The sequence below is a fragment of the Gadus macrocephalus genome, chromosome 14 (genome assembly GCF_031168955.1).
Source record: "Gadus macrocephalus chromosome 14, ASM3116895v1".
NCBI classification, from domain to species: Eukaryota; Metazoa; Chordata; class Actinopteri; order Gadiformes; family Gadidae; genus Gadus; species Gadus macrocephalus.
In genome coordinates, this window is record NC_082395.1 from 15,416,002 (window position 1) to 15,487,553 (window position 71,552).

Below are 71,552 nucleotides of genomic sequence, written 5' to 3' on the forward strand. Positions count from 1 at the left end.
TGCTGCTGAAATAGTCTCTGGATGCTTGTGAGACAGAATTGCATAGGTAGTCGATATCAATGGATAGGAAGGAATTTGTTTATTGGGTTGCCATGGATACCACAGAAGGTCAAAACATGGTCAAAAAATGTACAAAAAAAAATCAAAATACGATTTGTCTGTATGTTTTTTTGAGTATCTGTTTATGTGAACTCCGAATCACCATACATACAGTAAATATGTTGAGCACTTGCCATCAATTTATATTTTACCAACAAGTTTGGAAATTAAACACATTCTAAATGAAATCTTAACATTTTCCACAATCTTTTACGTTTCCCTAATGTTAATAGTATCTAGACCATTTTCCACTTTCAGACATTGCATTTTTATTTCGTTACCTTGGCTTTTTTTTTGTCTAGCCACTCAGCTTACTTTGCTTCTCTCATCAACTTAAACGCCTCATCTGCTGTGTATACTCCCAGCCTGGTGGGTCTAGTTGTACAGAAAACTTTTCCCCTCACTGCACCCGTACAGACAAAATATGGTCTGAACGGTACACTTAAATTAAGCGGGTCATGTATTAATTTGCCATACCAGATTTATATCAAAAGTTATACGTTTCTTGCATGAGGGATTCAAACATTCTCTATTGTATTGATTAGAGAGGAGATGCATCGTCAAACCATCCCCATGTCAGATTAAAATAATTGAGTTAGGTTTATCCTGAATTTCACAGATAAAGTTTTTAGAATGTCTAGGGCAATGGTGAGACTCCTATCTTCTCATATTCCTCCTTCTTCTCCTCATCATCCTCCTGCTTCTCCTCCTCCTCTTCCTCTTCCCCCACAACCTCCTCAGTGCTGTCTGTCAGTTATTTCTCTTTTTCTTGTGCCTCGGGTGATATCAGATAGGGGAGAGCAACACATTAAAGCAGTGCCTCTTCCACCCCCCAAAGTGAAAATGAGAAACTGCAGCAGAATACCAATAGCTACAGATCAAATAGGCTGAAGGGATTCTGAGTGACTTATCTCAGCCTCTCAGTTAGCTGGGTTGGAGTCAGTGCCTGCTACGACCCATACATAGGAACTGAGACCCAGTGAACCTGTGACTGCAATGTAATGAATAAAACACATGCACGCACTTGCATGCATGGACGCATGGTGCAACACACACACAAACACACACACACACACACACACGCACGCACGCACGCACGCACGCACGCACGCACGCACGCACGCACGCACGCACGCACGCACGCACGCACGCACGCACGCACACACACACACACACACACACACACACACACACACACACACACACACACACACACACACACACACACACACACACACACACACACACACACACACAAAAATGTGCATGCGCAAAAATGTATGCATACATCCACACACACAGCCCCCCCCGACAGACACACACACACACACACATCTGCCTTACTCCCTTCTTCAAAGTAAAGGATTAAATGTAGTTCTATATTACATTAATAATAATAATAATAATAATACATAATTTACATTTTTACTTCACATTTCTCAGCACCGTTTAAGATTGATTTAACGGCAATTATTTAAGATAAATAAATTTCCTTTTTGTATGGTATTGAATCTGAGTTCTTGTGCTTTTTAACAAGCTTTGAGTGCCATGGTTACAAGCAAGAATGATGTACTTTGGTGTTTTGACGTTGATTTCAAATAGCATTATATTAAGAAGCCTGATATCCCGCCCCTTGTTTGGGACACATTGTCCTTGACAGCACACGTCCTTAGAGACTTTCTGCCAAGCTGAGAGCCAAACATCTCTTCCATTACGTTGTGCTTATCCAACCCCTAAACACTGTTATTAAAGGGGGAAATGTTTATTTTTTCCCATTTGTTTTGCGGTGCTGGGATTGAGATGGAGAAAGAGGCTGGATTGACTGAAATAGAATTAATCTGCACGGTTGAGTCCCTCAACTACTAAATACATTAAATCTCATGATTCCCTCTGCATTTGGATTTTTTGGTTTATTTTTTACAACATCTTTTAACCACTTTTAAAGTCCTTTGTTTCCTTGTATTCCGGTGGTGGCATGTTTCTGCACAGTACATGCCAGGTGGCATGTTTCTGCACAGTACCTTTAATCGATAAATATAATTTGTTAAGGAGGCAATAGCATTGTAGTAGTCCATCATTATGGAGACTTGCTCTGTCATCATGACAACAAAGCCAAGTTTTTTTTTTGAAGATGGCAATATCCTCTACTATTAGTATAGTCCTTGATAGCAATTACATTAGAACAGTAGTCTAATGTTTTAGTGTTTTACTATGCATCACATTGTGTTTTTTGCAACGGCATGGACTTGGTTACATAAAGATGGAATAAGCTTCAATCATCACAAAGCCTGCTTATAATATAGCCCTGAGGGATTATTTACTTTTCATTAATATTCATGAGAATACAGCTGAAATTGGAGAGAGTGATAATGGGATACAATATGAGCATGTATCCTAATCCTACACATTTGTGACTTTAGTGTGCACATGCAAAATAAATATTTACGACTTCAAATTTACTGTTACCCATTTGTGACTTAAGTTTACGCATACTAAAGACTTTTGCTACAATAATACCTTCATGCATCTCGTACCACCAGCGGCACGCGTACCACAGTTTGAGAACTAATAACAAAATAGTAACAACGAGTTTCATTGGTTTCTCAATGCACCCACCCTCTCGCATTATCTCGCGATGATTGAGAAAGAGCAGCGAGAGGCTCCTCGCTCTAATGTGTGGTCACACACACTCACTGTTGTGGAAGCAACGCATACAAGCTGGTGAACACAAGAGGAGACATTCTGAGAGAAATCGTCCCCAGTATAAACGTAGTGGTCCAAAGCAAGACATTCTTCGCGGCTCTTCGCTGGATTCTTTTTCTTGAAGTGAGTAAAGTTATGATATGTCTTGTTTTGTTCACCCCTCTAGTCCTGTCGCCTGTGTAACGCTAGCTTATATTTTTTCAATTCAAACAGCAATACTTACAATTCACTATATCATCTGTCAGCCACAGACAACATCGTAAAACCTAGTCAACCACGTACATGTCATTACACGAAATCATGTTGAATTTGGAGGCGCTTAATATAGTGCTGTTAACTGAGGAATGTATACTCATGTTAGCTTGCATGCTAACATTGTATCTTACTAAAGTCCTCCTGTTGGCTCACTTGCTCCCCAAGGATAATGGTTGCAAACACAAGCGATATAGAATATTTTTAATTTTAGTTTTAAAAGGACGCCCCTCTCTATGTATCAGCAAATGTGAGCTATGTGATTTATGGATCACGATGTGTTGTGTACTTTCATTGTGAAGTAATTACTTGTAATATTGCATCTTGCTCGTGCATCTTCCGCTTTTTTGAAGTCGGTCGTATCTTGCCTGGAGTTTTGTATCAAGCCAAGGAAGAAATGCTTTTGCTTTCCAAGCATTTGTGGCACAACCTCACCAAACACTTATTAACTTTGTCTCACCATTGTCTCTGCGATTTTATTGGGACGGAGTGGTGCGTTGTATTGTACAGCAATTATATATTTTAAAAGGATCGTTTTTAAATACAGAGCTCTGACAATCTATCTTTTTATATTTTATAAAGGGCAATAACTGTTCAATTAAATGTCGCGACACCATGCATACATAAACAACACGTATAATTGCATACATTTATTCTGCAAAAAATACCTTTATCTAAACGCGCTGCATTTTCATTGCTTCTTCCACGTTTGACCCAGCAATCTCGGTGTCCCGCTCTAGTGCCTTCGATCAACCCATCCATTTGGCCGCAGCATGAAACGACAATGTCGTTCTTCTGGGTTGGCAGCTGTCTAATAAAGAGAAAATCATTTAGTACTTAAAAGCCGATGTATATATTTATGTTTGTGGGTTGAATCTTATTTCTCAGTTGTAATGTATATTCAGCTAAGATCCGTGACAGTCAAAATTGATCCACTAACCCCACGTTCGGATATAATCAATAGCTCCAGTTACGATACTGTGAGTTTTGTAAAGTCATGCCTGTCTCAAGTGGAATCAACTATCGCAAAATGAATCTTGCCTGACCAATCTTGTGTTTATGTCTCAATAAAGAGCAAGTCAGTTGGCTCCTTATGATGGTTATTCGCTATAGCTGGTGATTGTAGTCCATGCATTTAGCCTTCAATGCATTAAACCTTTGAATCCTTTAATCTTATGTAGCTGTTTGGCTGTGGTTGTTAAAGAGTGCTAAATTGTTTTAAGATTGCAGAAAGTAATGATTATCCGTCACCTGGAAAAGCAATTGCCCTGTGGCGATGTTTCATAGCAACGCACGTTGGTGCCGCAAGCCCCAATCTTGTACATTTGCCCTTGCTATGTATTAAAAATGTATAGATAATGTGCATAGGCTAATTAGTTAATCTCAAGCTAATGCTCTATATTTATTGAGAAACTGAGCCGGGAAATAGGTTGGTAGCATCGGTCATCCGTAACGTAGCAGAATCAGGTCGTAAGGCTTTTATATATTTTTGGGTGGATTTATTTATAGAGCTTTATTTAATAAATCTTTAGAGATATGGGTCTTGACTGATTGTTGTTTGAAACTCCTGATGGTCTTCCACAAGTACAGAAGAAGACATACTGCCAATAATTAAGCAACAGTGTTCAAGTGTATAATTTCTGATCCTTCTTTCTATTTTAATTGCGTGATTGAAGTGTAGAAATGCCACCATCTCCATTGCAGTCATGAAACGCTTTCTAATCATAGTACTAAAAATAATGTAGTAACATATTTGTAAGTATTGCTTATAGCCTTTTCTGCTATAGAACTTTGGACACTTGTTTTACTTTGTTCCAGCTTTGTAATGGTTCCTTTAGTGGCCTGTATTACAATCTTCAGGTGGCAGAAGAAGGGGGCTTATCTGCAGTGATTTGTCTGTGAAAAACAAAGCAGATTGCCACTCTAAACTTCTGCTTGCCCCCATGCTAGGTATTTGAACAGAAAATCCTCTTTTATATTGCTTTTTTGCTTTTCATTGTGCCCAGCAAAGCTACGTGGCAATGGTTAGCCTAAACATGCTGCTTTGTGTTCTGTGAACCATTACAATGTTGACAAATTTCTTATCTTCAGTTCAATTTTACTGTTCAAAATACAAAATGTTTGCAGTGTTAAGTAGCTGCAAAACGTTTCATTATCTAGGGGTGTATATATAGGGCATTTTGGTGTTTTGATTAATAGGAATTTAATGTTTCAGTTCGTTCTAATTTAGTATTCCTTGCAATGGGGTGTCTAGACCAGACAGAAGAGTAACTTTGTATGATCTTCAGTTATGAGGACACAACCTTTCCATCCAAACTGCAGGAATGTTCTCTGTGCTTAATCATTACTCCAGTTATGTGGAGATTGTTTGAATTGGTCTAGCAAACTTCTGGAGCGGTTTGAGTTGGCTCATGCTCAGGCCTTTGTCTCTCATACAGGGCGAGTAGTGCTAAGCCTAGTTCATCCCGCGGTGCCTCATAAAGGGCTAATGTAACAAGCCCTGCCCTGTTTTTAGCTCCTAGCTGGACTCTTCCTTTAGGCTGCACGCCACTGACCATGATCAGTGGTCTCACTGTGACAGTTGGGAGGGGGGCCTGTTATGATAGTGATGCTACTCAGACTTAAGAAGAGGTGAGAAGAAACCACCCACAATCTAATTAAAAGTGGGCTAATGATCGGCAATGTGTCCAGTTCGAATGGTAGCGTATTTGTCAAGAAATTTAGGAAGACCTTTTTTAAATGGAACCTATCGAACACCAAAGATTGAAAATGTAAAAGACTATTTGAAGCTTATGTTATACTTCAGTAATTATTGTAGCCTAATTAGTAGACTTCACTACTTGTCAAGTCAAATTTCTCAGATTGCTTATTTTTTATTATTATTACTTGCAGTAGCAGTGTTTCCCCTAGAATTTTTTTTAGGCTCGGTGGTAAGAGCTGATAGTGTGATTTGTTATACATCTTTCACGGGATGCTAGAGTATTTGTTGGTTATTTCCATATAAAACACTTGCTTAGCCATCACAAGTTGATCATGATTCAATAAACACGTTATTAACAATAAACTCATTTTATTTACAATACAATTTTTGGTGGTGCCATGCTAATGATGATATAACTTAATGCTGTCAGATTGTCCGTTATGATGAGGCATCATCTGCGCACGCGCGACACCGCAGTTTTTTTTTTATTATTATTATTATTTTTATTTTTTTTATTTTTGGCCGGTTGTTGGCCTGGCGGGGGCGCTCGTTGGCCTGGCGGCCCGCCAGACCTGAACAATGGTAGGGGAAACACTGAGTAGTAAACTATGGCATTTCTTCAAAGTGTACATTTCCTGAGACATGGTTGATAGCATGTGCATTAAAGCACACATCCATATTTGCTGTTTGTTTCTAGGCTTTTTTTGTAGTCAGTCATTTATTTATTTTTAGTACATCAACTGGATCGTGCCTGTATCACAATATACTGCCTGTGTTTGACCAGTACACCAAAGATAAAAATAATGAAATGCACTGGGTCTTATCACCTTGCGATATGTTTTATTTTCCTCTCACTTTCCTATGTTTTCTAAAACCACCATTTTGACAAGCTGCATACAAATATTCTAGCCATTTTATTTCTGGCCACTTCTTGCAAGAAACTCATTTTTTCCTTAAAGCCATTTAAAGTTGAATGCTCAATTATTTAAAGTAGTCATCCTTTGGTCTTGCTGTGCTTTGTTTAGCTGACACATAAATTTCGCAGCTAGCTTTCAGAGCATTGAAGTGGCTCCAGTGGCCTGAGTTAATGTGAGCAGGCGACTACCCCATCCTACCACTTCAGAGCACAGTAGTCTTTCTGTTGGAGCCCTTGGCATAAAGGGCCCTTTTGCCACCCCCACATAAAGCATTGAGTTTATAATCTCCTTTCGTTATCGTGGAAAAATGCCATTGAACGTTCTTCTATAGATCCCGTAGGTTGTGAGTTGCATCACAACTATAATCACTTTTTTACCCAACATTTGTGTTACAGCCAATGGTATGCCAGTTCTTCTTCCTTGTCCGGGTACTTTTCATAAATGTCAAATGCTTCTTTGTCAACACAACTTGGAAGTTTAAATTTGTATTTTTTTTTTTTTTTACATTCCCTGAGAGAAAAACTTTTATAGATGTTTCAAAGAATAATTCTTACCAGTGAGCTTGAACTCTATAACCATCCGATGTTGCCAACTGACCAACTTCAACTGCACACATGTGTTCATGCTGTTGGATAAGCTATGTGAGGCTTTATCAGCCTTTTCTATTGTAAATTTACACTGAAGTTTGTAGCCAACTAACATTTGGCCTTTCAGTTTCAGCTCTGCACTGGATGTTGCCAGTTGGCCGTGTCGAAGCGGTCTGTGGACTCTGCTTGTCTGGTCATGTAACCTCTTGTTCATGTAACCTCTATACTTGTCATCCAGGCAGTGTAGCCAATTCAAAAGCGCATGCCCAGACAACTAATACTTATCTCTCTGAAGGCCAAATCCGACCCAGGTATGGCTCCCTTCACCCATTCTCTTGGTTAAATACCAACCCCTTCCACTACAAAAGAGGATGGCCTAAATCGACCAGACGATGAAACAAACGGATACTAGGGATGTGAGTTTACCTGTTTTAGGTCAGCACACACGCAAAATGAGTAATAATAAAAAAAAAAAGGATAAATGGACGGGAGACATCCCTCAGTCCAGTCACTTCCAAGCTACAGCTGAGGTTACGTTAGCCATTATCCATGCCGTTCATTGTGTGAATCGGCACATAAAATGATGCATCATATGTGCCTGTTTGCTTCATTTCACCAACATTTCATGTTTACCATACAACATGAGCTGTTTCATGTGCTGCTGCTTTAGCATACTTGGATTGTCTTTTGTCCTAGTCGTACATCATTTATAATTCTAAAAGTAATCCATCCATTCCTGAACGATTACCATAGTTAAAGCCCAACCAAAGGGCCAATGAAGGATTGAGGATGTGGTCCTCATGCTGTCTGAATAACTGGAAGTATCATACCAGATACCTGTGTCCTTCCCCCGAGTTCTCCACAGCCGTCTTTTAGGGCTGCTTATCTCTGCGCAGCATCACTCCGGGTTTATTATAGTGCTGCCTGCAGGCACTTCATTTTTTTTTGACGCCATTTTTCTTCATTCCCCCTTCAAGTCCTATGAGGGAAATTGTGTTTTTCACTGGCTTGATTTGATAGGTTGGCCATTAAGTTACTTATTTTCCAATTTGTTGGGGGTTAAAAGGGTTTATTGTGATTTTGAAATTTGGTTATTTCTGGACATCTGCAAATTGGGGTAGTGTCATGTTAATTTAAGGTTTTGGTGTACTGTAAACATAGTGGATGGAAGATGCAAATGCCATTGTATTCTCTTTACAAGCATGTTTTAGTTGAGGCTACAAATATTAGATTCTTCGGTTTGTTGTGTCTGGAAAGTAGCATGAGGCCATTTAATAGCGGGAAAGGTGCGCAACAGACTCAAAGCTTTGATTATACACTGAGGTGATCGTGTGTTTCTTTTATTGGCTCCCCACTGATCCGCAAAAATCCATATCTTGTCTTGTTTTAGGATAGTTTAACTTCAAACTTACTATTGCATTTATCATACAGTCGACATTGATAATATTATTTGAATTGGTACATTAGACCGAAAGGGGAGCTTTCGGTCTGATGTATTGGGCAGTTAATTTAATAACTTGTATCTAAGGCATTACCTTACTGTGCATTTTTAATGCATTGCTTTACTTGCCAGTAACAACCTTTTTATATATACCTGTTCTATTGGCATTATGTTGCATTTACAATTTTATTTTGCAAAATTTATTCTGCAACGGTAAAGAAACCAATTATTGACAATTATTAGGACTAGTTTGTTTATACACAATTCCTATCAATTTTTCTACTCTTATAATAAAATATGATTATATCTAACTGCATTTGTGCTGAGTGAAGCAGAGACACATGCAATAACCCAGCAGATGCTCCTGTGTGCTGATAGTAATGAGGTATCAGTGTTTCCCTGGTCGCTGCCACTTATTTATTACATTTGTGTCGGGGTCATTGTGTCGTCTCATTTCATTTACACCTTCACTGCCTCATCACAAATGCAGGCCCTGTCTGTTTGCCTGCAGTAAATCCGTGGGTTGCTGACTTTGGTTAAATGTGGAAGGGGATTTTCCATCCTCTGTACATTTTTGGGCTCTCTGAAGAAGTTGAAATAAGGGGCCTTTTCTGTACCTCTGTCAAGGTGGTTCTTTGCACTGTCCTCTCCACCCTTGGTCCTTATTCAGTGCTTGCAAATCCCTGTAAGCAATGTGACATTGTTAGAGCTGAGTCTGTCTTGTAGAAACCTGTAATTCCCCTCTCTATTTAGACTACCATGAAGTAAATTACTTGTTGCACCTAACTCTGCCTGTCGGTCCACTTTTAGCCCTAGAAGATTTAATACTACTTGTAGCTGTAGTTTTAGGAAACAGCAGCTAAACCATATCAGTGAATAAATACATGGACATTGTAAAACACTGTAAGAATCATTTATTGGTTGCTGATCATTACTTATTGGCTTGCTTTTGGATGCATTTTTAAGGGATTTGTGAATGGCATCTGGTAGGTAGACTTATCATTGGGCATGCTACTCTGAAATTCATTCGGTCAAGATAAGCGATGTAGGGCTTGATTCCAATGCAAATACATTGCAAAATGAAACCGTGTTTTCAGATGATCTGTGTTGGGGCACACCCATTGTCAGTTGGGGAGCCAGTGTTAAGGGGCCTACACACCGCCCAGACTCACAACTGCCTTTATCCGACCGCTGCCTTGCCTCTCGTCTGAGCCGTTCGGCAGAAAAGTTGCATTGAAACACACTGAGAAGAACACTCTCTACTACATAGTAGCGTGTGCGTTCTGCGCTTGTGCAAGATGCAGGCTCTAGTCTCGTGGCGCTTGTCCGCCCCTCCCACACACCACGCTGATACGCTGGTTGTAAGTAGCGTATCAGCGTGCATCAAACTGGTAAAAGCAATATCCCTCAGTTGATATTTGTTAAATGATAGAATAGAATGGATAGAATAATCGATTATTCGAAATGACGTGGGTATTTGAATTTAGCTGTAGCGGATTTATTTAATTTTTATTTAGTTAATTAAATATTATTCATTGGCTATATTAATGACATTGTTCATAAACTTGTATACTAATGCCATTTAAAATATGTAAGGTAGAAGGAAAAAACACAATTGCAATACATTCGATACATTTTTGTGCCTTTGCGCATCACATCGTTTAAACTTGCAGGCAGCGTGCACACTAAAATAAATGGCGACCAAAAGAAGCGAAGTGTGGAAATATTTTGACCAGTTTGGTGAAAAAAATTAGCAATGTAAGCACACAACCAATCAGAAGCCAGACGCCTCAGACGCCAACACTCTAATACTTTTCATGTTGAATCAGACCAGACACCGTCCGTGCGGTTCGAAAAGCTTCCAACACAGCTGAATACACAGAAAAGAGTCTGCCTAAATGTTTCAGATGGCCAACGGTTGGGCCAGTGTGTTGCAGCCTTTAGGGAACTGCAGAAGATATTGCAATAGGCAACATGTTTATTCTTGTTGCTGGTAAGATTCCAGCACTTGGATATCAAACTTAATTCTTGACCCTAGTGAATTAAGACGTTGTTAAACGACCATGCATAACTTGGTCTTTAGTATTTTAACTTTTTGGGTCCAGACATTGTTCCCAAAAAGATCATTTCTAGTGTTGCACTGAAACTTCTTAAAGGACAGTACTGGTCTGCGTGATCAACTCATCGTACCAATCAATCCTGGCTAGACTTAAACATCACTAACATTATAATTTGTCCAAATTGTGCCCAGATTGCTGTGTCCACACACCTTATCAATCCGATCAGATGCAAGCCTGATGATCTTGGGATGTGGTCTATCTCATTAGATCACAAGGTGAGCAAGATGCGATCTGGGATTGTCTAGAACTGACAGCTAATGCGTCCTGGCGTGATCAGATGATTAAAGTCGCATTGAAACAAGTGTTAACGAGACTAGCCCGACTGAGATGTAAACTCTGTGGCTGTGCATTAGTCAATGCAATGAATACCAAGGATAATGTTATTATATACCAATCTTTTTTGTTTGCGATCCACTTGAAATGGCTCTGCACACAGCATCTGAGCTGAAAAGACCAGCTTAGCAAAACATAATGCTCTTCTTACGCATATCCTAGCATTTCTATGCATTTTGCTCCAATACAAACGTGTCACAACTCTAGGTTTGGGAAAGGCTGATTTAGTAAATGAATGTCAATTTGAGAGGGAGAAGTTATTGTTAAATGTATAATGATAAAATACGTCTATTTCGTTTGAATGATTACCTGTGTGGGAGGGGTATATTATCATATAGCATCAAAAGTCTTTGGAATCTGGCGGTTTTGGCTATTTAAAATTCTGAACTAGTCTGTGGCCTTTTGAGAGATCCAAGTGGCTTGTGGGGATGCAAACCTTGTCTCCATGCGGGAGGCAGCCTCGGTGCAGCCCCCTTCCCCCAGACCTCACATCAATGTTGCCAGGCGCCTGAACTAGTTCAAAGCTCCTCTACAGAAATACTGTGACTCGCTGTACGAGATTCAAGTTGTTGGTTTCGTGTCATCTAGTGTGTCATCTAATCTGTTAGTGGTTGTGTTTTTATTTGTGCGCTAGGGCTGCTACTCAACTCAAATCATTTTATCTATCTTATCTGTCTATTATTCTGACTATTTTTGTGTGTATATTCAGACTATTATAAAGTAGGGCTGGGCGATTAATCAACATTCGATCTCGATTCGATTTTGATTTTAGCGTCAAACGATCACGAAACGAATATAATCGCGTTTTCGAACAGCTGGATACATATCGGTACATTATTTTAGATTTTAACATTTTCTTATTGACCATTTTGTGTATTTTTTTAAGGCAAAAATTGAAGTTCTCAGTTACTAAGTGTATTTGGGAGAGACATGCTGAATAAATATATCATGTTTTCAAACTCAAAGAATCGTTTGAATAATCGTGATTTCAATATTGACCAAAATAATCATGATTATGTTTTTTTTCTATAATCAAGCAGCCCTATTTTGCAGCCCGCTCTGATGCGCAAACTTCAAACTGCTCAATGATCCAATGATTTTCCCACCTGATAACAAGATGCACTCATTTAAGGTTTCATAAATGCTTGGGAGCCTATTACAATTGCACGTTCCTTTCGTTTTTTTGATGTGCTTCAGTAAGGTGCTTCTGGAACCTTCTGGGTTTTCAAGTCTGTAGGTTTTGTCCAAACGGATGTAAGCCCAGAGTTCACCCCAGAGATCTCCGCAGACTCTTGACAGCTGCCGAAACTCCATTTGTTCCAAGCCTTTAATACTTTCATCTTGTCTCCCTCTTGCGAGCTAGACGATGCGGCTTCCCATCCTGCCAACCTCGTCACAGTTTTTCTCTCCTGTCTGTATGGAGAGCGAAGCCTGAGTGAGACTGAGAGGATCCATGGGTTTCCAGGTTCCTCAGTCACTGTGTTCCCGCCTAGCCTCCCAAGTGCCTGCCTGTCTTTTTCTTTGCCATGTCCATCATCGTTTCCCTTCCGCCATGGCGGAACGCCAATTAATTCAGAAACTGGGCTATAATACAGTTAGTGTTAGAATTAGGCCCTGACCGATATTGATTTTTGAGTGCCGATGCCGATTACTTTCAGAGAAAAATTACGATTTCGATTTAATCGGCCGATTAAAAACAAAACAAAAAAAAGCATATAAAACGTAGTTTTTGATACCTTAAATATACTTTAAACATTTTCGACGAATATGTGAATTGAATGCAGAACCGTTGAGTGCTTTAGAATACATTTACAGTCAAAAATGAGTAATGTAAAATAAATAAATAACTCCCAATGTGCTGCGCTCGTGAGCAGTGACTAACACGTGCGTGCTGAGCAGTATTGTCTCACCGTTAGAGTCTACAGTATAACAAATTAACATGGCCTGGGACCTAAAGAAAAACAGGCACAACATGCTCAAACAACGCGTCTTGTACATTGGTGAGGTGAGCGTGCAGCTGCCTGAGCGAGCGTGCTTTCATGTTGTATGGTAAAATTCAATCTCCTCTTTTTTACTCCAGCTAAAGTTGTTAGTTAGCAAGGCGAGTAGGAGCGCAATCTGCAGGATACTAAGCGCAATAACATTAAAAAAATAAAATAAAATGTTGGAATCTGCGTCTTTTTGGCAGATGTTGATTATTTTCAAAAAGGCTAATTAAATCGGCAGGCCGATGAATCGATTATTTTCAAAAAGGCCGATTAAATCGGCAGGCCGATGAATCGGTCGGGCCCTAGATAGAATTGCCAACAGCTTTTTAGTTATTTTTTTGTATAAAGCTAAAGCAAGCAGCATCCTTATTTGGCTAAATAAGTTTGGTGAGGTTGTTGGAACAAAAAGACATGACTGCAGAGTAAAAGAACAAACCCATACCACATCAAACTTCATTTTTTTTGGTACTTATTGCACCTTCATGATTTTTTTTGCAAATTGCTTTGGCTGCTTGCTTTAGAATATATTGTTTATGTGTGTATAAGGGGGGATATCTGAGATTGAATGCATACATTATACATACTGTAAATTATAAATGTAGGATATTGCGCTTTGCCTTTTGAACATCAGCCAGAAGACTTGGAATACTTTATGTTAGGGCTATAGTCAACAAAATGATATCTTCGTAGAAGTCTGCACTCTACTCGCTGCTAGCCTAAATATCATGTAACTGCTGTTAGAAAGTCAGTGGGAAACTTTCAGATCCACTCTTTGTCCGATGCCAACTCTGTGACGGCAGAACTTCAATGTTAAGCGGGTCGCACAGTCATGGAGCGTCATTCAACCCTATCGACCGTTAAACTGGAAAGTTGACGGATTATCGTAGACAACATGAACAAAAAAAAATGTTTGGAGAAGAGTATATATATGTTCAGTAAGTTACAAATAGCAGTGTTCTATTCGTCTTATAGTTGATTAAACAATATGATTATTAAATCAGAAACTACAGAGCCATGAATTAAAAGTATCACAGAATTATGCTATTTCTAATACAATATAGCCAGGGAAGCAGACAACCAACCGTTTATCCAAATACAGTATAAGGCGGGATAAATAATGTGACGATGCAGGGGAGCAGCGTAGAGCGCTGTCATTTTCAACAACAGCAAAGATGGATCTTGCTGATGTAGAGCGGTCTGTTGATTCCGCCATTGAAAGTATTAGACAAACACGCAGTGTATTTGCACTAAACCCACACAGTGTATTTGCACTAAAAGAAGAACAAATAACTGCATGTAGAGCTTATGCTGACTAGCTCTTTTCAGCTGAAAGTATTTTTTCTGTTAAATTTTTTCGTTGCACAGTGCTGCGTCAACCGTTTTGTTGCTATGGTTTTAGGCCCATCCAATTGCGTCCAAAGGAATTTTGGTCTGCGCCCGTTGGTGACGCCCCTTGGATATCGAAAAATGAACTGAGAGGTTCCGGACTAATGGCAGTTTGCAATTTGTCTGGCAATGCCCGGCTAACACAATATAGCATGTCACTCAAAAATTAGGTCTGCATTTCACCCTCCTGCCCCTGAAAGTAATGGATTAAAAAGCCTTTTAAAAAAATAATAATATAAAAACACTGACACACTTCTTTAAGGCATATGCTGTATGCAAAGTCTGAATTTAAACTGCAGAATTTACAGACTATGCACCTGAAAACTTGTGACAGCCACAGCAGTCACTCTGTGACAGGTTGGAAGAGTAAAGGTTTCTTAGCTTGGTAAATCAACCGACTATTATGTGCAGGGACATTCAGTACTGCTGGGTTGGAGGTGGTTGGATGTTGCTTTACTGCCACATGTCTGGTGTCTCTGCTGGGGCCTCAACTATTGATGGCATGGGCTGAGCAAAAGGGGTTGTCGTCTTTGGACATGCGTGTAAACAATCAAATGCATCAAACTGGTAAAAGCAATATCCCTCAGTTGATATTTGTTAAATGAGGAATAAACCAGGATAAATGTTTCTAACCCATACCACTGATGGCCACATTGGCAGGCTTTCTCTAATCTAGAATGAGCAGGAGACTCCATCTCCTTTTAAACTGCATGTATTATTGAACCTATGCTAGGGTATGCGTAATGGCTATAAGCCTGGAAAAGCACTTGCCTTTTCCACCATTAGCAGATGCCGGATGGAATATTGTGTCTTTCCTAGTGTTCTTCATGTTGCAAATGTCTTTTCTTCTTTCTCTGCACGTTTCACCCATTTATAATTTAGATTCTGGGCTTGTGTGTGTTCAAGTCAACGGGTTTGCCCTAACGGGTTTGACCTGGCTGACTGATGAGCGCTTCAAAGCATTTATCTCTGCTAACATGGAGCCAGACAACACTGGAAAGGAGGGTAAGCCTTTTTTTTCATAGCATATTTCTTGTATGGCTTGGTTACAAATGATCCAAAGCCACAAACCAGTGCAACTCCAGTCTAGTGAATACTTCCTTTAGTGGAAGTCCTCTGTGTCATGGATTTTCTTCCAGGCAAGAATTTTCAGCTGTTTACCCACGTGTTTATTTCCCTATGAAAAAAATGACAGCTACAGTTTGTGTGTGGGAAGTGATTGGTGTACATATATTCATAGTACCCCTGGGTGTAGAGTGTATATATCTGGCTGCCGTCACTGAGATAGAGGGGTGATTGTTGCCTCATTGATTCTCTTTGGTATCAAAGATTGTTTTTCCTTCTGGTCTTGAGCTGTTCCCACTAGGGGATATTGGTTCATTCGTAAGCTGGTGTTTGGGTGACAATGACTGACTGGCTGAGAATGGGTGTATGTAATGGCGAGTGTAAGACCATTACCAAATGGAACGCAGGATTTATGTTTTTAGTTGGACAAATAGAACCATACTTTGTTAAATAACTTTCTCGGTTGTAGAGGTTTGTGCTTGTTTTTGATTTGATATCTGTATTCAAAGTTTGTGTGACACAAATCTTGTGCACACATGATCAGGGTTTCTAAAAAAAGATGGAAAAGCATGGCCAAATCTGAGCATACTTTGCAGTTTATTTGTTCCTTCACTTTTCAAACTCAAGATTCTTGGACAGTGTTCTGTGCATCAGATGGTCAACGATTACTGGCACCCTGGCAGCATGGGCACTGTGAGCGTGTTTGGCCAGTCATTCAATTCCCAAAGGAAAATGAATGCATCATGAATGCTCACCAGATGGGTCTCCATCTCTCTTTTCACCACACACTGGATCCAAGTCCTGATAGATAACTACTTGTGTCAGGCTGGCAGCAAATGAGAAGTGTCCGGAATATTTAATGGTCCAATACCGTCCAAAAAGTTATGTCCTCTGCCTAATACTTAATATGTATTCGCGGGAGAGAGTTGTGAAGTCCATGTTCATGATTCAGATGTACGGTTGCTTAAGAAGGGTCGATTTGTGTTAAGCAAAGGCCAAGATGGTTTCTTCTCAGTGCACATCTAATGGAAGAATGGAGCCAATCCCCCTTAACAGAGTGTCTGAGTGTAGTTTAGCTTCCTGTTTATTGAATCTAATCTAGCCTTCATTAAGCGGCTTGTTCTTTTCCCAAAACTTGCGTGTGTGGGTATGGGGCGGCTCCTCCTTGCATGCTGGGTTGCTTTCCAGATGTTCCCCCTGGTGGGAGCAGGGTGAGACATCCAGAGGGGGTGCCACGTTGCTCAGGGAGTGCTCAGATAGCAGGCATTACGCAGATCAAGCAGGAGTGACCCGCTGCAGGCTATTCTGCACGGCTGTTCTGCTTACTCCTTCCAGCTGCTTGCTGTACCCCTGCCTCAAACATCCACCCAGGAACCCACAGGCTAAGAAACTAGTGGTAGTCTCAGCAGAGATATTATTTTGGGTTGTAGAGGAATGTCTTATTACTTGTTGTTGTCATTTTTTTGGCGTAAGTTGGATGTGATTGTTGAACTTATAATGCCCTTTTAGGTGTTTCATTCTGTCCTAGAGTTGTGCTTATGTTTGTTTAATTTACTCAGTAGCTTACCGTGGGGTTTAAGTCAGGGCCTTCAGGGTTAGTAGTATCATATATATATATATATATATATATATATATATATATATACGGCATCGGTGGGTTCATGTGTTAGCATCGTCGTTCTCGCTCCGTGTGTGTGAGAGAATGACAGGGAGAACGAGTGCTATGCAGAGATGAATGGACGGAATGATTTTTAGATTTCCAAATCGCGTTATTAAAAAAAAAAATATATATAGTGTTCCTATGCTAACTTGACAAGCCTCTTTCTCATTAGCAGTGCACCAAAGGATTTGCTGGCTTTACAGACTAGTTCAATTACTCCTGTTTCAAACCTGATTAATTGTGGAAAAGTTTGAATGAAGGACAAAACTGGTATATTTGTATTTTATTTAGCGGTCCAGCAGCTTTCCTTATTGAATGAGGACCATTTTTTCTATTCTTCTGTTGGAATCTTGCAATCCATTTTCGTCAGTGTCATGCAAATGCTAATAAGCAATTCGTAACATGAAAAGACCAATACAATCTCCCCAAGCTGTGCATACATCGTCACCTAACTCCTCCGTTCTCGATCTCCAACAGTGTAAGACACTGCAGTCGCTCAGGCAAACACTTCTGTGATTCCAGATGCAATCAACTATAATATTTCATTTTAGTGCTTTGTCAATAACACTATTTCATAGAGGGATCAATACGTTGTCTGAGGTTCTGATGTAGCACCGTTTTTAGTTTAGCAGCCTTTTTAACTGGAGCTGTTTGGAAGCTTATATTGGAGAGATGAATTGCTGTGTAAAGTATCCCCTCTGTCACTCCATGCACATTGCTGGCTTTGATGGATTATCACCACAATAGTGACCTTGCTTAAGGAATCGCTTTAAATTCATCAACACTAGAATTACAAATACATTTTTGTTTTCTCAACACTTATTATGCATTCAGTGCCTTTTCAGTCAATAAACTATTGATCTTAGGGTATACATTTGCCTCAGTCAAAATGCATTTACATCATTCATTTTTGTTTTGCAAAATATTTTTTTTGTTGAAAAGCTGCTTAGCTGCCCAGGGCAATCAATCTCTTTTTTCCTTCTACTTGACACCATTTCCCATAGGTTTAGTATTTATCGAATGAATGTGCAATTTACTCAAAGAGCAGATTGGCTACGGTACAGGAGCATATATTCAGCCAAATGGCCTTTTGTACATGTAAATTAATCAGTCACTCCCTTCAATTTTGGCTTCAAAAATGTCAAACTGTGTAGTCAATAAATGTGCAACCCTACAGCTTTTGATTATTCCTACTGATGACACTGGCAGATTTATGCCAGCATAAGAGGCTTGCTATGATTCCAAAATCCACTCGATAACAATTCTAAATTATTACACTTAAATTGTCCCTTCATTTAACAACTTTATTCACCCTGTTCCCTAGTACTTCACATTCCATTCGAGAGACGGTTATATGTTAATGTGAACAGTAGGAGGAAGGTTTGTAAATGGAGCAGAAAATGATCCACAATCCAAAATATGCAATGATTTCAAAATTCATAACAATTGGCAAACAATGCTTGCCTTTCTCCTTTTCATTGCAGACCACGTATGCCTGTGGATGTGGCCTTATTCATGTTTTTTTATGGATGCACCATTTTATATTTTAATCACTACTGGTAATTTTTATAGACTAGATCAATAGCGAATCGTTTTTTAATGTATTGAAAATACTACTTGTTTGACGCAAATCAGACAGATTAACTGGGTTCGATTTTAGGATTGTTGTACCGTCTATAATTTATCACACGTCACCCATCTAATAACTTATCCCTTGTCTGTTTAACAGATAGAACAAAGAGGCCGCGGGCAGAGACCAGTGTTGGGTGCTGGGAAGACCTGCTGGGAAGACCTGCTGGTTCCTTGTTCAACAGCATGTCCAGCTAGTTACCAGCTTCTTGGTGAATGTTTTAAAGGTCAGTACTGGAACGATTTTCACAAACACACAGATTTGTAATTCATGAAGCCTTGGTTCAAGCTGAATCGGGACTATTGTTGGTATTCTTGAAAATGACAGAACTTCAGGATAGATGCATTCCAATTTTTTGATCAGTTATTTCCTCCTTACACTTAGGGGAACTGTTGCATATGTATAATGTTCAGATACAGCTTTCAGCTGTACATTCCCTAATAATACTCTTATGATCTGGGGAGGAATATCGTTTTCATCTTATTCTTCAAGAAATGTGTGGAACTTTGGTGAAGCTATTAACAAAAAGAGTGCTATTCTTATTTATACAATGCATGTTTTATTATGCAGTTTATTTCCAAATCCTTTACATTCATATTGCATAAGGAGTCTGTCAAATTTAGAGGGGAAGAACTTTGTAATATACAAATATGCGTTTATGGATTAATTGTTCCTAATTTGTAAAGAAACTATTGGCAATATAAAAAATATATAAATTCATAACAATGGTTGCATTTCATCAATGTTGCTTTAATTTATTCAGATTTCCTAATCTTGATGGGAACGTTAAGTTGCCAACAGTGGCAACAAAACCGTGCAAAATTGGGGACAGTGCCCCAGATCTGGTTGCCCTAGGCAACTGAGCTTGCGTTACCTTTGAGCATTGCTCAGTCAGGCCTGATCTCCTTTTCGAGAAAAACAGATTGAGAGGCATTTATAAGTTCATGCCGGCCAATTCCATACATTGTTTAATTATGTTCCCCAATTGATTTGTCTATTCATCTTTCTCTCCCATCTCTCACACTTTTCATAAATAGTACGGTAATTGCTTTGTAATAAATGTGCTGTTATGGCTGCATATGAACACATTTGTTAAGATATGATGTATGCAATTTTTTGCTTTTCTTTTTTCATTCGCACTGCAATGCAGTCGAGTGTGCGATAGACCTGAGGTAATTAAAAATGCAACAGCATTTGAGCAAATGTGCTTGAATATCCCTCTGTGGTTCAATGTTTATGAACTATAGCAACACAAACTCCTTGAAAAAGTGGAAATGATTATCAAAGTGCAGAAATATCTCCAAGCTGCTGTGACACTGGCGGCCGGTCAGCTCTTTTCCCCACCTGAGCCCAGCAAAGTATATGCATTATCGGCCTCATGCTTGCTGTTGTCAAGTCAAGGCAATCAGCTGTGAAACTGAAATCTACATTACCAGCACTTGTGTAGCCTGGGGCAACTTTTGTATGTGCTGGATCGTTGGTGGTGGATTCGTAGTATAAGCAGGGTTATTACACACACACTATTATAAACAGAATTATACATAGATGTATGAATAATTTAGTGTTCCATAGCAATGTGAATTCCATTAGCCTGGCAGAGAGGAAAGTGCTATTGAGACTGTCATACTCGTGCGGTACAGTCGAGAAATGGTTTTGGGAAGTAGGCAATATAGTTAGACCATATATAGCTAGTATAAGTCAATGGTAAACTTGGGGTCTTAAGGTTTGTTTAATGCCCCTAAACAAACTTAAAAAAAAAAATAAGAGCGAATTGTATCAAATAAACAGTATATGTCCTTGCTCTGTTGGGCATTTTCTGTAACTATTTAAAAAGTGTGTGTGTGTGTGTGTGTGTGTGTGTGTGTGTGTGTGTGTGTGTGTGTGTGTGTGTGTGTGTGTGTGTGTGTGTGTGTGTGTGTGTGTGTGTGTGTGTGTGTGTGTGTGTGTGTGTGTGTGTGTGTGTGTGTGTGTGTGTGTGTTTACAGCCAATCTTTCTCTCAGCCTCGCTTTCCCGTCCCTATCACACTCTTCAGCTTTCTCACCCTCTCACGCAGTCTCTGTGTTTCTCTCCCTCAACTAACGGAGTGCTCAGTCGGAAAACCGTGACCAGAGTCACACCTGCAGAGGAGAACAGTGTAAATGTCAGGGGTCTAGTTGGGGCAAGAACACCTGCTCCACATGCAAGCTGGATTCTGCTGTTCTCCAGTCCCCCAAGGGCATCTCTGCACTCCCAGCCCCCTTATCACCATGATGGCTGCTGGTTTTTTTTTTTACACCAGAGGCCAGCAGTGTTCTTTGGCACCCATCCCTGAGCTGGATGCTGCCCTGGGAGCCACATGTTCAAACAGGTTACACTGAGGCTTGTCACGCTACGGGCGCAGCGAAAGGTTACTAGGCAACATGGAGTAAAGGTCACTGAGAAGGAAGTACGGTTTCATTTTACTAACACTGTGTGTGTAGAAATGTAAAAGTATCTAGTCATTTGCTCTTTCAGTGTCCAGAAAACTTGGCGCAAATTTTGCTTGTATTATTCATTCTGGAACAATACTCTTTAAGTTCTACGTAAATTGCATAATTAACCATTTTGTTACGTAACCAAAACTACCATTCTATATTAAACGTTTGTTGACATCGTTGCATCCTCGAGGGAGAAAAAACATTTATATTTCTGTATTTGTTTAGTTGACAGTCCGAAGCTGGCATCTTAAAACGCACACCCAAGATGAAATGTAATACCCCTGGGCCAGCAAGAGGATCAGTCACTGTATTTCATGAAGCAGCTGTCAGTGCTTCCAGAGATGCCTGAAATGTTAACAATTCATCACAGCTGCTGTCTGACTTTAGCTTTACAAGCTAACCGCGATCAGGGTCCTGGCCAGTGGTTCCCTTCCTAAGAAATTGTGCAGAAGAGCTGTGTACAATCGGGGCCTCTGTGGCCGCCTGCTTCTTGACCCCAGCCTGCTTTGTTTACACTTGGCCCTGACTTTGTATCAATGCCACGGTTTCATTCTCCATGCTTCTAAAAGCGTCTTTTCAAAACATCTCTGTACTAAGCGTGCCTCAAATACACACCAGTGGTGTGTAGAACGGTGTTCAGTTCCTATTTTAATGCTCGGCCAAGAACCTCATATTAATTTATTTTCTGTTGCCAATTTTCTTGGCAATGATGCATACTCGATAAACATCTTCTATATTGTAACACCAGTAGCCTGGGGCTCATTGTGTCTTTATCCTTTTTGTTATTATTTGATTAGACTGATTTGAAGGTGTTCATTGACACCATTGATGGTATGAACAGTCCAATAGAGCAGAGAACAAGCTTAATGAGCAACTGATTTTTGTCCAATATAAAGAAAAAAAAAAAATCCCAAAATGTCCCAGGTTCAAGCAACATGCATAGTGCTTAATGCCTGCGCCCTTTCCCACGGACATTGTTAACATCTCTGATAGGTAGAACAACGTGCATCTCACGTTGGACCTAAGTTCTTCAGTGGCAGTGGCAGGTTGGAGGCCCTTGAGTAGAATCCCAAAGAGACTATTTTAGACTCTGGACGCCTTGTAGGCCTGCACCAGTAGCTGTATATTATTTTAGCCCTGTCTCATCTCGGTCCATGAGTATAACAGAATATAAAATGTCCCTCTTTATAGTTGTTTTGAGCAAGAACATCCATTTGTTTCTGTAAAAATAGTATCTAGTCACCAGCCTCCAGATGCCAGGCTCAATAAATATATGAAAAACATTGTGCAGCCAGCCATTTTAATTGAGCACAGTTTCACAGTTTGTTATGTAACCGGTACATTGTTGTATTCAGATGTTTGCATCTGGGTTTTGAGCGCATCATTTGCGCTGATAATGGCTAATGTCAAATGGCTGAGGACTTGAGGACTTGACAAATAGTCGTTAATCAAAAAGTGAAAGTCTAGAAGATCTATGGTACCTCATCCTTTGCCTTGGCATTCTCCAACCGACTAAGTGAGCAACTGTAAGGATGATAAAATAATGTCTGAATCCCCAGTGTAATAAGTGAACTAGAAATTGCCAGTTTGTCTTTGAGGCCATCGTAAACAAAAATCTGTTCTGAAAGGTATTTGAATTTGTCAAAAGCGGCTATTTCTTCCTTCCAATTTCCTGAACCATGACATTATGCAGAATTTTTTTTTTTGTCGTTATTTTGCCTTAATATTTAGAGGACATTTGTTTTATCTTGCAACAGGATTGCACTCCACATCCTGTCCAGCTGTTGTCTTTATTTTTAGTGACCGCATTTCAGTGTACTTTTCCTTCCATACTAAAGTTATTACCGAAGGGATTACAGTGCAGCCAAACTTAGAGATGAGCCGATCACCACTGGATAATACAGTGGCCTAGCCATATCGCATGTATATAAGTGGATTTGGGTCAAAATGCACTATAAGATATACAAATACTGTCTTGGGATTTCATCAGCTGGCCTGCCTGGGATTCTTAAACAGTTTTAGGAACAGTCCAGAATATATTATTTTTTAAATCTTTACATGAATATTTGAATGGCTAATGTGATTTACATGATGTAGAAGATAGGAAACATTGTGCTATTTTTGTTTAGCATTGCATGGCAATGCTGTTTATAAACCCTAGGCATTCAAGATGTCCCTGAGCAGAATAGCCCGAGCTGCTGTCCATTGTGCCTCAAGCCGGAAGGATGGCAGCAGAGCCACCCCAAAAAGAGCCAATTATCTGTGGTCCGTCTCTGTGACAAGGTGGCCCCTGCATATCCCGATGAGAGCTGAGGCTATAGCCCAAGCTCCTTGCCCTCTCAGCAGTGCCAGCGTTCCCAGCATCGGCCCCGTCTTTCATCTTACCACCATGCTGGCATTTCTGAAAATATCAATTCAGGGACTTTTTTTGTTTTGACATTTTTCTTGTTTTTCAAAGTAGAAAAATATGCCAAAGGTGAGGTTCTTTATTTTTTTGTTGTTGCTCAAAACAGCCAAAAGTAAAAGGAAATGGAAAACCTGCATCAATAGTTAGTAGAGATGCACCCATCGATCGGGGACCGATCGTTATCTGCCGATATACGCCATAAACACATGATCGTTGTTTAGCCGATCAACTGCATCTCAAAAGGCTTCATATTCTCCTTATGTTTTTTTTCTTTTTTATAAATCAATTTTATGTAGGATTGTGCTAAAAGTAGTAGACCTAGACGTGTCGTTATTCACACATCCTCATGATAGTTTCAACTACTGAAGGATTAATAACCGGATAGGAAAAGGCTGCGCCCCACTAATTCCTGCTTTATGTGAAACTAACTTGCTGCTTTAATGGTAGATGAGCAAGAGCGATTTTCAATACGATTGTCTATAAACGGCATAAGCAAATCATTGACTATTGAAACTATTGAACTATGGATTCTAAGCAATTTTTTTTGAATATGACATTTTTGGTTATCTGCGGGCTGCACTGAGTGAGGATGCGGGCCTGCGGGGCGCCAGTGACCCTACCCTGATGTAAAGGGAGCCTATGTGAACACAGCTGTGTATCTGGATAATGGTTTAGTGCCACATCACAGGAGGCAGAAAGAAAGTAGGCTACAAATATAAGCGCCTCCCTTGTAGCCTACACGCAAATGTTGCCGTCATTATTTGTTGTGCAGAGCTAAGTAGGATAATGGCTGCTGCTTCCCGGTAGTCCTTCTTTCCTCTGCCTGCGAATTTTGCTACTTCCAGAGCGTACATTTGATCATGTGTTGGATTCAATCTTTGTTGGATGTGTATCATCCATACAGTCTATGGTCCGTATTATTGCACCCTGTCTTCAGTGCGCTACTGAGAGTGTTAGGGCCCGACCCATTCCAATAAACAGTAACCTCACCAATTCCTTATCCTTTGTTAGTAATGTTTAATTTATTCACATTCCTTTAAATCTTATCTTACAGAAAAGCTCCATTTTAGTTAAGTCCAAACTAAACTCTGTAGTGCTCTGTTTTTACATAAATTATTGGAGGAAACTGACACCATTTAAGCTCAACTAATTAACAATAACTTTCATATAAAACTCACCAAGAACCCTTTATATAATCAGCACTAGGGTGGGGTGATTAATCGAATTTTGATCGCGATTTCATTTTAGCGTAAAACTATCACAAAACTAATAGAGTTGAAACAATTGTTCTCTTTTTAGTTTTTTTTTTATTAAATGTTATCTAGAAAGTGCAGAATAGCTGGATACATATCTTATTTTAGATTTGAGCTTCAGGGAAAACTGTAGCCAATTTAAATTGTAATATACATCTTACACGGTTCATATTGTATTACATAGGCAAAGTCCTGCCACAGCATGATGCTGTAATTTGCTGCTTATTTATCTAATTAGATGCTCGTTAGTAGATTATCAGTCACGCTGTAGCTTTTCCTAGACTACATTTCCTGGTGTTATTTGTATTGGAAGCCACAGTTATTGTAATTTGACTTTGTTGCTATGGCATATCGCCCCTATTGTCCCATTAGCACGCTTTAATCGCATTGACCTTTTAAGCTGTGGCGGGCCAAAGCTGAGCCATTGCGATGAGCTTGGGGGAGTGTCTGTCGATGATGCATTTGCAAGCTCCCTCAGCAGCGGTGAGTGTAATTAGTGTGAGGGAGGAGTTGGACCCCTTTTGTTTATTGATTTCTCACTGGCCTTATGAAAATCGATACCAACATGGCAGGTATGAACTATGCCAGTGTGCGAGACGCCGTTAACAGTGCCTGTTGAATCAGACCTTTGTTCTTCTGGACTCACACAGACTTCAAATGTTGATTAGTTCTAACTTTAATCATAACTTTATCATTGTGTGTGTGCAGAGCTCAGCCTCGGTTGCCAACGCTTTGTATTTTATCGTCCTAGTCAACGACCAGCTGTAGTTAAGATCTGACCTTTATGATGTCTGAAGGTCAAAGCACATTGGATTGGATTGGATCTTGGATTGTGAATGATTGTGAATGATTGTGAATGTGAACTTTTTGTCCTTTATGAATCATTCAAAATTAAAATATTGCAGGAGGTCAATACGTTTTAATATCAGAACCTTCTGTTTGCAGTCGCTGGACCCCTGTGCATCCAAACCAAAGCACATCCTCATTGCGTGGCGGCGTTTCATAAGTGGCTTTAAAAATATTTAAAAGGTTATTTATGTATTGAGTTGGTGGAAGATCCTTTGGAGGAGGGGATGGAGTATGTTTGGATATTAAGTTACTGCAATAAACTCATCTATTCTAAATATGCACCTCTGACATCCACATAGATAAATGACTCATGACATGAACAAATAAACAGACATAAATCAGATGCGATTTTTTTCTCACTTTCCACTGAAATCCAATTGCTTTATTTCTGATACCTGGCAGGTTGACGCAGCACATCTTCCCTGTGTCTTGTTGTTCCAGTGAATTGTTTGCCTGTGCACTATCATTTAAAAAGTGAGACCAATCTGTGAATGACCTACTCCGTAGCCGCATCCCAGGCTGTCCGCCTACATAGCTGACCACACGCTAATTAATCCTTTTCGCTAAACACATTCTAAAATGGGTTCCCATCTCGCCTGTCGATCCGGTACACAGTGAATTCGCTCCAGCGGCGTACTTATTTGGGCACTTCTAACGCAGCTTCCCCTATGCAGGGATAGGCGGTGACCATGCGCTGTCTGGCTGCGCGGGTGAACTACAAGACCCTCATCGTCATCTGTGCCCTCTTCACCCTCATCACCTTGCTGCTGTGGAACCGCTGCTCCAGCGACGTGCCGCTGCGCTTCCTGCCCCGCTCTCCCCCCGTCGCACCCAGCGCCAAGGCGGGCGATGCCAGCATAACCAGCCAGCAGCAGCAGCAGCAGCAGCAGCAGCCCCAGTTGCCGGAGCCCCTGCCGGTCGCGGGCGGGTGGGTCAATTACGAGGAGATCGACTGCCTGGTCAACGACGACGTGACAGTCAAGGGGCGTCGGGAGGGCGGCGAGGTCTACCTGCCCTTCAGCTGGATGGAGAAGTACTTTGAGGTGTACGGCAAGGTGGTGCAGCACGACGGGTACGACCGCTTCGAGTTCCAGCACAGCTACTCCAAGGTGTACGCCCAGCGCGAACCCTACCACCCCGATGGCGTCTTCATGTCCTTCGAGGGCTACAACGTGGAAGTCCGCGACCGGGTCAAGTGCATCAGCGGCGTGGAAGGTGAGGGGTTGTTCTGCTTTGCAGTAGACAAATATGGGGAAACCTTGTGTTGTACGACTTCAAAACCGGGCAAAAATCTGTTGTTTTCTTTAAACAAGTTTAAATAGTATCAAGAGCTGTTGAGTATCATTTAACCAGAGGAAATGGGCAACATACATTTTTGTTCTTTGACAAGGAAAGCATGAGTATTTATTTAATTGGCATTGCACAGTGTACATCCAGTGATTTTTTTTTTTGATCGTCCCCTGCTTTGTGCTTGCTCTTGGAAGTTAGAATTGCTTCTAAAAATAAGCTGTTTTGTCATCGCCATATAACTAGAGGCTAAGTAAGTATTCTATGTCAACCACTGCCCTGGTCTTTGTACGTTAGTGTGCGTTATAGCTGTGCTGCAGAGGTTGAGTGTGTGTGTCAACGAAAGGGCCTGGTTTTTGACCGAAGAACACTTGTTTAATCCAATGAGACCTGGGTTCATTAATACTTATTTACCTCGGGCCATAGCGAATGCCCTGAAACAAAGCCTAAGGTAATCAACGTCCTTAATGCCCAATCAGCGAGTATGCATTTAATAAATTAAATTGGAATTGATTGTTGGAAATTGCACTGATTGAATAGGAATGGACATGGCATCCACCTAATCTATTTGATGTCCCATTGGAATTATTGATCAATCCATCACAATAGCTGACCAAATCTCCCTAAGCATATTTGAGCAGCTCTGTAACATGAAAGGACCTTTTCCATTATAAGGTACGTTATTTGATTTGATGGGATTTTAACAAGACTTTGGCTGTGGGAGAAATGGAGTGCTCTAATTGAAGCACTGTTTATGTCCATTGTGGCTTCTCTTCTCTTTTTGGATAGGGATAGTCCAGCCTATGAATTTGATATACTCAAAGAGATCCTAATTTGGGTGCCCTTGGGTGGTGAACACGTGAAATAAGGTACTGATTTGCATGCTCTTTGGGGAAGATCCTTCCTTAGTTCCTTAATAATTTTAATTCTCTGTAATTGTATAGTTCAGACTCGCTAACAAAACGATATATTACCTGTTAATCAACAGTGTAAATTTACTTTATAATATATTAGTGTTGCACAGTATACCGATACTATAAAGGTATCACTGTACCCTCACGCAAAAAAACTATAGGATACGATTTTTTTTTGTGTGTGGTGTGCGTGTTAAAAAAATAAAATACTTTTATTAAAAAAAGGAGAAAAAACGCAGAGGCTAGTCTGTGGGCGTGCCTCTCAGCTCGCACTCAGTCACATCGGCAAATCAGGCAGTTCACTGAGCGAGTGAGACTGTCCTCACTAACCTGGGCAAATATAAAAACGACATTCGCAAATTCGCAAAATTCACATTCGTACATACGTATGAATGTGATTTTTGCGAATGTGCGTTTTTATATTTGCTCGGGTTGACCACTTCTATTCTAATAGTATTCTATCCCGATCAGAGAATTGTATTCCGATTGAAGCGTATTATATTTATTAATACGCCTCAATCGGAATACAATTCTCTGATCTGTAGAATTAATTTATTAACGTAATTTGCTCAAAAAGCAGGAAAGGACCATGCTGCTGAAATTGAAACCATAGTGCGATAGAGCTTGACCATTATTCATCTCTTTTACAGATATTTTAGATTTTCACTGTGGTATCGGTTCAGTATCGAGGTATTTTCGGGCAGGTATCGTATCAGTCATAATTTTGGTATCGTGCAACACTATAATATATAAATATTGACATTTTCGAAGGAGATGGCAGTGTCACATTGGAAACTGCCTGTGTGCATTTTGTAGTACGCCACAAATATAGCGCGTCCGAATGCTCAGTACGCATTGTGTAGTACGGAAATGCGTACTACCGCCACAGTATACAACGGTCGGTCACTACGCTATCCCACAATGCAACCGGAGTCTGGTAACGAACGAAGAAGAGATGGCTGACCCGACACTACCAACAGCGGCTTAGAAAGACGTCGTAGAAAGCAGCGAAAAAAGAGACATTAAAAAGAGTGAAAAAGTAAAGCAAGTAATTAAGTAAAAAGAGACATTTTTAATTTAATAGCAACGATGACGAGACGGAAAACGGGTAATTTATCAAGGTAATTTTGCCGGCATCTGAGGGGAGATACGTCATCTCCAAACATCCGGTGAAGTTTCGGCGGTGTTCGGAAGCGTTCAGAGGCGTTCTACGCATAGCTGCTCTGCTGTTCAAGTAGTAGACACTGAACAGAAATAGTATGTACTAAGTATTCGGATTCAGCCCAGGTCTTACTGAAGGCATTTAATGGTCAAAATATTATGAATAAATATTCGAATATATTCAAATATTAATATTAATAAACAAACAAACTTTGAATATGATTTTTGGGCAAAAGTCAAAGCCCTAGCCTGAGTACAGTTTCCCCCCCCCACCACATTCCCTTGCGTTCCCATAAGTAATGATGTTCCATACCCAAGTACACCGTGGAAGGCACCTATTTGTTTTGCGTACTGCCAATAAACACAAATAAGAAGTAGAATATTACACTTTTCATTTGATTATGTTTAGGGATGCACCGATTGTGAAATTCTGGGTCGATACCCATGTTTTTTTGTTATTTATTCCCCTTTTTGTGCCAGGGAAACGAACCCTAACCCCCCACGCACGCACGCACCACACGAACACACAATGGCACAGGGAGAGGCTTTTATGATTTGTATGAAATCAATCTGTTTATTTCAACAACTGCGCCATCAACATTCAAGATCAAAATTATTTCACCGTGGGCTTAGGCAGATAGGCCTACATGCGCCGAAAACAGAACGCTAATTATTTTACTGGACACATCCTGCATGACGGTGAACTAGACACGTGTTTAGCATATGGAAACTATGGCCAAAAAAATAACTTCACACTGTGTGTTTTTATCAATTTATTTTTTACCAGCATTCGTAGTGTTGATCAGCTGAGAAATAGCCGCCAGAGACGTAGACGTTGCTTAGCAACCGAGGACGCTTGCGGAGTGATATGGCAGAAAAAGAAAAAAGCCGCCTGTGTGCATGTGTGGTTTGTTTAAAGATAAATTGAAAGAAAATGTCGGTCGTGTGGGAGTATTTCACTGTCTCGGAGAAAGATCAGCGATTTGCAGTTTGTAAGACATGTTCCAGTGACATTTCAAGAGGAGGAAACATGAAACATCGGCCACTGCCATCGGTAAATGTCATCTTATTTTCCGATAGGCCGATGGCAGTCAACAACGCGAATATCGTCCGTTACCGATGTTCGTCCGATACATCGGTGCATCCCTAATTAGGTTTTCGCTCCGGTGTAGAAAAGCGTGCCGATCTCTAGATCCCAACTCATTTCAATGGAGTTGACATTCACACTTTGCCTACGGTTATTGATGTATTGGAGAAAACGCCAAGGAAAACCCTCTGCCTGCTTTCCTACTTCATCAGTGATGGCGTTGCACTTCAGAGGCTTAGATTGGTGCATGTTGCACCCCTACACATGTTTTGGTACAATTTCTAACACCTGATGCATATCATCCTCCAGCACCCATGAAACCTACTCAAGACCACTTTTTCATGTGGTCCCAGGCACTGTTTGCTGATACGTGCTCAAGTACAGTACACAGGGTTATCACTAATCAAACAAACTAGACTTAAGAGTCAAGTGTGCCCCGGGTGCCTGATGTGAAAGCACCCGGAGAAGCCTTTATCTTTCATTGCTCAGTATTGCGGTCAAATTGCAAGTTTGGGTCCACTCTCCTCCACTAAGGTCTGAAACTTCAACAGAGAAAGTGTAAAGAATGTTCTTGTTTTTCTGTTACCCCGGTAATGATTTTCCCCATCCTGTGCATACCTGATGAAATGTTCACTGATGGTTGTGTGATTCAGTAACGTTTCGGTATATGCCATAAACTCGGGCCTCTCCTTCTATCTCGCATTTCTCAGAACCATAAATATGCTTGATTAAAGCTGCAGCCAAGATTTCACCCATTCCACCTATATTTCTTATTTGATTTATTTTTTATTGAGCCATACAAATTAAAATTGGTAGTTGTCAATCCAGTTAAAAAAATATTTTGCTGTTAATTTTGCTCCTTAAAAAGACAATGGCAGTCTAAAAATGCGCTTTGCAAAGTTTATTGTCATCATTATTGGCTTCCACTTACCTCTCTCTTAACTTGAATCCCTAATAGATATTCATTATTTTGGTTGCCTTGGTGCCTGTTCCCCTGCATAGTAACCAATGGCAGACGCTAGCAACACCCAGACATAGTACTTAAAGGGGGAATTAAAGGACCTACCACAAGGTAATTGCTACTTGGCAACCAGTGCAAAATAATGGCAATTCCTATGTAATTATTGCAAATGTTCCTATGGTAGGAAATGTGCTGAAAAATCTGCACCTGTTTTGAATCATGTAAAAGTTAGCTTCTGACTGTTTTCCAATGAAATATCCTTCTCTGTATTTATCTTCCTATTTTTAAATGGTGAACAATTTTTAAGACATTTCACAAGCGCAGTGTAATAACTGGCTGAAATCTGCTCTTCTGTTGGAAACAAAGAACATCCTTCACAAAAAAAAAGAGCATTTGTGCAGCTATGTGACGTTCAGTCAGCCTCACTCTAGGCCATTCAGGCCAATGCTAGCATAGGTATATGGCTGACTTTTAAAGGGTGAAAAATGAATAAAGGCACAGAACTCTATTCTCCTAAACAGTAAATCCAAATCGTTCATTTGTGTGTAATGCTCCGGTTTTGGCTGATGACTGGGCGGTCATTCCCCACAATAAGGGCCCTGCTGGGTGGCAAATTGTGCTCCCTTTGCTTCATTGTGTCCCCCACCACAGGTGTGAGGCTGTTCATTGTCAGGGTGGAAAATGGGTCAGGCAGGGATTGAGCCCAATCCATTGGTTCCTTTGAGCTGTTCAGTGGGGAGTCGCCTCTTCAAGTCTTGTTTGTTTTTGTTTCTTCAGGAAGAAAAAACACACACAAGCACATACCAGAACCAACTTATACACACACAAATGGAGATGGCACCTGTACGACACGATTTTTCATGCTCCATAAATTAAGCCTAAGGCTAGTTACTATTCAGCACACCACATGCAAAAAAATATCTACTCACACCTGTTTTTCTTAAACTTCCATGCGAGAAATTGGCACTGCATTAATCAGTCTTTCAGTCAGAACCACTTCAGGGCTGAAACAAGGTCACAACACGGGGCATGGAAAAATGTATTTAACAAGCCCATCAGCATCACATATGCTCTCACCGTGCATTCTATCCCTCCTTATATCTCCAGACCCTACCATGTATCCTGTCTGTTGTCCCCCGATCCTTCTGAATGACCAATCAAGAACGGCCTTGTTTCGATTTAGCTGCAGCCCAACTGAAGGGTTACCGCAAATCATTTGATAAGGACTTCTCAAACATGATCACTTAAGGATGGATCTTTTCATGGTCATACGGTTTCCTTTATGAGATGGAGTCCCCCCAGTAGGGTTAACACTACTGCTTGATTTAAAGACATTAGAAAGTGTTCTAGATGAGATGGAGAAACAATGGGCCTAAAAGCCATTGCAGCCGGGGGGCCGTGGTTAGAAGAAAAAGCTAATGACCCCACCAGGGGCATCTTAAATCAAGAGCTGCTTCTATCTTTAGCTCTTCCTTCATTATCTCCCAAACCACCATTTTTTTTTTCCATAAATCTCCTTCCTGTTCCACCTCGTTGTCACACCCCATTTCACTCTCTCTGTGTGTGTGTGTGTGTGTGTGTGTGTGTGTGTGTGTGTGTGTGTGTGTGTGTGTGTGTGTGTGTGTGTGTGTGTGTGTGTGTGTGTGTGTGTGTGTGTGTGTGTGCACTGTACAAAGTAAGCGTGTACGGGCTCAGGCACAAGTAACACGACAATACAATTCCAAGTCTCACTCACTTGGAATTGTATTCTCTCTCACTCTAGCCTCCCCCCCGCCCCCTCCCTAGTTCTCTCTTCCCCTGTCCGAGGATGATATAGTAGTTGTATCTAGAACGCAGAGGAGCACTGGAAAAGTTGTACTGAAAGAGTGCGTAGAAAAAAAGAAAACTAGGCCAGACATCATCTTGCACAACCTAATTCAGTTCCAAAGTTTTAAGCCTGTACACAGGAGTCCAATGCCACTGAACTGTGCATTGTTCGCCGTTTGTGGAGCAAATGTGTGCCACAGAACTGCCCAGCCTCAGTCAAAGCCCCTACAGACTTATCCAGCACCTGCTAAGACATACCCACCACCTGATAACTCGATCCACCCAAGCAGAGCCCAGTAGTTCTCCAAAATGATGACGCGAAAGAAACGTGCCGGTCGTAAAAGGGAAGTATCGGTGGCTGATCCTCCTTGATCGGTGCATGGTTACTGTGAGGCGGGAGTGCTGTTCGATTGGGTGAACGCACCATGCTTGAGTTAGTGTGCAACCGGAGGCAGGTCACAAGTTATGGTATGGTAAGCAACACATATTGCGTATAGTGAAACTGTTGAAAGGTTGAAAAATAGGCAGGCACACTATTAATTCATTCAATATTTTAATTGGTTAGTGGGTAGAAATGGATCCGAGTTGGTTCCGTGCACCAAAACTAACTTTTTGGTGCACGACCCTATGTGTCTGATCTTGGCTGAATCACTCAAACTATCATGATGAAACAAAGAACCGCATGAGCATGCTTGGTCAGATATATTAAAATATATGTGCAAGTGCACTATATATTTACATATTTTGATTGCCATTGCAGCTTTGCTTTCCTAATGCTGGTCGATGGTGTTCTCTGGGAAGGTCTCTGATTTATTTGGATCACTTTTTTTTGCCATAACATTTGTCCACGTGAAATCCTAATGTTCCCAGACCTAAAGGATCCTGGGGGGCTAACCTCTGCCCATGATTCTCTCCAATCGCTATACCTTTCTAGCCTGGTTCTACCAGACTCTCGTACTTCACTTCATTTCATTTCATTTGTACAGAGAGTCTGGACCTAATCAATTGACAAACGTTAACTCACTTGAAGGCGGGTGTCTGTTGAAGTTGGTTTTGTTCGTCTAATTTAATTTATCAGGGAAAAATTGCACATTGTAAATCAACTACCGACCTACAACAACAACTCAAACTGGCGCACGACTTTATCGTCATTGTTCTCAGACACGCCCTCTGTTCGCTGATTGGGCGCCGCTGTGGCGACGCCAGAAAACCAAATTACATACAGCAGGTCCAGACCTAGTACTGAAGGGAAATTCAAATTGAGCGGAAGTACTTAGGCGGGCGGAGCCAGGCTAATACCTTTCTGCAGTAAAGCGTGTTTCATTTAGGATATTTACCAACTGTTTTTCACAGAAAACCTATTGGGTCTGAATACAGCTCCTCTTCCCAGATTTGCTTTTATTCTGCTCTGTTTGATAATGTGACTCAAATCATTCTATTGAAGATTCATATTGTATTTTATGGAAAGAGATCATTTTTTAATTGAAGTCAAAATACAATAGCCATTTTCCCCTTACAATAGCCAACCTCTCCCAGTGTCCATGTTTTGTTACCCTTAATGATTATTCCTTAATGGTTCCCCAAACCTCTTTACCCCCTTTATTTTCTATCATTAGAAGAGTTTCTGTTTATGGAATTTGGTTTAGGGCACATGTATACCGTTGCTTGTTCAATCCGTCTAATTGATTTTATTTGTGTGCATTAAACCAACAAAAAACCAAGCAACAATTATTTGTGTAGATGAACCGCAGAACAAACATCGTAATAATTGTGATTGGTCACTGCTCTGTTAAAATATCCATAATAACAGTGATGTTCCAAAAGCCTTGCTCCATGAGGCTCATTAAAAAAAAATTGCTACGGATATAACCTGCGGCATGAATAATCTTACAGCTACTGACAAATAAATAATAATTCTATTTTGCAATCATTGTTAAGCTGCAAGCTCCTTCATTCTATCTTAACGGAATACAGGCCGATGTTGAAGGTGCAGTTTGTACTATTTAACGGCCTCTAGCTGAATGGACTAGCAGAAATGGAATGCAATATTCACATTGCTAGGTTTTTAATCACTGTATATACTAAGAATCATGTTTTCGTTACCTTAGATTGAGTCCTTTATATCTGTTCATCTCTACATAGAAATTGGCTCCTATTCAACGGAGGCTGCCGTTTTGCACTGCCATGTTTCTAATGTTTTAAATGTTTTTTTTATCTTACTTGTAAGCTATGATCTATAGTTTTAAAGAGTAAATAACTAAATACATTGTATTAATCTACCAAGGAACCTCATCACTTGACTGTTAGCTTCTCAATGCTCCTCAATGTTTTATTGTGGTCCACTTTGTCCTCGTACCAAAAATGACATCCGTCTCCACCCCCCCCCCCCTTCCTCTTTTCCCAGGCGTGCCCCTCTCCACCCAGTGGGGGCCCCAGGGCTACTTTTATGCCATCCAGATCGCCCAGTACGGCCTCAGCCACTACAGCAAGAACCTGACGGAGCACCCGCCCCGTGTGGAGGTGTACGACACGGCGGAGGACGAGGACGAGCAGCAGCGCCGGGACGGCCGGGCGTCCGCCAGCGCCCCCTGGACTGTGGCCAAGGGCTGCAGCCTGGGCCGCGTGCACGACAAGGCGCGCACTACCGCCGTCAGACAGTTCAGCGCCCCCGGTGAGCCACCTTCCCTTCCACGCGTCTATCTCGTACCTCCTGGCAGGCAGGTGCTCGTCTCTCCTGCAGACTGCACACAGCAGCTGGGGGTGGCTCGGAGGAGCCAACACGCGAACAGAGTCTGACGACCTGCTGCTGAGGCCAGCATATCAGCGTGCTGGTGGAGGGTTTGGGGGGGGGGGGTGTTGTTTATTTTTTATTCCAAGTGTTAACAAAACAACATAAAAAAATTAAATAAAATTGGAACCATATTAAAAGCAGATATTTTGTAACAATTCCAGCCTTTGGTAAGTATCATTATTTAGCTGACAATCTAACTGTATAGATTGGTTCATCTGTGCTAGATTAAATTTATATCATTGTCATACCTCCAATGAGAGCAACTATGGGGTTAGCGGGGTAACATAAACTTGTAATGCAAAATAGGGATTGGCTATGCCCTCGTCTGCACTCGACGGGGAGTGGAACAGACCAGAGACGTTTTTACTCAATTACAAATGTCATGAAAACCTTCTTCCTGGAAGCCTTTGGAAGGCTGCGAAAACCTGGCGCCCATCTGACCAATTCCACTCACCTACCGCGAGACGAGCCAGACACTCATGCAGTATTGAGGACGCTCTGCCCAAGAAACCCCCCCTCTGAAACGAGTCTCTGTTCTTCTCCATCTGCTGCCAACTCTGTTATTTCTGAAACAATGATGTGGAAGAAGTGGAGGGGCCCCGCCTCCACCCCTCACATCCTCTCCTCTCCACTGCGCGTCCATTAGTTTTCATCATGACCCAAATACAATCACATGCAGGCCTTGTGGCTTCTAGCAGCCATGCAGAAATGTGATTATGGCCGCAATTTTATACCGGCTGCTATCGCTTCTGTTCGTATAATTTCAATGTTCCGCCATTGGACGTATCCTTTATCTTTTAGATACATCTCTTTGTGTTTCTGCTCTCGCTCATTGCCGCGTCTCTTCTTTTCAATCTCCGTAGCTCCCTCGCATATGCTTGGTTTTTCAGTTGAGCTCACGCTCAGCTATAATCCACCCGCCAGCCACCCCCTCCCTCCTTTACCCTTCTCCTCCAACCTCCCTCATCCTCTCCGCTTCCTTCATCTTTCTTATTTCTCTTTTTACATTTCTCCACCCTAGACATTTCCCGCCCTCACTCTTCTGGCCGCGTCATCCGTCTATGCCCCGACGCCTCCCCATCGTTATTATCGCCTCACAGATCCCCCCTCCGGCTGTCTTCGTTCCCCTGGCCTCCCCTCGCCTCGCCTGGCCTCCCCTCCTCCATCATGGGCTATCAGTACCAGTACCACCTCCAGCCCAATTCCTTCTCCCATCCGATTCCATCAGATTCAAGTTTTGCACTCATCATCAATTCTGCCTATGGTACTTCAGTCATCAAAAAGCTGCATGCTATTTTTATTTCTTTTTATATTGAGATTATTAATCATTTAAATGTCCTCTCCCATCCTTTTTCCCCCCGTTTCTTCTCTTTTTTTTTTATCGCTGCTGCCATCTCCCTCCCTTATCATAATTTGACATCTATTTTTTTCATGTTTTCTCTCTTGGCCTCTTGAAAAAAGCCCTGAAGTCTCCCAAAATCCACTTTAGAGCACTGTAGTATTCTGCGTTGCCGCTTTCAATTCCTAGATTTTTGGCTCGTACTTTTGTTTGTTGCGTTCTGTGCCTCGTCTTGTCTTTTTATTCTGCAACCACTTTTATGCTTCTAGACTTGCAATGTTCTCTGTCCTGATAGTTAGCATGGCTGTACCAGGTGCTGTACCTTAAGACGGTAGTGAGATACAATAGTTGGTATCCATTATGGCTTCTTTCTCGTTGCAGAGGTTAGACAACGCAACCCCTGCATGAATTAACTCCTTAATGCCACCATCGCATACACGCATTTCCATTTGCATGCCTGCTTGGGAAGTGGGCAAAAAAATGTTGCTCAGCTCACAGGTGCAGAAAACGCACGCAAGCACGCAAACGCACACGCAGATATCTGTCTCATCCCTCATTGCTAAGCATACCGGGCGCCATGTCGGGAAGATGGGATCTGGTCTGCTCCTGGCCCATCCCTTATTGATGTCTGGGTAATCATGGGGCCGCAGTACAAATCCACTTACTCTGTGGATTGCCTTAAGTAATGGATTTATGAGTGCTTTAAAGAGTCGACCAGAGGCCCCTGCCAGGTTGTCCGTCTGCCTCCACCGCTCTTTGCCCTCTTCTACCCTTTTCTCAACTCTATTCTCCAGTGCCCTTTTTAAATGGTTCCCTCCGCCTCCTCTACACCAAAGCAGGCTCATTTGGTTGGCCACTGCTGGCTCCATGGGGACCGCCTGTGGCTCGCAGCGCTGTCTCTCTGCTGCCACCCATCCTCCGCTACTTGTGCTGCTAACTCGCCTCCTTGACTCCCAGGTTCCTCAGGGAGCCCTGATGACTTGATTATAGAGGGCCACGGATCAGTTAAGTGGGGCAGTCAGTTTTTTTCATCCAATGAGTTCAAGAAAAACCCAACTGATCAACTGAATGGCCTAGGGAGGGCTTTTGGCAGAGGTATACAGCAACAAATCAGCAGCAACACACGCATCACAATATGGGTAATAAGGCAAGCGTCTTTAAACAGTAGAAGAAATGCTCAATAGGTCTCCATCGGCAGATACATTTTGTGCTCGCATGTCAGACGATGCCATAGGCGGCCATACCGAGCACATGCATGGTATGGCCGGAGTCACTAGAGCACAAAACAGGATGGCAACATACGGTTGGGCAGGAGCAATGTGTTCTTAATCGTCTGGGGAATGGATGCAGGGATGATGCTAATGGGAGAATTGTTGATGTTATGAGAGCTGCATTCATTTCTACTTTATACCGTCTTGCCAGTTGCTTGTCATTGTCACTTTATCTTCCATATTCTCTTCTGCCCTCTTGCTCGTATTTTTTTTTCTCCCTCTCTCCCCTGCCTCTTCTCTCCTCTGCGAGTCTGGTATCCATCTAATTAAGCCCATTGCACACTGACACTTCTGTATTGTCATCCCAGGAGGGACTTGTCTACCTGTCCGTTTCTCGCTCTCTCAGTCTCTCGCGCTTGCTTGCACACACACACGCACCATATCTCTCTCTCTCTCTCTCCGGTCTTATGCTCGTAGCCACCGTTAGCCAGGCTTCCTTAAAGGAAATCGCACTTGGTGACAAGGTGCGAGAGTTCTGACTGTGTCTTTCCTGAAATGTTCTAGTAAGTTTGCAGTATGTAAGTGATCAGTGTGGATTAAGGTTTGCCTTTCAGAATAGATTTTGATGGCATGAAAATGCATCATCAAGAGATTGCTCATTCTGATAAAAAAGAACAATCTACATTCGCCGTGGAAAGTAACCGGTCTTTACAGAAGTTGGGCTCTTGCATACCAATTGAGCGGAGCTATTTCTGTATGATCTCCTAATCTTAAAAGCAACCTCTTTTGGTCCAAAGAGATCCTAAGGAAAGGTTGTTTTCGTCTTCCTGTTTGTCTCGTAGTTCCACTTCCTTAATGTCCTCTCGCATCCACAGATGCCTCTGAGGGAGTGTCTCTAGCGTTGGGCAACTCCAAGGACTTCATCCTCAGCCTGGACCTCAAGTTCACCTCCAACGGAAGCTTCTCCGTGGTGCTGGAGACCACCGAGAAGGGCCCCCCCTTCGTCATCCACTACGTCACCAACACGCAGCTCATTGCCTTCAAGGACCGCGACATCACCTACGATATCGGGGGGCGCAGCACCTGGTCCACGCTGACCCGGGACCTGGTCACAGACCTCCGGAAGGGAGTAGGGCTGTCCAACACCAAGGTCGTCAAGGCCACTAAGGTACCGTCCAACCTGAGGGCTTTGGTTTTCTGCTTTGGTTCTGGCCAAGTTGTTCAATGGAGTTATTTCAATTCAAGTTCGGTGCACCAGTATAATTCTTAAGCTTAAATGTTGTCATTCAGAAGATGCTTCTATTTTTATTTTTTCTATCCTAAGTGTCTCTGTAGGCGGAATGCTCAAAGCCTACAATTAAAATATGCAAGTGTTGCACGAGTTTAGAAATAAGGTGAAAGAAGGCAAACTGAATAATGAGCAGAGCAGCTAAACATAAAGTGCCAGTCAAGCGCCAGGCGCCATTTTATCCCCCTGCTTTAGCGGCTGCTTGGGTCAGCAGAGGCTCGGCAAGCATCATGTTCAGATGTCCTTGAGCTGAGGCACTGAGTCCCAGACGTACACCGTTAACGGATTCCAGCGTATCTTTGTCCATGTCCTCCCAATCCGCGTCCCCCGTCCCCACTCAGATCATGCCAAGGCGCGTGGTGCGCCTGGTGCTCCATGGGCGTGGCTTCGTCGACAACGTCACCATCTCCACCACCGCCCACACGGCCGCCTTTTTCGCCGCCAGCAATTGGCTGGTGCGCAACCAGGACGAGCGCGGCGGCTGGCCCATCATGGTGACGCGCAAGCTGGGCGAGGGCTTCCGCCCGCTGGAGCCCGGCTGGTACTCGGCCATGGCGCAGGGACAGGCCATGTCCACCCTGGTGCGGGCCTACCTGCTGACCCGGGACCAGGCCTACATGGCGGCCGCCCTGAGGGCCACGGGGCCCTACAAGACGGCGTCGGCGCAGCACGGCGTCAAGGCGGTGTTCATGAACAAGTACGACTGGTACGAGGAGTACCCCACCACGCCCAGCTCCTTTGTGCTCAACGGCTTCATCTTCTCCCTGCTGGGCCTCTACGACCTGTCGGAGACGGCGGACGAGAAGCAAGGCCGGGAGGCGGGCCTGCTGTTCAGCCGCGGCATGGAGTCCCTGAAGGCCATGCTGCCGCTGTATGACACGGGCTCGGGCAGCATCTACGACCTGCGGCACTTCATCCTGGGCACGGCGCCCAACCTGGCGCGCTGGGACTACCACACCACACACATCAACCAGCTGCAACTGCTGGCGTCTATAGACAACGCTGCCATCTTTAAGGACGTGGTGAAGCGCTGGAAGAGCTACCTGAAGGGGGGCCGAGCCAAGCACAATTAGCCGGGACTATTCATGACATTGATACGCATTACGTGAGGAGTAGCTCTGTGTGGGTCGAGTGAGTTGGTAGGTGTGTGTTTGCGTGTGTGTGTGTGTGTGTGCTCGCGAGTGTTTGCGTGTGGATGTTTTGGTAAAGGCGAAATTAGCTCAGGGGGGCTTGTTAAATGGAAGCCCTCACATTTCTGATGAGCTCTTTTGCAGACTTTGTTTTTATATTTAGTGCAACATAAATGTAGCTCTCATCTCTCTTCAACTAATGTTTGGATTAATGTACAGGCCTAGTTTCTGAGTGCTTGTTTGTCTACGGTGTGTGCAGGCGGTTGAGTGTACGTGTGTTTGATCTGAAAGCAACAATTTGTGATGCTAAAGAAAAAGTAAAATAGTTTTCTCGTTTGTAAATTTATTCACCCATCATTCTTTCATGTCACCCATCATTATTTCATATCACCATTGCAGGTCTCCTTTTTAGTTTTTGTTGACTTCATACCAGATTTGCATAGTTTATAGAAAGCTTTCATCTTCAATAATTTATATATTTGGGGGCGATACTTGGCATAAGAAGAGGTTTAATCAAATCCATATTCAGTGTTTATTAAGTTGGGTTATTGTTCAATTGTTTCTGTTTCTTTCTCCACACTAGAAGATGGTTTACTTGAACTCGAGAACACACAGGGAACTTGACATGATATTGGAGGGTTTTAAGTAAAGGAGCTTTTTTCCGGAGGCACTCACTGGAAATAAAATGGGTGATCTCCTGAACAAGCTGTCTAATGGTGCTTCTCAGACCAATATATTGCCATTGAAATCTGGAGGGAAAACTTTGCTCCTTAAATAAAATGGTCTTCCCTTCTGTGGTCGGCACATTCTTGTGCATTGTTCATGTGATGAACAATGCTGGGAGAATCTTTCGTTCAGATTCTCCCAACTGTTAATGACTCGAATGCATTGAAGTATAAATAGGACAACGTTTCAAAGCGAACCCTGCCTTGTAATCCTCCAGTTAACACACTTCCATCCACCGTGCGTTCAGCTGTGTCAGGTCATTTTCCAATCTGCCCACCCCTGTTTTGATTCGAGTGCTTGCCTACTAGCGCTCCCTTGGCTCCCCTACTCACCTGACCGCAATCGCCCGCCCGTAGTTGAGCTCATGTTGATTGCTCTGAGAGTGGAAAGGCCCGACTTTCCGCTGGGGCTGCAGAAGCCAGCGGGCAGCCCCCGCTCTTGTCCCTCCCACTAATGCCCGACCGCAACATAAGTGAACCCGTTATCGCTCCCCGGTGGTATGCGGCGTCCCTCTTTGCACGGCTGAGGCAATCAGGTGCTAGCATGCGATTGGTCAGTCTGCTTTAAAAGGAAGGCAGCAGTCAAGCTGCTTGCCAGCTTGGCTCAAGTCATATATGCATTTCTTTGATTACAAATTTGTATGTAGGCAGTTTTGGATCATTGGTAGCATTGGAGGTGTTCACTTATGTAGATTTAATGTAGATTTTAATATGATCAACTGTGCCTCCTGATCTCAGTTCATTGTTTACTAAAGAATTCCCGATAATTCCAAAAAATATAAAGATGGGTCTTTCTTTCACCCCCATACCACTCTCCCCAGACAGCCGTCCCTGTCACTCGTCCCTGTCTTTACACCCTGGCTGTTTGCAGGAGTGATCGACAGGTGAATGCAGGGGTATGCTTGGCTGCACACACATACACATACATACGCATAAATACACACACCATATCCAGTCAGCGACGGGATGCACCTCCCTCCAAAAAACTAGGCCAAACTGCCAACTGGCCGAATATGCAACGATTCTGGTTTCCATGGTCATTTCATTTTAGAGTTTGGCGAGTTTTTTTTTTTTTTTTTTTTTTTGCATTTCACGGCGAGGTACAATGCATGGTGTAAACTATCATGAGCCTCAAATAATCTTAACGCAAAAAAAAAGTTTTGAAGGGGAAGAGCTGTGACTCAAACTCCTAAACTTGGAGCATATTTTTGACCTCTGCTGCCTCTGCCTTCATCTTCTTGCTATCTGATATAAATCCTTTTACGTATAAGCACGCCTTTAGACTGCTAATGACTGAAGTTGACATTCAGCCGCAAAGGTTATAGTTGGAAACTATGAAAATGTTATCCTGGAAATGAGCCTGCAAAAAGGATCACGTAATCCGCATGTGGGTTTTGTCTTCTGTCTGGTTCATTTTATCCTGGTTGGCATCCTCAAACAATAGCCTGCCTCTTTGGAAGCCATTTTGACAGGATACTGAACAGAAATGGTTATTTAAAAAAATTACAAATTTGGAAAGGTTTCGACATGGGTGTGAATCCTGATTTTGTGTTCAAAACCAAAGCATTTTTTTTATTTAAGTTGACTGTATAATTTCTGTTAAAACCTATTAGCGTTTGAACTCTTGAAAAATGCTGTAGAATGCTGACATTAAAATGTCTTTTAAATGTGTCTAAGAGGGGATGTGTGCAAAACATGTTTAGAGCATCAAATAGCCTCAATTTTCAGTGGTAGATGAATGGTATAATACATTTGCAGAAATGTATAACCTTTCGCTTGACATTCAACAGCACAACTATGTATTGTCTCATCAAGTTAGTTAGCATTATTATTTCTATTCTAGCATTTTCTTCCTTTCAGGAAACCATATACAAACCATTATTTGTTTAAAATAATGTGTTATTTGTTTTTGTTTAGAAAGCTGCTATTTTCACAAACTATCCAGTCCTATCCTTATATATCTATTATTCCTGCTCCCGAAAAAAGACTCACGGGCATACGACAAGATGTGGTCGTGTGATTTATGCAATAAAATGTTTGCCGGGGGTCGTTGCACCACGGGGTGCCCTAGAGAGAGAAAGAGAGAGGGAGAGCGGTTGTACAGAGCTGTCTATCTAAGCACAATGTGCACATGCTACCATTTTTGTATTCAAAGGTAAAAGATGTGTTTATAGAACTATTTGTGCTTTAATGAAAAATGCCTTTTGACGTTAATAAAAGCATTTTCTTATGAGTATTTATCCGTTTTCGTTTGATCCTTCATGTTTATCTGTCGCCGACCCACCCGTATGTGAACCTTACAATGGGTTTTTGCATCCCTGCTCGAGACTCTTTGAAACGGGGTGCCATCGCCACGGTGGCTAAGATGGCAAGTACTTACATCAACAAACAAGTCAACAACACAATAAGGCAAGAACTATTGATGGTGGTCCTCTAATATTATGGTTGGAGCTCAACTGATCTAGCTTTGGTAACCTGGCTACTGTAGTATACTCACTGCCTAACTGAGTATTGTGTGCATGTAGACCTAATCTGAAGCGATTCTGGTATGGTGTTTCCATGGTTTCTGCCATGGGTGCGCCACCTAAAATTCCGAGGTTCTACACATGAGACTTATTGGTAACCTTAAAGGGCCCTGAGGGGTGAGTATGCTGTGTGTGACCTGAATAATTATCCTCCTCCTTCCTCTTATAAGTAACGTGGGACTGATTAAAAAGTAAAAAAGATGGTTGCTATTAAAGCTTGAGACATATTGCACTAATGTATTGCATCACAAATTGCCACACGTATCTCCAATATAGAGATGCTCTTCTTTCCACTTATTTATTTATTTGGCACATTAACAATACACAAGACTTCTTGGTATTTGGTCTTGGTATTTTGAAATTGTTCAGAAAATCCAAAATGTGTTTGAACCTGCGAACCCTCGAGACGCTGACATTGTACATTCTCCTCAGGTAACCCTTATGTCCTCTCTCTGTGTTTCTGCCTCATGATGTTACGTTCCCTCTTTACTTCAGAATTGTCTCTGGTTGCCGTAATTATCTCTAGACCTTAGACACTCTTACTTTTAAGAACAGCCTCCCACTATACGCGCACACACGTTCGTCACTGTCTACCTTCAGATGCTTTGAGGCATATTGTGATAACGGAGGGATTGTAGGTAGGACTCGTACATACTCCCCCCCCCCCCCCCCCCCCTGATCAAATGAGCCAACTGTTGAACACTTATTGAATATTTTTGCTGTGTGCCTTCTTAATAGTGGAGGAGGGAAGATGTGCATGAGTGATGAATAAAGCATGCCGTGCTTGATCCCTATATAACCTTTACACAGGGACAGAGAGACAAGACAGACAGACGGAGAGGTATCCCTCCCTCACTGTCCTTAAGAAGATTGCGTTTTGTTGATCTGTCAAAACTGCTATTTCTGCACCTCCTATCTACCAACCCCCCCCCCCCCCCCCCCCCATCTCCATCTCCTTTCCCTACGGCGTACGCCTTCTGGTTCTGAATGTACTGTGTCGTTACTAGTATCGGCTCGGTTGGCTCAGCTCTTTCCAACCCTGTTGTTTTCTCCTTGTCAGCCAGCCCATCCTCACCTTGTCGTCTGGGAACACACCGTCTCTCACTGTTTGCCTGGGTCCTGCACCATCAGTCCCACCAAACTACACCTTATTATTAGTATTAGAGTGGAACGTAGTCACATTCACCATCTGCTTCCCACATTGAAATCAGAAGAATTCTTTGGTTGTTTTTTTAATTCAGACGATTGTTCTTCAGCTGTCGGCAATCTGATCTCAATGTTCTTGCTAAAAATTATAATCCATGCATTATTGATAATATGAATAGTTCTTATCATTATTGTTCTAATTATTAGTAAGCGAATAATAATAACGATAATATGATAAAGGGAATGACGATGGCTGTAAAGGCAAGTCACAGGACATGGAAATAAGAAAATCGGATCCACCATCTACCTCTCAGTTGGAGGAAAAAGAAGAAGGAAAAGTGCATTTGGTCGTTGCAGGGGTGGGAGTAATGGGCGGAAAGGGCACTGTGGAGTTTTAACAACCATTAATTATGAATTAGAGAGGGAAGAATCTGGCCAAGCTGACTGCCGCCGGGCCACATATAGAGCTCCGGGGCCAAGGCACTGGAGGGTGTGGGGGGTGGGCGGGTCACCCATCTGTCCCCCCGGCCCACCACCGTCCCCATCACTTGAGGGCTCGGCCCCCCGTGGACGAGAGGCAAATGTTTGATCTGATAACTGGTCCATGCAATGCGTTGCAATTATTACATTCTATACTGTCCTCCTTACTTTCAAACTCTTTTTTTTTATCTTTTCCTTTTCTTCTTTCCACCCATGAGGTTTCTTGAGAACGAGTTTGCGTCAGCAAGGGTATCATTGCAATGAATTCTTAATGGGGGAGGTTACTAAGTAGTTGTGTTGTATAGTGCTGCAATCAGGGGTTTGCTATATAAGAGGCTGCTTTGCTGAGTGAGTGTGCGTATTTTTGTGTTTGTGAGAGAGCCTGTGTGTTTATGTTGGTGTGTGTAGAATCTGACCTTTAAACACCCTTGTTTAACAGTTTTGTGAAATCTCTCCAATTAAAAGTGCTATTCTTTAAGGCTCCTACTTATTCTTCAGTTGTGGACCTGAATTACCCATATTTTTTTCATAGAAAGAAGATAAATGACAAAGAATCAACGAAAAAAAAGATTGAGCGTTTTGTGTAATAGTTCTCTTTGTAGACTAACATAAATTACATTCTATTTTTTAAATAGTTCATATAAAGATATATTTTATTTGCTCTATTCATATATCATTTAGATGCTTTCGGTTGTCGATAAGCACAGTTTTATGTTAAAACCTCCCGGCTATGACTTTGGAAACACTGCCCTCTTCTGGTAAAAATGTTTTATTACTGTACATTGAACACTACTAGCACGGCAGTGCTCTATCAAAGCACACTACTTTATCAGAACCAGTGCCTAAAGTATCAGAATAAAGGGGATATTTAGAAACTGATGCCTAATTTAGGGTGACCAGATTATTGTTTCTGATATAAAAAAGGGGACATATTGACTATTCTCATCATGGTAAATGTTTATTAATGTATAATTATTGGGCAATAGCCTAGATGCCCTATGGTTGACTACGATGTGATTTAGGCTTTGATAAACCAGCCCAAAAATATCCAAAGTAGCTACTCTTATATGGAATATTTCTATATTGTAATGATAGTCAATTGTTTATAATTGCCCATTCCTGCTTAGAAAGTCGATAGATACATCGCCGCTTAGTGAGGTCACGTCACAGCCTCTCAGATAGACTTGAGACGTCTATCTTCCAACTGTATCAAAATGTATATTCATGAGAAACAAGAAAAAAATACCATTAATAGCCTATATATTTTTATCCTTTTTGAGAAACAGGGACGTCTGGACACCCTAACCTTATATGCATATCATATTTTCTCCTTATTGGATGAGTATATGGGAGTCTGTCAGTCACAAATTGTCTCTATTTAGTGAAAATAAGCCCTAATTCCCTGTCGCGTATGTCCTCAAGTTCTGATCATATCTGAAGAATTCAATGATTCACATCGGCAGTTGTTCTTTAACATATCTAACGTTGACACAAAAAAGTGAATGCCAACATTTTCTGCGCCGGAGCATATCCAAAAAGTATCCACTTAAAATATCACCCAACTTTGTCTAAGATTGCTATCAACTCTCTCGTGAAAGGCACAACCGCCCATCTGAACCATTGTTTACACATGGTCATCTCAGGTAGCACTAAGTCTATCATGTGATTGTCATAACTTACCTATTAACCATTGAAAGTGACTCGTGACTTCTGCACAAACAAGCACTAAAGCGTCTTGGACCAAACAGTTCTCCCCTGGCTGGTCCTCTTAACCCCGTAAACCAGCGTGTTGTCATGGTAACAGCGGTATGCTTATTCCTCTGGGGTCGCAATTATACACCTTGCAGCACTTGCTGCTCTGGGATTTGTCGTAAGAAAAAATAAACATGCTTCTATCTTTGCCCTCTCTATCATTGAGGCTGGCAACATGCCAAAACCTTTTAAAATTATACCAGACTACTTTGACTCACGGAAACTCTATTGACATGTTGTTTGTTATGTATTCCATATTTACATTGAACTGATGGTTACTAAAATTGCAAACCTTTTTTGTGAAGAACACATACCTAAGTGCCTTATTGACGTTTATTTTGGCTTGGTTTCAGATTGTGTTTTCCAATGAACAGAAGTATGTACATATCTCTCATCAAATGTCTGTGTGTCTGTTGTTTTACCTACCCCCTGCACACTCATTTCGTGCTTGCATTATACCTGTAAACAACGGCGAGAAGAACAAGCTATTTGATACGGACGTCCCCTGCTAAAGTGATCTCATTACTCGCCAAATAAACCCCTCTGGATTCTTTGCCATGGTGAGTCCATGAATTGACAAACTAATGAATTGAGGTGTCTTGGGTGTTGTCTACCTGTAGACATCATTGAGTGGCATAACCCCCTAATGACATCTTAACTACCGTTGCCTTGGAAAAGTTTCCCCTAAATGACAAAAACTCTGTGCTTATACACTATGTCATGTCATACAACATATCAAACGCCCAAAACTTTGTGCACCATATTTGAATATGACATGCTCACTGTATTTATCCTCCCTGCTGCAGGTGGGTGCCACATGCCACCTAGGTGGTTTTATTCAGTCTCCTCTGATGACCAGATCACTGGGTGATGATGTTTAAACTGGTTTATTGCAGAGTTGGTTGAATTCTAACAGTAAGAGCAGAGTGTTCAGTACTGGCATCTCAGAGCTCAGAGTGTATGTGAAGGTGATGGCTGGTTTAAACTCTTCATGCCGAAATGATCCGTATCCGGGCAGAACCCCTCCTACATTTCTGAAATAGAAATAGAAAAAAAACAACTCTAAATAGAGTAAAAGTGCCAAACAGGGAAAGGAGACACATAGAGGACAGAGAGATCTTCCACTTATGCTGTATGTTCTAGCCTTATTCACTCTAACCAATTACCACAATGGTTAACTTTAAGAGGTTAACCTGTGAGTAATGATGCACGCAATGCACCACATGTATGCAGCCTTACCCAGTCCCAGTTTCTGATCTGTCTGACTTGGGCCAGGAGGACTACTTAAACCAACAATCTCAGGACTCCAAATAAATATTGGCTAACACTTGAAGCTTGTAATTCACAAATAGAGGCTTCTTAAACCACCACACACACTCAACATACTTATTCTGGGAGTATGTTGTCAAATCTGAGAATGTGAGAGACAACAAAACGATAAATTAAGATACATTTAACTGACCCTAACCCTAACCCTTACCCCAACCCTTTGCTGACACATCACACACACTACCCAATTTAATTAAAGTCAGAGTCATATTATGGTATTTTCCCAACAAGAAAACATAGTATATGAGTTCCAGAAAACATGTTTTTGAAGCTGTTTGCTGGAAATAGCTTTTAGGAAAACAAATCTCGCTAATTCCCCTCTGTTTCAGTCCCTTCAGAATGCACTGTTTCTGGTGTCTGTAGCTTTAATGCAAATGTGCTGCAAACCATTGACCAATGAGCTGTCAGAGTGAACCACAGCATGGAGGAGAACTATCTATATAGCTATCTATATAATATAATATAATATAATATAATATAATATAATATAATATAATATAATATAATATTATATTATATTATATAATAATAATATTATATAATATACAGGTATTTATATTATATTATATCTAATATCACGGCCGAAAGCTATGTGTGTGGCAGTTCAGCTCCCTGAGTATACCCGCCGGAGCTGCCGCAGTCCGGCGGGGGGAGCTCGGCGGCAGTCCGGCAGCTCAGCTCCGGGAGTACAATCCCTTTCTCCTCCATGTCTCCTCCGCCGGAGCTCCGCGGCAGTCCGGCACCTCCGGCGGAGAAAGAGATTGTACTCCCCGAGCTGAGCTGCCGAGCTCCCCCCGCCGGAGGTGCTCGTCCGCTGGTCCACAAAATCCGAGCTATGCTCTGATGGGAGGGGGGGGGGGGAATTGGGGAATATTCAAATGTGCCCCCTTCCTACGTAGGAAGGGGGGCCGAAACTGACTTGCTCGTGTGGTAACATTAGGCGGGGTATTTTCAGAAATGCATATCTCACTCAAAAAATTATGTACAGACTTTTTTCAAAGTTTGTATGCGTGTGGGAGCACCATAGACCCAAAATAACAACCCAAATCCCAGAAAAAAGGGTTATTTTCATAATATTTCCCCTTTAAACAACAACCCAGTCCTGGTTGTCACATCGTGAGCTTTTTTGTCAGATTTGCATGGCTTCTTTCATGATTACTTGAGGATATTTTGGCACGACATTAAGTCAGCATTGCTCCCAAACGGCTATCGTCCCACTTGACAATCACTTGCCTGCGTTTTTGTTGCAATTATTTTTTTTTTGTGTGCGAATTTACTAAAGAGCGTGTGCGATTTCCTTAAAGCGAGCGTGCACTTTACTAGGGATCCACCTTCAAAATGATTGTGTCACATAGACTGAGATGATAAATGAATGGTGCCAGGTGAATTTGAATTTGCATTGGCATCTAGCTGCTAGTGGAATAAGTAAATGATTACTTTACCATACAGTTGAACTATAATCAACCATAACCTTTGGCACTCAAATCAAAGCAACTTTAAAATTTGGTTACAAATTTACCATTTGCAGTAATTATAGTAACCAATTATTATGTAAATCATAACACTGGACAACGGAGCCTCAGTTGTAGGTAGTAGGTGAAACCGGTTTGATTCCTTTGTTTGAAGATTTGAAGACAATGACCTATGGCGGTACTTGTTGTTCAGTTCACTTGTGGTGAAACTCAAACCCTAAGCTCCGCTTCCCATTCATCCCTTAGCCTCTTTGGCTGGACCTTTGAAAGAACGCCCTGCTGGGCCCTTGTACAACAATATGGAGGGGAGCACCTCAACAGCAGAGGGACATGGGAGATGCAATTGTTTGAAAGCTGTCCACTGCTTTTCAACAACCCTCTTTTTGTGAATTTCAAGCTTCAAGTATTAGCTAATATTTAGTTGGAGTCCTGAGATTGTTTGTGTGTGTTCATGCTATTGTCGTATTGTTGTGACGAGGGCGACATACTTGACATACTAGGCTGTCACCTCACTCATCTTATTAGGGAATTAGGGAACCCTAAAACCAAAGGCACAACACACAATTATATTTTTTGCAAGAGATTTCAAAGGCGGTCCTACTTATTTTTAACATCTTGAAATGTTTTATCAACGTGTTTAGCAGAAAATGTGAAATGGATAGAATAAAGAATAAGAACACAAACCATAATAGAGCAGAGGACCGGTATAACGTGAGAAGTGGAGCAAAGGGAGGAGAACCATTATGCTATAAAGAGTGAGAGAGAAAGAGTGGGCGTGGTCGAGCCAGACGTGAAGTTCCAGATAGGTGAGCAGGTAGTAGGTGTGGAAGGGGGCAGAGCTACCTGAGCAGCATGGCAACAACAAACAGTATAGTCTGGTTCTCCTTCCCTCCTGCCTCCTTTCTCCTCAGACCTCACTCAGCCGGCTCTGTGCAACAATGCTCAGCCTGTTCAGACTACCTCGAAGTTTAACTATCAACCAGGTGCCCAAAGTAAGTTGCTGTTTCTATTTCTCAGAGCTTTTCTATCATTGTGCTTCCCCGGATTGGGGTAAATGAGTGAGCAACCAATATTCTGTTTTAACATTGTTAACTTATTTGCTAAATATAATTAATACATAGTACAGAGCACAACAGTGTGGTTCCGTAAGTAAAAATACAATACATTTTCTCCATAAAGGTTTTGATTAAAAGACATTATGTCGTAACCATCCAAAGTATACTTACGTGCCGTTATATTGTGAAACCATGGTATACGCTCCTGTAGAAGCCATAAGTTGAAGAAGTTAACTTTTAGTTTTTAGGAAATCACGTCTTATTCTCAATGTCATTTAAAAGCACAACCCATAACCCATAAAAGTGTAACATGACATCTTTGATTGTTTATTTTGATTGGAAAGTCAAGTCATTAATGACCCCTGCTGCTGGAAAGTTACCACAGCAACCATGATTTCCCCAAGAATAATGGAAGTTTAGAGAGTTGTTGTAAATACTGTAAAAAAAATACTGTAAAAGAAAGCTCTACATGTTGAAAAATATGTTGATATAAAATCGATGAAAAATATTTGAAATAACACTAGCAGTGCTATTTAGTCATTTGGGTAGTATAAAAGCTAGAAATAAATAATGTTGAATGAAAATGTAACTGGAATACTGTTGCGCTCTCTAGAGCACATCAGTAACCGCCCCCTTTTTGAACAGCTCTGGTTCCAAAAGTAATTTTTCCCATTAATTTTCTCCATTGATTTTTCGTTAAATCTTTATACAAAGAGTTTAAAGCCTGGAACCAAGCCAATCATTCGGTAATAACGAGTGAAGGAACTACTCAAGGAACAAAACATTTTTTTGCATTGTTTCCAAGCCAATAGTTAAGCGTGTTTCTTGCATCTTATAACCTTTGTCATTATTATATTGTTTAAATTGTTAATAAAAGGTGCATAATATATTGTGTGTGTGTGTATGTATAGTGTTTCATATACTGTATATACGGTAATGTTGGCGGCATGGTACGTTCCTTTGTTCTTGACTGCAATCATCTCTTGAACGTGAATCAAAGTCAGTTCGACCAATTCCTAAAGAGTGACTGTAATACTTGTGAATTCAGTCTTGCATTCCAGTAACGTATTAATTCATTAAATATTCCTGGTTTTAACACTACCCAAATTATTAAATAGCACTGCTAGTGCTACTTGAAACCATACTGTTGTGCTCTATAGTTAACCCTAATGTGCAGTGTGTAGGATTGAGTGTTATCTAGCATTGAGGTTGAACATTGCAACATTCTTATTTTCATGGGGTTATACACTAATTAAATCATATTTATGAATATTATATGCCCTTTCTCCCAAATTGGTTCCGCTAGATGCTGCTAAATTCTACACACTGCACCTTAACTAAAGGTTAACTAAAGTAAAAGCATCCACCCCAAAAGCATTACAAATGTAGTGCTTTTCTGTAAGCCAGGCAGAGCAGTGATCCACACTGAACCGTGTGTTTGGTCTCCACAGGTATTCCATGAAGACAGCATCATCTCCGGCTACCGCCACCCCTGTAGCTCAGCCACCGACTGCGTCCTCAGCCTCTTCCAGCTGACCAATGAGACGCTCAACATCTGGACCCACTTTCTGCCCACCTGGTACCATAACAAAAACCCATACCTGCTTCTTAGTGTAGTCAATTTGTTAGAAATGCCATATTAGTGTGGGAAATACGCGGTGAGAATATCTGTCCTTGTTGAAAGAATGTGTGTCTTTATATGTATGACACCATTAAGACCAGCTCATTTCTGACCATTCATGGCATCCCCTTCCCTGGTTGGAATAGACTGGTAAATGGACTGCATTTATATAGCGCTTTTTTGTAACCACAGGCCAACCATAAGTGCTTTACAATATTGCCTGACGTTCACACACCGACGGCTGCGACGGCTGCGTCAGCCGTGCAAGCTGGCCGGGAACAGTTAGTTAGGGTTAGAGGGATCTCGACGCTCAGCTAGGAGTTGCTAGGAATCGAACAAGCAACCTTGCGGTTACCAGCCAACCGCCCTTCCTCCGAGCTACATGCCACCCTGGTTGATTCTGGGCATCTCCATTTAACTTTCCACCACATTTGTACACACAGCGGTAATGATCACATCAATGGCTGGGTGATGGTGTACTTTTATGGGTTGATTTTCTAAACATTGCTCTCTCTTTTCTGCTCTCCCTCTTTACAACTCTCAATGCCTTCCTTAAGCACCTTCACAATATTAGAATGAAAAAAATCTATAAAAAATAAATAATATTAATGTTATATCATTTAATCCAGTTACAGAAATAAACCCGGCCTAGACAAATTGCTAGCTCACTGTTGCAAGTGGTCAATGATGCTTAACCTTTCTGTAAAGAAATACCACATTTTGCCCAAGTGCTGCCAAGTGGTCGCAACTGCTGCTTTAAATGTCTTTCATTGGTATTGACTTTGTATTGTATGAACAATGGAAGGTTTGTCATTGATCACCTCTACGATGTAGACTACATAGTACTGCAGTGGTTTATAATGTGTAGCACCAAATCTTCCAACAACAAGGAACACAATGTATCTCTCATTGCTGTCAGATGCGTTTGAGATGTTGTCATGGGAACAGTGGCTTAGGGTAGATCCTTCCATCTCTACCAAAAAACTACAAAATGCTGATTCAAAACAAATATGAACTCTAATTCCAAATGGTATTACCCATTTGACCTATGAGCACAATGGAAAACCAAAAGAAAGCGGTTTAGCCTGTATTGTACTTGGACGACTCTGTGTAGATAATCATCCGTAAAAGTAATAATAGAAGGATACAACTTCACCACTGGTACTCAGGAGTGAAGTACCACTGTCTAGAGAAGACGGGTGGACACATATTCTGCCAGTTTAAACAAACAGGAATCAAATAACCCAAGTCAATAGAGAATGGAAAAGGCCCAACAGGTTCCACAGATTCCACCTCAGTATCCCAGAAGATGAGTCAGAGACAGGCTGAATGAGCTGCAATCTGCCACACAAACTGGTCCGGTTTCTTTAAACTTTTGTGAAAACCAATGACAATTAAATATTCCCGTAGTTTGTGTGTCTGTAAGCTTGTTAACAACAGGGAATGTGACTGGTGGTGTTTGTCTTGGAAAGGCCTGAGGATTAAGCTCCATCACTAAGGAAATGTCTCCCACAAGCCACGTTGTACATCCTCTCTGTGGGCTACAGAGTGCTGCTTCCAATCGGCTGTGTCCATGGAGAGATGCTGGGTGCACGTGGGTGTGTGTGTGTGCGTGTGTGTGTGCGTGCGTGCGTGCGTGTGTGTGTTGATGAAGAGTAATGTTGTGTTGATGCCTCTGGTATCATGGTTTGGGGGCTAGCACTCTGGAGGTGGTTCATGAAGCATCTGCCGGATCCAGGTCAAGATTCTGTATGTAGGTATAAATGAAATAACATCAGTGTGTGTGTGTGTGTGTGTGTGTGTGTGTGTGTGTGTGTGTGTGTGTGTGTGTGTGTGTGTGTGTGTGTGTGTGTGTGTGTGTGTGTGTGTGTGTGTGTGTGTTTGTGTTTCGGCGTGTGTGTTTACACGCAATTGTGTACACAAGGGTTAGTACTGTGGGCATTTTGAGAAGGAAAGAACCAGTGTGAGTGTGTTAGTGTCATCGGTAGAGTGGGGCTATTGGCCTCCGGCCCATCATCTCATCGTGCTCTGATGACACAACAAGCGCTCAGTGCACCGATGGGGAAACACACAAATACCACAGATTTGTTAACGAGGTGCTCTGAAAAGTGATGACAATGACAATTACAACATGATAAATAAGGCCAACCCAGGCTTTCAAAATCGAAAGCCGTCTCTATTGTACTCTTGGCTGTTGGTTGAGTGACAGTTAGGCTTGCATTGCGAGGTAGTCTTCTTGAATTATTTATTATTATTTCTCCTTATAATTATTTAATTATAAGGAGAGTGGTGTTCTCTGCAGTGCACCTACACATCTTGGCGAATGATCATTTAGAACTCATACCCTTTATAATCGATTTCATGCATATTTCTCTCTTTCACTATAGTTGCCTGAGGAAAAAAGTATCTCCTCCATCATATTGCCTAACAACCTATAAGCAAACAAGAAATCAAAATAATAAAAAATTATCTGTTTAAAGAACATACTTAATTGTAGATATGACTGTTGTCTTCTAAATTTTTCAGGGTATAAAGCAAAAATGCAGGAAATGAATGCATGTAAATGTTACAGAGCTACCCTTATTTTCCTGTGCCATAATTGCCACGGTGTGTGTGCGTGTGTATGTGCGCGTGCATGTGGCATCATAGAACAATAACAAATATTGCCATCCCCCCCTCTTGCCTATAGAAGATCCCTGCTCCCCTGGGTTCCATGCAACGCTCCAGCTGACCTCTGACCTCTGTGCCTCTGTGCAGGTACTTCCTGTACAAGCTGGTGATGGTGGTGCTGATGAACACGGCGTGGCATGATTCCTTCTCCTGGCCCCTGCTGGTATTCCTGGCGTCATGCTGCACGTACCCACTGGCCTCCAGCTGTGCCCACACCTTCAGCACCATGTCAGCCCGGGCGCGGCACATCTGCTTCTTCTTCGACTACGGCGCCCTCAGCCTATACAGCCTGGGTGAGCCTGGGTGGTGCGAGGGAATCCAGATAGAATACATGCATACTAGAGAAGATATCTATATCAATACAGCAAGTTATTTAATCTATCCTCATACAGTATTATGATAGATGTGTGTTGATCGCTGATGCTTAGTCCTCCACACACAAAGTTCAAGCGAAACTTTCTCGCAACCTTGTCTTCACATCGGAGGCGGAGATGCAATAAATATAAATATACATTTAATATACATTACCTCTGCAATGCGCATTAGCTTTGCCTGCAGTGTGGAAGCGCTCATGGTTAACATGGGAGTGGAGTGGAAGCGTATGTGTTTTTTGCATGTGTTTTAGGATTACGCTTTTTTTTGGTGTGTTTTGGCACACCAAAAAGTTTAGACTCATATTTGTAGAAAGTGTTTAACCAGCAACTTAACACTAGCTTCCATGATACACCTCACCATTTGCATAACAGAAGCTTCAGATTACTTTTATCATCTTCTTATACCTTCTCTCCGTGTGCTTGTTTCCGTTTTTTTGAGTATTAATAAAATGACAAATAGGATTCAGTGTTTTGCTCAGGGATTGATATAGCAACCTTCTGTTTACAAGTCATCCCGCTGTACCTTCTGAGCCAAGCCAACCCTTGGTTGCACATTTGGTTGCATGCAATCTTGTGGTCAGCCATATACAGAAGGTATATAATAAATTATGATTCAATAAAATGTACCATGTGGTTACATAATATACTTATATGGTATATATAATCTGTTCATAGCGTAGTATATATATAGTCAAGCAACCAGACTTATCAATAAATAGATGGCATCAATATATGGCCAGTTAAGCCCTTTGAGACTGTGCCTCTGATTAAGGGCTATATAACATTATACATATTCTGAGAGGCTTTTACATTACAAAAAAGCTGCATATTGCTTAGACGGCAGACAAACACTTTGGGCTCAAGCTCTGTTTGATTTGTATTCTATGCACAAGCACACAGAAATGTTGCATGACCACATGGCCACACCCTTAAGTACACCTTTAACTATCGCTAACCGTCACATTTAAAATGCATACTGAACGCATTGTTGCACGTGCTGCACATGTAAACCCCACCTAATCATCATTCCATCTACCTATGCACATGCTCAGGGTCAGCGATCACGTACTCTGCATACGTATTCCCCGACAAGTGGGTGAACAGCATCTTCCACCAGAGCTACGTCACTGTAGCAGTGGTCAACACACTTGTCTGCACCACCATGGCCTGCTACTCAAGGTACATATGGAAACAGGAACATGAATCATGCTTAAATGTTGGACGAGCTCTGATGGTCCTGCTTTGACCTTATCTTTTCTCTAATTTGTTCACTTTTCTTCTCTACCAAGGCTTGGTGTACCATTTCTACAATATAATCATGAGACATTAAAGAGGTAATAACAATAATTATTTCCTGCTTATCCTGTCTTGCTACGCCCTTCCCAATCCACGTTGCCTATATTCATCCTCTTGATCACCCTGACTATTGGTTTCCTGAAGGGGCATTTAGTTTATTAAGCTAACTAACTCCTGGGGTGTTCTTGCATCTGTTGTTTCAACTGTCGGTGACATAGAACTGGTTTGACTAACGTTTTCTCCTCTGCACATGGTGACAGTGCAATTGTGAATTGTGAATTGTGAATATCTTCACAATGGAAGCCTCTAATGGCTTCCATTGTGAAGATATTTAACAGCATCTCCAATAGCCCTTGACAAAGGCCATGAAAAGTACAAATAAATATATGAATAATAAAAACCAATTGGCTCAGAGAAACTTAAAAGATGGGTAGATACTGAGTAAACTAAGCAATACATGTAATTACATGTGAAGTTGTATGGGGACATATTGCCACGGGTAATTTTATTATTAGTTTTATTATTTCCTAATATTTGTTGTGGTGAGGCCTAGTAATGTTTTTTTTAGTCAAATCAAACATCATCAGTGTGTTTGTGTATTTGTGTATTACGATCAAACAAAAGTCATATTTACATTTTATGTAATTCAATCCATAGAAGGACTACTCTTGGTCGGTCCATAAAAATATTCATGCAACATTTTTCTATTTTTAGATTTCCAGAGGTCAAAACTCCAAAGTTAGTGAAGGCACTCCGCATCCTTGCCTTTGCCTACCCTTACCTGTTCGACAACATTCCTCTTTTTTATAGGGTAAGGGCAATGCACGTACACACACACACACACACACACACACCCACACACAGACACACACACACACACACACACACACACACACACACACACACACACACACACACACACACACACACACACACACACACACACACACACACACACACACACACACACACACACACACACACACATTGGGTTAGTGCTATTCAACTAGGAAGTATTGTTCCACTCAAAGTCCCAAATTCCATGAAAATGCTTTCATAACTAATTACCATGAGTTCCAAAGACCTCAGTATCTACCCATCTTTTAAGTTTCTCTGAGCCAGTTGGTTTTTATTATTCTTATATTTATTTGTACTTTTCATGGCCTTTTTCAAGGGCTATTGGAGGATAAACACTTAGATTTGAAAGCTCACAACAGAGAATGTCACTTACTTTGGAACAGCAACTTTGGAAAACTGTTTGGGTTGGTTACACTCTGGTCCAAAACTTTCGTAGAAACAGCTAACTCAACGGTTTCATTTTAACCAAGGCTTACATGCTAGAGTTAAACTGCCCTAGCATGTGATTATAGTAATTTTATGTTTGGCATGATAATACAGTCTTGTACCCATTACGTTTTAGATTTTGAGCATAGTTGAGCACAGACCTCCGCTAAGGAATCAGTTTGATTGACGTGTGCATGGCTTGTAAAGAGCTGATTGGCTGCTGCATGTTAAGTCTGATATTGTATATTTCATAGACAAAACGCATCTAGAAACTAGAGGGTCTGGAGTGACCATGGGTCATTTTACTAAGACCCAACCCTAACTTAATTTACAGGTATTTCTTTGTACGGGCGAGGGCTGTACGGACAACGGCGCAAACATTCTCCACTACTACCACATTGCCCTAGCCTTCCTCACAGCCTTCCTGTTTGCCACACATCTGCCTGAGCGCCTTGCCCCTGGAAGCTTCGACTACATAGGTAAGACTAAACTCTAGAGTGGCCTGAAGACTGGCCTCTGAATGGGAGCCTTTTATTCGTCTTGCCAAAAGTCAATAATATGCAACCCTTTAACGTGCAACGTGTATGATTAGGCCGAATTAGTAATCCACCCTCAAAACAAATTGGGGGTGGCATTTTCCAGGAGATTTTGGTATTACCCGTTTTCTAATTGGTTTGAACTGCGTATCAACAAACAGCTAACTAAGCAAACATGTTAACGGTTCCATGGAATGAAAATTTCACTTTATGAGGTTTTCTAACAATAAGATGAGTTCCCCTTGCCTGCCTATGGTCCCCCACTGGCTAGAAATGGTGTTAGGTCTAAAACAAGCACTAGGTATCCTGCTCCGCCTTTGGAAAAACTAAACCTCAGACGGGCCAAATTTGCCCCATATGTCGTCATTAGGGGCGAGGTTACCTTCCCTTTCTCTGCTCTGCCCGCCTTGCGAATTTGGCCCGCCAATGAGACAATGAGCTACGACCGGGGGAGCGCCACATGTGTGTGGATACACACACATCTGGCGCAAATGTTTTACACTTCTTTGTTATTTGGCTATCCGTTCTGCTGTTGGTATTATGGCGCATAACACACAACACAATAACGCAAGCTTGCGTAAAGCTCCCATTTGGTGAAAAGACTAGACTGCGCCGGGTTCTCTGACGTCTCTGGTCCTTCAACAATAAGACTCGTAGTGGGGGTTATCTCGGCCATGGTTGAGAAGGAATAGGGGAAAGGAACTTTGGCTTTGACTCCCTGAAGTCCAGCGGCAGCGGGCTCTGGCGGGAGACAATCTCAGGCAACTATCCTTTCCTCCTCCATGTCGCGGTTCAATCTGGATATCAGGCTTTCAACATGAGTAGTTCTAACTGGAGAGACAGTGAAATCCGCGAGCTGCTGATCAAGTGAGAGAAGGTGATGCAGTTGCATTAAACGAAGACGGGGAAAGATGGTGCGATCTTTGAGAGAGACGCAGAGGAACTTTCATTACGAGGCTTTTGTCCGAAAAAATAAGAATATGTTGGCGTTTTTGCACTTGTAAATAGTTAATCGCGTTTGTAGCCTACACTCAGATAATTTATGCTCATTCTTGCATGCAAGTCTCTTAAATCCTAAAAAAAATCAAAACATTTGTGGTACGCAAATTATCTATTTATTTTCCACTCTATTTGCTACTCTCCGTGCGGAGCCCTGTGTTCTCCAGTGAACCAAGAAAGCCGGCTCCGTGACGACGGGGGATTATACCGAAGATCTGTCTCCAATAGTTTGGAACCAATGCCAAAATAACTCTATTTATATAATTATATAATTCAGTTAATTTACTTTTCATCAATTGATACACTATAATTTATGCAGCGATTGACAAGAGGTTAGAATGCACCCTTGGGGAAGCGCTACTTCTTCATCATCTCATGGAAGCAGCAGTGACGGTGACTTCTAGAGGTACAAAGTGGTATTTCGAGACAGCCTACGAGCTAAAGCTGACTGGGCTAGTAAATACCACTGCAAAAAAATATATATGTATATATATTTATATTATATATATATATATATATATATATATATATATATATATATATCACGTCAAAACTAATATTTCTTCACATTCTGTTCCATAATGTGATTTATTTTATGTTGATTTTTCGTACCTGCAGCACTTTAAATTACGTACCTACAACCTTCTTACGCAAAGCAATTTATAGATGCATTTTTTAGAGATTTACATTTTGTCAAGTACCACCTTAAAAAAGTGTTATCTGCAAATGCTAACATTATAGTCACAATGTTGTTCACTGAAATAAATCTGCCCATGAATACAGCAGTGATTCCCTGGAGTAAGCTAAGGTTCCCATAGAGGAAGCCTAGATTGGACCCCATTTGTGTACTATTATTATACAGTCAAATGTCTATACATATACAGCATGGTTAAAGGTTTCAAACTGTACAATTTAAATCCACTGTTTTTGCGCCCTCTAAAGGTCACAGCCATCAACTGTTCCACGTGTGCAGCATCATGGGCACTCACTTCCAGATGGAGGCCATAGAGCAGGACATGGCCTCACGTCGTCACTGGCTTCTCACACACTCCTTACCCATCAGCTTTGCCAACACGCTGGGTGTGGCACTGCTAAGTCTGGTGCTGAATCTAACCGTTATTACTCTCTTCAGTCTACCTCTCCTCTTTCCCTCGTTCAGCCTCAAGAGAAAAACCAAGTAATGTGCAAATCACGGAAACCTCTGAGATGTGGCAAAAAAAACAACAACACGAAACAAGATCTCGAAATTACATTCTAGATACACAGGAGTATTTAAGGACAATTATATGTTTTTTTGTGAATATAGGTCAAGAGACATAGTTCATGGTCCTGAGGATATCCATAACCGTGATTGAAGCTCCTTGACTTTAAATGTGTTTATGATAAGGTGGATGATGTGCACTTTCCCGTTTGTTTCCTAGAATCAAATCACTTATTTAATAGGAAAATGTTAAATGTTGCAAACGTAAATGGAATAGAATTGTTCTGGCTTAGCAGGTCAGACACCAATGAGAATTAGATAATGAAGGGATAAATAAATGGAAGGAGCAAGTCGCCATTGTGCGGATAAAAAGTAAAAAGTCTCTTAGGAACTTTGTGGCTAGAGAATGCTATGAAATAGCAATCCACCTTGTATCATAATGTAGTGTTTGTTACTGCTTGTTTTCTACCTTTCTCTGATTTCCCAACATTTAGTGTATGATGAGAGTATGATGAGATAGCATTGCTCCAAAGGGAATTGGTGACAATGCAAAATTATATCTTATCATATGTGCAATACGTAAATATGATTGTTTTCTTTAAATACACTGTATTGGATTTATTTAATTATATCTTTTTTGGGGTCTGAATTCAATTTTGTACAGAGAAGAAGAAGATTTTTTACATTTTTTCAAACAAATGTTGTTGAAGAAGGAATATGAAGTCAAAAGTTTTCAAACCCTTGGCTATGTGGCTAAATTAAAGCAACACATAAGAACCCCCAGGCAGTTGTTTGAGCGTTAAGTCGCTTACTGTGTCAGTGTTGATTTGCTAGCTGTCTCTTTTATATTCAATGGGTATAACATTTACTATTTTAAGATAAATATAGCATCTACAAAGGATACAACATTTTTATCCCACTTTATGACTGCAGATAAATGGAGAGTATTTACAATGTATTTTATTTATATTCTTAAATAAACATTGATGATATGACGTTACATTAAACAAGTCCTGTGTCATTGAAGTAATTTCTTGTGAAGTACAGTCAAACAATTAGTATAAATAAAATCAAAGAAACACTCACACGCAGGTGATGGTTATCTTCCTAAATGTATTTTCTGGAACTCAACTATTTTGCTTATTATCAGCAGGCGCAATGGACAAATACAAATATCCAAAACGTGGGATATTATAATTATAATATGCAACACTATCAGTTGCTTCAATATAATATGATAAGCATACACTCCAATTTGGCCCCCAATCAGTACGATTTGTGTAAGGCGGTTGAACACCACTTTTTTTCACTTTTATCCATATAAATTCAATTTGGATAGAAATGGTTGAGTTTGGGCCAGTAAGTTTGGGTGGCAAAGGATGTCCTCCTCTTATAAAAGACAGCGGCGATTGAGAGCATCATCGGCTGCCAGCTTCCCAACTTGAAAGGTATCTACCACACATGTGGCCTTAGAAAAGCACTGAAAATCATAAAATAGCACAGCAAAACAGGCCAAAGACTGTTCACACTGCTGCTGTCTGTACGACATCACATAAGCATACAGGCACGTACATAGCATAGCAAGTATACATAGCATACCAGACTTACAAACAGCTTTAACCCCCAGGCCATCAGACTTCTCAACCAGTTACTCTAACCCTCTTGATTATATTGATCAAATTAACACTTCTTGTGCATTCAATGTACATACCTTAAATTCATTTATATATTTATCGGCCAATTCCACTTTAGACTGATCATATGTGTTGTATTTCTGTGATGTATACTCTTGCTATTCGGGCCAAATTTTGTGTTATAGTACTTATTGCCACATTCATTTCAACAATTTCCCCCCGGGGATCAATAAAGTATTTCTGATTCTGATTTCTGATTCTGATTCCAGTTTAGATTTATGGTATTTTATGGCATTTTTGTAATGTCCTGTGAGTTTGTTTTCCTTGTGATGTTTGTATATGAGGTTTGTGATTGTTTTGTTTAAGAAAGAAAAAATACAACTACAAATGTCAAATATTTGCCAGAGAGAGGGCGGGACAAACTGTTAACTAGAGCGGCGCAGATACGCCCCTTCCGGTAGTGTCCATGGGACCTATGAGATAGAAAAATAGGAATGGACTTAAATGGAGAGAAAGTAATTATTTTCTGGTCCCAGTCTTTAGATGCCCCGAATTACACATATGTTGTTTGTGTGACTTCACCACTCTATGGGTTTAGCGGCGAGGGCTTCGGCCAGAGGGAGGGACTTCCGATGGAGGTACTTCCCTGTCAGTCCCATGTCAGATGTTGTTTTATCACCGTTTTTTTTTTTAAAAACTCGACATTCCTTGTCGCTTTTTTAGTTTTTGTTCTAATAATGTTCTTTTTCTTCTCGCTAACTCGAAAATGCGTTGGGATAAAATGCGTTTAGTCTCTCGATTTATGGAGAGAGTAAATAGCTGGGCGGGACTTACACAGCTGATTTGCTAACTCTCCTTCTCTAATTGGTGGAGACGCCAGCCGGGGTTTTACGAGAGGGAATTTTCAAATCTAGAAGAGGCGCTCGGTAAGCACTGTATTTTGGAAAGAAAACAACAATGCAGCGACAAGGGTAAGAAATAGGGTTTTTCCTACTACCAACCAACCGTAAATGATGAACGAAGAGTCAAATATATATACTGGTTTCTAGTGTAAAATTTCATGCGAAATAATGTGGAAAAAATATATATTTTATATATATTTATGCTACATACGTAGCCGCCGGTTAGCTAAAGCGACCCAACTGTCAATCCGTTTAGTTGGTAATTGCTAGGAAAGTTCAGACAAATGTATAGTTTCTATGTATATTGTATGTATGTATGTATGTATGTGTGTATATATATATATATATATATATATATATATGCAATTGGGATTCAAGCATTTAGTACAATGTAAAGGCCATAGCAATATAATGTCATCCTTAGTTGTCAGTGAAGTTGTGTGCACACTAGAGATTCAAACAAAGTGGCTTCGCGTCGGTCCACATTCAACGAATACGATGTAATAGTGTGAATGTGTTGTTCAATCGACCGCTATCTCTATTTAGAGGAATGACCGTTTCCTTGCTCACTCGTTCTCGTTGACCACAGAAAGGCGAAGACTCCCCGGCGTCCCGGCCATAAGAAGACGTCAAACACAGAGAAAGATCCAGTTGGGGTAAGTATTCAGGAGGGAATTTCAACCATTTAATTGTTATTTCTATACACTTTTGTGTGTAATACGTAAGGTTATTCAAACACGATGTCACTTTGATTGCTGTTTGTTTGTAGGCTACTCCTTTACTCCTCTGCGGTTTTGTGTTAGGTGTACTGCCGGATACGTCCACTTGGAGCAGATGATGAAGAATGTTGTGTTGAAATGATCAGTAACACCACTATTCAGCTGCATCCCCCTGACGGCCTTAAAGCAAACCGAAATGGTGACTTCAAAGAAGTAAGTGTCACAAAATCTTTGCCTTCATGGTTGTTATGTGATAACCGAAAAGGCACAAAACATATTTAGCTTTATGAATAGTCGCAGCCTAAAAATATACATAAAATAATTGTGTTTGGTGTACACTATACACTCACATTCACGGGGTACAAAAAAACTTATTTTATTTTATTTTCTAGACTCAGTACTCGTTCAAAAAGGTTTTTGGAATTCAAACAACCCAAAAGGAGCTGTTTGAGGATGTGGCCAAGCCACTGATTGAGGACCTCATTCAGTGTAAGAATGGTAAGCAATAGCAACTGTACTTAAAAATCCTGCATACAAAAGATCTGATTTCTATGGACCATGATACGTGTGTTTGTATGGTGGGTGTCGGCCCATAGGTCTGCTGTTTACATATGGCGTCACTGGAAGCGGCAAGACCTTCACCATGACGGGCTCACCAGGACAAGGAGGGCTTCTGCCCCGCTCCCTGGACATGCTCTTCAACAGCATCAGCCCCTACCAGGCCAAGAGATATGTAAGGCATCAACCTTGTCCCTCCTTTAATTGGGTGCTTAACATGTGCATTATTGGAGAAGGAGCGATGAGTACATTTCAGTGACATGGCTTTAAGTGGCGAGAACAAGGGTCGTCTGATTGAGAATATCGGCTTCCATCACATTATTTGGATATTGTTTTGTCGTTAAAAACACCTTTATTGTCCATCTCTTGGTTGTTCTTGTCATGTTCTTATTCTCCTGGAGTCGGGGACTGTTAACTGACGTGCAGAGCTCATAGAAAGTAGGGCTGTCACTTTTTATTCGATAATCTAATATGTATTCGAACATGACTTGAAAAATCCGTATTCTAATATATACACGCGCACAAAATTTGGTTTTCAAAGTGCCATGTTGTAGAGCGTCTATGATGAGACCTTTTGGTTTTTATTTTGTTTGCTATCTCGTCCATTGGCGGGCGCTCTACTCAAGCGAATAATAGTATTTCGTGTTTCTAAAATGGATAACGAACAGAGCAGCCGGCCTGAGCGGTACATTTCAACCCCAAGTCCTCCCGGCAGACAGCATCACGCTGCATTGGTGGAGACACACGGGGTGCAACAAATACCTGCTTCTCTCAACATTGACGCACAAATACCTGTGTGTGTGTGTGTGTGTGTGTGTGTGTGTGTGTGTGTGTGTGTGTGTGTGTGCCTGGCACGTCTGTGCGCTCCGAACGTGTGTTCTCCGTAGTTATGATACAACATTGTGTATAAAAAGAGCCGCACTCGATCCAGATCAAGTTGATAGACTGGTGTTTCTAGCAAACAACATTAAGGAATGAATTTCTTGCAGATAGGCTATTTAGTCCTGCTGCTGTCTATAGCCTAATTTTGTGTTATGCATAGTGGCACTGGATATTGATTAAGTTGTTAACCTGTTTCAAACAAAGATTATTTTTTTTAACGGGATATGGCTTGATTCCTGTTTATTTCCCCACTTGCCATGTAATACATTTGTGATTGAATCTCTGTTCGTGTTTTTATTTAAAAAAAAATACGGGGGGAGGGGGGAGCTCGTTGATATTCAAATATATTCGATTACATTGCTTGATATTCGATTATCTCAGCTTATTAACCGCTGTTTTGGGGTTATTCCCCATTGGTGTGAAAAAGGAAAAAACTAACAGATTTATTTTGTACCTGTTTCAGGTGTTTAAACCTGATGATAAAAATGGATTGGAGATCCAAAGCCAAGTGGATGCCCTACTGGAGAGACAGAAGAGGGAAAACATGCAGTCTGTCCCAAAAACACCCGTGTCAAGGTAGTAGCAGTACCTGTCATGCCAAGTTCTCTATTGATGCCTCTAACAGCACCAACATTTCTACATTTGATGTATTTGGCAAACTGTCTTCCTCTTTTAATTGTTCTTTCCATGCCACTCTTTATTTTTGTTAAGCAGACAAAAGGCTGACCCGGAGTTTGCAGACATGATCAGTCCAGAGCAGGCGTGTAAATATGACAGCGTGGATGAGGACAGCTCCTACAGTGTTTTTGTGTCCTACATTGAGATCTACAACAACTACATCTATGATCTCCTAGAGGATGCTCCATTCGATCCCATCAGACCAAAGTAAGAAAAGTCTAGGGTTAGCCCGGATACATAATTTCAAGCTATGAATAGTTTAGGTTTCCAAACAAATATTCGAAGGTCTATGAAGTTCATCCATAGTGCGTATCTTTTACTGCCTGTTTATCGTGGTGGAGCCAAATGCTGCAGAATCTAGTTCTGTACAACTGCTTGTTTTTTCCTTTTAATTTCTTCGGTTGTTCAATTGGTAAAACACGTTATTTTAAAAACGCAAAAAATATCACGTCAGTGGCTTTCAGATCCACTCATTAGTCAGAGTTCGACTTGGTGGCACAGCTTCAATGCAGCATAAGAGTTTGCTAACACACCGTATCTAGGTATGAGAGTATGCCTATTTCCAATTATCACATTGCAAATGGGAGTTTTGAATAGATTTCAGCCTATCGAACAAATATTCGGGCTCAGCCCTAGAAAAGCCCTGCTCAATTGATCTGTTCAAACCGGCTTTCACATTGGAATATCGAGTTCAGTGTTCAGTAAACAATTGCCATACCAATGAGGACACCAAAACTGTTTTGCTCCCTCATTCATTAAGCTTGGTGGGTATAACATCAGTCGGTTTGCTCCAGACTGTGGATACAATGTGTTATGGTAATAGCCTTGGATGTGTTGTCTTTTGTTTTTAATCCTTGTTTATTAGGTGGCTTGGTGGAGGCACACCTGTACGGAACACTGAGTTTGTGTATGTGGCCAGAATGTTCTCCATAATGTGTGCCTTAATTCTCCTTTGGCTCAAAGCTGGCTGTAGCTTACATGTCTTCCTCTTAACATAGCTCCCTGCCTAATGGACTAGCATAGCATCTTGGATTCAAGGCTGAATATTCATCCTGATTATCTATTTCTTCTGCTTCTTACTATGGAGACATGTAGAAAGTTACCTGTCCAACTTCCTTTTCTGTGTGCAAATGCTATGTATACTTTAAGCACTGCAGGCTTTTTCTTACCCCTTGTTATGTTGGTCTTGTTATCTACAGTTTATCATCCGATGGATGTCTGCTAAAATTAAAACATATGGTGTTGTATAATAACTAGAGATGCTTCGATTGATCGGACGCCGATCATGATCAGCAGATATTAGCCAAAAATAGCTTAATCGGAGAATCCCAAAAGTGCAGATCAAAGAAGCTGATCACGTGATGTAAATTACCCGCGCAACTTTCTTTCCCCTGCATTTCGAGTGCGCACATAAAAGCGGAACTTGCCAGTGGCAGCATGTAACAGCATGTCTACACTGCCAGGATTTCACGGTGTCACTGTTAAGATGGCAAAGGCGGCAGCTTCACGTTCAGTGTCGAGTGTCAAAAGATATGGAAGATTCACATTTCCCTGCCATTCTGTAATCATGATTTTGGTGCTCGGGCCCAAAAATCCTGATCAAAGCATCTCTAATAACAGTGAATGTAAAGTTGTGCTAAAAGCTGATGCATTGCATTGGTGGCCATCTTTTATTCAAGTGCTTATTCTCTGTATCAACTTCATTCAGAACTCCCCAGTCCAAGATTTTGCGTGAAGATCAGAATCATAACATGTACGTTGCTGGCTGTGTAGAGGTGGAGGTGAAGTCCACTGAGGAGGCCTTTGAAGTCTTTTGGAAGGGTAAAGTGTTACAACTTTTCCAAATTAAATTAACTATAATGAAGCGTCAGGTGTAAGGCCACTGTAAATTACATGTATGCGTTCTTTTTTGTTATCTGCTTTGCAGGTCAAAAGAAACGAAGAATCGCAAATACACAGCTGAACCGCGAGTCCAGTCGCTCTCACAGTGTGTTCATCGTGAAGCTGGCTCAGGCTCCTCTTGACGCAGATGGAGACCACATTTTACAAGTAACGTGCTCTTCCTGTTCCCTTCTTGCTCAACTTGTTATGTTTTTAAATGCAATTTTGAATTATTTTGTAATTTGGGCCATTGACAATACTGTGGCAGAGCTAGTCATGGGGAAATATTTTTTAGCATACACAGTTAGTCAGGCTTGTAACATGAGGGCCAATTGGTCAATTCTAGGATAAGAACCAAGTGAACGTGAGCCAGCTGTGTCTGGTGGACTTGGCTGGTAGTGAACGCACTAGCAGAACCAGAGCCGAGGGTAACCGCCTACGAGAAGCAGGTCAGTTCCACATTGGTTTACTACGTCTCTCTGGGTGAGGGGACGGAGTGCTCATACTGGCTGATGTCTCGTTGACAGGCAACATCAACCAATCCTTGATGACACTGCGCACATGCATAGAAGTACTAAGAGAGAATCAAATGTGTGGAACAAATAAGGTAAGCGGCTGTATAGTTAAATTATTGTTTTTATCTGTGAATTGGCTCTCTAGTTTTAATTCTACCTTGCTGTTTCAATGCAGATGGTGCCATACAGAGACTCCAAAGTAACACATCTGTTCAAAAACTACTTTGACGGAGAGGGAAAAGTCAGGATGATTGTCTGTGTCAACCCCAAAGCTGATGATTATGATGAAACTATGGTAGGCACTTTGCCACAATTGGATGGCTTTACACACGTGTAAAAAATGCTAAACTACATTCAGGACTACAAGCTGACTCTGTGCCTATTGTAGTTGGTGATGCGCTTTGCGGAGATGACTCAGGAAGTGGAGGTAGCCCGTCCTGTTGACCGGGCAATATATGCTCTTCCAGCTGGTCGCAGACACAGGAACCAGGCCTTCAAGGAAGAGCTGTCCCGCCGTCTCGAAGAGCGAGGGGGCCCATCAAATCCTGGTAATAAAACTAAGTGCACAACTATTGATTGTGCATTTTTTTCTTAGGGCTTGTTTTTCCTTTTTTAAAAGGGATTTTGCTTGCTAATGACTTTTCTGGCCCTGTAGACGACCCAGAACTGATGAACCAGCTCATTGACAGTCTCCCAGCCCTCCCGGCATGTGAACTGCTCGACGCAACCGATGACCAGACCCTGCCTCGCCTCGTTGAGGTCCTGGAGAGGAGGCATCGCATCCGCCAGATGATGACCAAGCAGTTCAGCAAAGCAGGTTGGCACTCTGAACAAAAAAGAGCTATTGTAATGATGGCTGAAATGTGTACACGTGCCTCCTCTACCCTACATGCATTGCCCCTACAATTACTTTTCAAATATGAATTATTTATATTTCACACCTGAGAGGAGATGGGGTGAGAGTGCACTATGCCAGCAGGTTGTCATAAGGGTTACTTGAATGACGTGTTCTCCATCTACAGCAATCACACTGAAGTCCATGCTGCAGGACTTCGATAGCAATTTTTCTGCCAAAGAGAACTTCATCCATGATCAGCGAGGCAAACTGGGCGAGAAGGACAAAGTCATATCCAGTCAGAAGACTGAGCTGGAACGTTTGGAAAACAAATCCAAAACGCTTGAGTACAAGGTCTGCTACTGCATTTCTTATCAAATTAGACACAGAAAGAGAAAGCACTTTTCAGTTGGCTGTAACATTATTCAAATAAGCACATACTCAGATTCAGCCCGTCAGCTTGGGCTTTAGCCCTGTCCAACTGCGCCATGGGACATTTACGGCACAAAAGCTTTTTATTTTTATTCTTATGAAGATTCGAGTTTTCAAAGGAAATTGTTAAGTTTGATTATTATTGAACCAAAGACGTTGCAGATGGCATAACATTTCCAAAAGGAAATGCAATTTCTTGTGCCTGCTTCTAACCTAAACCTTTGGAAGAGCCTTATTTCCCCCATCTCAATGGGTTTCTTGGTATCTGTCCAGATTGACATCCTGCAGAAGACCACCAACATCTATGAGGAGGACAAGCGGTCCCTCCAGCAGGAGCTGGAGACGCGGGAGCAGAGGCTACATCGGGAGCTGTCCGAGAGGAAGCGCATGGAGCAGCGCATGCAGGGCATGGTTGCTGACACAAAACACAAGTGGGAGAAGGAGTGTGTAAGTTGACCCTCTTAGGAAATACATTTTGTCAAAAAACAAAAAGTTAAATATGCAGTAAAATTTCAAACATCAAATGTGCTCCAAGAAATAAAATGCCTTCATAACAAGTCCTTTGGTAGGTCTTATGACTGTATTGAACCTGATTTCAATATTCATGTCATCTTGTACTTGCTGGCGTGCGTGTGGGCCTGAAGGAGCGGCGAGTGAACGCTAAACAGCTGGAGATGCAGAACCAGTTGTGGGTGAAGGACGAGAAGCTGAAGCAGCTCAAGGCCATTGTGACGGAGAGCAGCAGCGGCTCTGCAGGCGGTGGTCCCACAGAGCGTCCAGACAAACCTCAAAGGCCATCCAGGGAGAAAGACCGCCCAGCGACTCAGAAGAGATCGGCCTCACCATCGCCGATGCCTGTAAGTGTTACCCCCCCCCCCCACCTGCCCTGATTCTAATTGTGCGTTTTGCATGGTGTAATAAATGTGTAAACTAAGCAAATATATCCTTTGTTGATGAGGGGTTCTGATTGTGGGTGATTTAATTATTTCTGTTGCATGCACTTAATGTAATGCCCCTCCCTTTTGTGCTTCAGATGGCTGTTGAGCATTTGTCAACTTTGTCACCGACCCATATTGCTTAACCACACAGCTCCATTCCTTTTAACCTTTCTCTAGGACTTCAGTCAAGCCCCTCCCCGCCAAAACCCAGGCAATGTTAGGGCAGCTCAAGATCTTTATCACGGCCCTCCCTCCTCCACATCCTGCTCTAGTCTCTCAGTAGCCTCCTG

General features: G+C 41.5%; 3 protein-coding genes across 18 annotated transcripts in view; all 3 read left to right on the top strand.

Moving 5' to 3' along the window:
- Positions 1–2,744: 2,744 nt before the first annotated feature.
- glceb (glucuronic acid epimerase b) lies at positions 2,745–43,784 on the top strand. Of its 2 annotated transcripts, XM_060070525.1 has the most exons (6): positions 2,746–2,925; positions 18,982–19,108; positions 26,523–27,063; positions 35,469–35,735; positions 39,281–39,573; positions 40,035–43,784. In XM_060070525.1, exons 3-6 carry the CDS (start codon positions 26,538–26,540, stop codon positions 40,764–40,766), a joined length of 1,818 nt encoding a protein of 605 aa, XP_059926508.1. In that variant the 5' UTR covers positions 2,746–2,925; positions 18,982–19,108; positions 26,523–26,537; the 3' UTR covers positions 40,767–43,784. The 2 variants fall into 2 exon arrangements, with proteins under 2 accessions (XP_059926510.1, XP_059926508.1); XM_060070527.1 differs by lacking the exon at positions 18,982–19,108 and having other exon boundaries at positions 2,745–2,925.
- Positions 43,785–51,077: 7,293 nt separating this feature from the next.
- paqr5b (progestin and adipoQ receptor family member Vb) lies at positions 51,078–62,288 on the top strand. 2 transcript variants are annotated; one of them, XM_060071523.1, is made up of 8 exons: positions 51,078–51,244; positions 52,759–52,886; positions 55,686–55,891; positions 57,025–57,151; positions 57,262–57,306; positions 57,983–58,079; positions 58,887–59,031; positions 61,030–62,288. In XM_060071523.1, the coding sequence occupies exons 1-8, from the start codon at positions 51,191–51,193 to the stop codon at positions 61,266–61,268; spliced, it is 1,041 nt and encodes a 346-aa protein (XP_059927506.1). In that variant the 5' UTR covers positions 51,078–51,190; the 3' UTR covers positions 61,269–62,288. The 2 variants fall into 2 exon arrangements, with proteins under 2 accessions (XP_059927506.1, XP_059927507.1); XM_060071524.1 differs by lacking the exon at positions 57,262–57,306.
- Positions 62,289–63,532: 1,244 nt separating this feature from the next.
- The window catches only part of LOC132471831 (kinesin-like protein KIF23), an 11,139-nt gene continuing 3,119 nt past the window's right edge, over positions 63,533–71,552 (top strand). The window contains exons 1-19 of one of the 14 annotated variants that reach the window (XM_060071135.1): positions 63,533–63,893; positions 64,414–64,480; positions 64,628–64,756; positions 64,936–65,041; positions 65,140–65,276; positions 66,447–66,559; positions 66,695–66,868; positions 67,527–67,568; positions 68,370–68,482; positions 68,589–68,710; positions 68,889–68,991; positions 69,070–69,149; positions 69,233–69,352; positions 69,446–69,605; positions 69,713–69,874; positions 70,080–70,246; positions 70,598–70,771; positions 70,969–71,181; positions 71,440–71,552. The exon at positions 71,440–71,552 is cut by the window's right edge and continues 208 nt beyond it. In XM_060071135.1, coding sequence (XP_059927118.1) covers positions 63,880–63,893; positions 64,414–64,480; positions 64,628–64,756; positions 64,936–65,041; positions 65,140–65,276; positions 66,447–66,559; positions 66,695–66,868; positions 67,527–67,568; positions 68,370–68,482; positions 68,589–68,710; positions 68,889–68,991; positions 69,070–69,149; positions 69,233–69,352; positions 69,446–69,605; positions 69,713–69,874; positions 70,080–70,246; positions 70,598–70,771; positions 70,969–71,181; positions 71,440–71,552 — 2,309 coding nt within the window. In that variant the 5' untranslated portion in view covers positions 63,533–63,879. The remainder of the gene's footprint in view (positions 63,894–64,413; positions 64,481–64,627; positions 64,757–64,935; positions 65,042–65,139; positions 65,277–66,446; positions 66,560–66,694; positions 66,869–67,526; positions 67,569–68,369; positions 68,483–68,588; positions 68,711–68,888; positions 68,992–69,069; positions 69,150–69,232; positions 69,353–69,445; positions 69,606–69,712; positions 69,875–70,079; positions 70,247–70,597; positions 70,772–70,968; positions 71,182–71,439) is intronic. The other 13 variants (XM_060071139.1, XM_060071136.1, XM_060071133.1 and 10 more) reach the window with 13 other exon arrangements.

Bases quoted from the DNA above. Each gene is read 5' to 3' on its own strand.
- glceb (XM_060070527.1), top strand. From the start codon at position 26,538: ATGCGCTGTCTGGCTGCGCGGGTGAACTACAAGACCCTCATCGTCATC. The intron at 27,064-35,468 runs GTGAGGGGTTGT...CTCTTTTCCCAG, and splicing joins GTGCATCAGCGGCGTGGAAG to GCGTGCCCCTCTCCACCCAG. The intron at 39,574-40,034 runs GTACCGTCCAAC...GTCCCCACTCAG, and splicing joins AGGTCGTCAAGGCCACTAAG to ATCATGCCAAGGCGCGTGGT.
- paqr5b (XM_060071523.1), top strand. From the start codon at position 51,191: ATGCTCAGCCTGTTCAGACTACCTCGAAGTTTAACTATCAACCAGGTG. The intron at 57,152-57,261 runs GTACATATGGAA...TTCTCTACCAAG, and splicing joins ACCATGGCCTGCTACTCAAG to GCTTGGTGTACCATTTCTAC. The intron at 57,307-57,982 runs GTAATAACAATA...TTCTATTTTTAG, and splicing joins AATCATGAGACATTAAAGAG to ATTTCCAGAGGTCAAAACTC.